Source organism: Cebidichthys violaceus, unplaced genomic scaffold (genome assembly GCF_023349555.1).
Source record: "Cebidichthys violaceus isolate CVI_PGR_0920_01 unplaced genomic scaffold, fCebVio1.0.p SCAF_109, whole genome shotgun sequence".
Taxonomy (NCBI): Eukaryota; Metazoa; Chordata; class Actinopteri; order Perciformes; family Stichaeidae; genus Cebidichthys; species Cebidichthys violaceus.
The window spans coordinates 152579-223775 of NW_027176273.1; the positions used below are offsets into that span (position 1 = coordinate 152579).

The 71197-nt window shown below is 40.4% G+C and overlaps 7 protein-coding genes across 11 annotated transcripts in view; 4 read left to right on the forward strand and 3 right to left on the reverse strand.

Moving 5' to 3' along the window:
* Positions 1 to 9502: 9502 nt before the first annotated feature.
* Positions 9503 to 11688, forward strand: LOC137889582 (zinc finger and SCAN domain-containing protein 31-like). The gene has a single exon (XM_068733503.1). It carries the CDS (start codon positions 9507 to 9509, stop codon positions 10698 to 10700), a length of 1194 nt encoding a protein of 397 aa, XP_068589604.1. The 5' UTR covers positions 9503 to 9506; the 3' UTR covers positions 10701 to 11688.
* A 1853-nt stretch (positions 11689 to 13541) lies between these two features.
* Positions 13542 to 16656, forward strand: LOC137889501 (gastrula zinc finger protein XlCGF57.1-like). Of its 2 annotated transcripts, none has more exons than XM_068733388.1 (2): positions 13542 to 13676; positions 15074 to 16656. In XM_068733388.1, exons 1-2 carry the CDS (start codon positions 13625 to 13627, stop codon positions 16624 to 16626), a joined length of 1605 nt encoding a protein of 534 aa, XP_068589489.1. In that variant the 5' UTR covers positions 13542 to 13624; the 3' UTR covers positions 16627 to 16656. The 2 variants fall into 2 exon arrangements, with proteins under 2 accessions (XP_068589489.1, XP_068589496.1); XM_068733395.1 differs by lacking the exon at positions 13542 to 13676 and adding an exon at positions 14546 to 14572.
* Positions 16657 to 23907: 7251 nt separating this feature from the next.
* On the forward strand, positions 23908 to 59861 carry LOC137889465 (zinc finger protein 271-like). Its single transcript, XM_068733344.1, has 5 exons — positions 23908 to 24013; positions 38625 to 39043; positions 39119 to 39593; positions 50471 to 50488; positions 58400 to 59861. Exons 1-5 carry the CDS (start codon positions 23962 to 23964, stop codon positions 59557 to 59559), a joined length of 2124 nt encoding a protein of 707 aa, XP_068589445.1. The 5' UTR covers positions 23908 to 23961; the 3' UTR covers positions 59560 to 59861.
* LOC137889296 (zinc finger protein 260-like) lies at positions 43947 to 46944 on the reverse strand. Its single transcript, XM_068733088.1, has 2 exons — positions 46623 to 46944; positions 43947 to 45133 (listed from the first exon to the last, which is right to left on the reverse strand). The coding sequence occupies exons 1-2, from the start codon at positions 46942 to 46944 to the stop codon at positions 43947 to 43949; spliced, it is 1509 nt and encodes a 502-aa protein (XP_068589189.1).
* LOC137889493 (zinc finger protein 260-like) lies at positions 49667 to 55464 on the reverse strand. The gene is made up of 2 exons (XM_068733378.1): positions 54947 to 55464; positions 49667 to 52787 (listed from the first exon to the last, which is right to left on the reverse strand). Exons 1-2 carry the CDS (start codon positions 55137 to 55139, stop codon positions 51367 to 51369), a joined length of 1614 nt encoding a protein of 537 aa, XP_068589479.1. The 5' UTR covers positions 55140 to 55464; the 3' UTR covers positions 49667 to 51366.
* Positions 59862 to 60998: 1137 nt separating the features above from the next.
* Positions 60999 to 63924, forward strand: LOC137889590 (zinc finger protein 79-like). Its single transcript, XM_068733516.1, has 2 exons — positions 60999 to 61230; positions 62363 to 63924. Exons 1-2 carry the CDS (start codon positions 61053 to 61055, stop codon positions 63325 to 63327), a joined length of 1143 nt encoding a protein of 380 aa, XP_068589617.1. The 5' UTR covers positions 60999 to 61052; the 3' UTR covers positions 63328 to 63924.
* Positions 63925 to 67027: 3103 nt separating this feature from the next.
* LOC137889526 (oocyte zinc finger protein XlCOF6-like) overlaps positions 67028 to 71197 on the reverse strand; it is a 23492-nt gene continuing 19322 nt past the window's right edge. For 3 of the 4 annotated variants that reach the window (XM_068733427.1, XM_068733434.1, XM_068733418.1), the window contains one exon: positions 67028 to 69884. In XM_068733427.1, coding sequence (XP_068589528.1) covers positions 68578 to 69884 — 1307 coding nt within the window. In that variant the 3' untranslated portion in view covers positions 67028 to 68577. Of the gene's footprint in view, positions 69890 to 71197 lie in introns of all 4 variants that reach the window. The other variant, XM_068733442.1, reaches the window with a different exon arrangement.

Genomic DNA, 71197 nt, shown 5'->3' on the forward strand with positions numbered 1-71197 from the left:
TTGTATGGTCACATTGTGTTATTTATGTTTAAAATATTGCTCCTGTTTAAATATATCTTACTTACTTCCTAACAAAGAGTCTCACACGAGAGTAAAAGAGCAGAAAGCCTTTCTCACTAGAGGGACCACCCTCTCTCTGTGACGCCTCCATGTTTCTACGACAGGATGGAACATCTTCCTAAAACTAGACTGCTGTCCCCCAAATTCATCAAGTTCCCCTCGATGGAAGAATAAATGATCTATAACATTATATATCTATGTTGATCCAAGCGTTTTAACATGTGATGTTTTCTTTACTTGTTTGTTTATTTGGTTACTGTACTTTGTTTTTTTGGTGATGAGTTGATAATGTGATGTACTTTTATAGTCTTTACATATTCTGTATATTGATGTTTGGAACATATTTACAACATAGAAACGTGAATCTCCTCTCCTACACTGCCCCTTGTTCTCTTCTCTTTTCTATATATTCATGAATGTTTATTGAAATGTGTTGAGATACTCTATGTACGGATCTCCACAGGTGACAGCACTCATGTTAACGTTAAACTGTGATAAAAACATGAACTTTAACTTCACCTTTTACTTTACTTTAATAGATTAATGCTAGATTTGCACTCTGAGACCAAAACTTCTGTTTTCTGTTTGAAACTTGAAGGAAACAGAAACAAACTACCGTCATCTTTTGAATGTTTCATTGTTTTCTCAGAGTCTGAAAATATAATAAAATATTTATCTTTCTTCAAACTGAGTTGGTTAAATAAGTAAAAAGCAGCGAATGTTTCCCAAACTGAAAGGACTCAATAAAGGAAAGTAAAGAAGTGAAAGAGCTTCATTTATTCATATGTGTTTCTTGTTCTCTACTCCTTGAACATATATCACACCACAGTGTGTTACAACATGTATGTTATTCTTTAAAAAGTCTATTTAATCATTTAACTTTCTGTCTGTGTTTTTATGACGAAGTCTGTAATTTCAGTAACACTTCCGGACTTTTATTTTGAAACTCCGCATCGGATGTGTCCCGGAAGCTGTATCGTTCCCTGAGGCCAACTTCACAGCATGTGATCAAGAAACACGTCTGTCATCAGACTCTCTGTGTTGTGTTCACAGTGTCTGAACGGAGTTCGCGTGGAGAACAAGTTCGTGTCGTTGTGTGAAAATGTCTAAAGTCCAAATGCTGAGATGTTTAGTCAACCAGCGACTAACTGCGGCTGCTGAATAGATATTTGGTGTGTTTGAAAGAACGATAGCAGAGTACGAGGAGGAACTTTGTCGTTCAAAAGAGGAGAACGAGCGACAACGGAAACTACTGGACGCTGTTTTCAACCCTCAGCTTCGGTTACACAGAGCAGGTTGGTTCTCTTCACTTCTTATTCTCTCTCTGTTCTCTCTGTTTAAATAACAACAACATGTTTCACATGATATGAAATGTAACTATAATAAAATATGAAGTTATACTACTGAACCGTTTTTATTTAAGGGAGCTTAAAAGTTTAGATATGATCAAATAATAAACTTTGATCTGTAATAAAAACATGTATTTTATTGGTCAGTTAAACTTTACACTGGATTCTTGTTCATGATGACCTCGACTATGTTCATGTTAAACTTCATATAATTTTACTGTTTTTTAGAAAATTAAAGGGAAAGTCAGCTCAAATGCGTTCCTATTCATAATTTCCACATATTTGAACTTTGATTACGGGAATTAAAGCTTCAGGAGCTTGATGGACTGGTGACTGTCGTCTACAGATCTGTTGGCTCTGTAGGGTCCAGGAGTGGCTCAGTGAGGGTTTTTAAGTGGGACAGGACAAGACACTCAAAAGACTTCATGACCACAGAGGTCAGGGCTGAAGTCTTTAAGTCCTGTGATTCTTGGTGTTTTGGGGGTTAAGGGGATGATGGTGGAGGTTGTTAAAAAAGGGTCTCAACTCTCTCTGAGACAAAGGAAGGCCGCATGTCTCCTACTGCTGCATCTTTTGTCAGCAGAGCAGGGCCAAAAATCAGCTGGTCCAAGTTAAAATCAAATCAAAAGATATTTAATAACAAACAGAAGCTATACAATTACAAACTGAATTACACTATTAATAACAAAACAAACATACATTTCATGAAAGTGAGGCCCCGTCCGGGCCACGAGACACACGTGTGTGTGTGTGTGTGTGTGTGTGTGTGTGTGTGTGTGTGTGCGTGTGTGCGTGCGTGCGTGCGTGCGTCTCTCTCTCGTTTTGAGTTGACTTTATTGTAATTTCCTTTCTGATCCACTGGATGACAGATACTTTTTGTAGTTCTATGTAATTACCCATAGGGTTTCTGGGTAATTAAGTTTTCTGATGTAATTTTTTTGAAGCACATTTTTTTTTGAAAAACATGTGCTTACCACATGTGCTTTGTAGCTAACTCTAAGGGCTAGGCTAACGGCGACCACATGGCTACAGCTAGCACAAAAGCTAGGCTAAACAAACCTCCTCTGGGACGCTATCCCATGCTGCCACGAGCATGAGCCTGCAGCTCACACAAAAGGCTATGACAACCTCCTCCAATTAATCACGCTATCAATCGCTCTTTTACTTCAATAGCCTGCCAAATCCACACACTCTTTATTTAAATAGACCGGGCCTTGGCCTTTCACCAACGTACCGGTTATTTCTCATAATCTCCTCTATTATCTAAATATATAAGGTTAGACACCAGAGCCTGCAGCCTCCAGTTCAACCAATTCATTCACGCCTTACTTATCACAATAATCTCCTTTACAACGCAATTTCATCAACATTTAGCACACAATATAACAACTTTATTTCTCTTTTAAACTTGGCCTCGCCGTACCTATGTCCATACACAATAAGCCATTAACACAGCTAAGCCGTACTCTTGCTGGACAAGACAAATACATCTGAGCCACTGTTTCATCAAACACAAGACGCCATCGTAGGACAATTTAGCGATCATCACCCACTAAACGTAATCTACCCGCAATTCATTGTGTGGCTTGATTCACTCAGTGCTCGTATCCCGTCTGAGACGTAATATGGCTTGAACTGCAGAATTAATACATTTATGACGGCTTGGCCGCAACTTTAGTTCAGCTTACAGAGTATACATTAACCTTAACCCGGCTTTAGCCGTAACCTCGTCTCACCACAATAAGCTATTAACGTGGCTAGGCCACACTCTTGCTGGACAACAATCAAATATCACAAACAACTATTTGTAATTCAGCTTGCAAATGTGCCTCCGCATTCAACAGTCCTTTAACTGTTTGATTTACTTTAAAAATATACTTTACCAGCTTGCTCTGTCGTCATGTCCGGCCTTCACAGACGTTGATCACAGACATTGTCCCTCTAAGTTTCCTATGTCTACCTATACAGATTTTTATTAAAACGGCTCTGTGTACCTTCTTCCTCGTGTGCACACCGAAAATGTCCGTGATCCTCGACCTCTTCAGCTTTCTTCGAGTTCAGTTGAAGTCCCTTCGTGGTTTCCATTTTGTTAAAAAAAGGGTCTCAACTCTCTCTGAGACAAAGGAAGGCCGCATGTCTCCTACTGCTGCATCTTTTGTCAGCAGAGCAGGGCCAAAAGTCAGCTGGTCCAAGTTAAAATCAAATCAAAAGATATTTAATAACAAACAGAAGCTATACAATTACAAACGTAATTACACTATTAATAACAAAACAAACATATACATTTCATGAAAGTGAGGCCCTGTCCGGGCCACAAGACATGTCTGCATCATGGTCAGGAGAAGGTCTGACTCTCTCCTCCGATTTACAGTCCTTTTGTCCCCCTAAAGTTACATTCCTCAGCCTATCGATCTGCTCCACAATTGGCTTAAATCTGATAAGCTCCCCCTTGGATCCTGACCCATTGTCCTGGGCAGACACCTCCGTCAACTACCTTCTTCACACCTGACATACCTCAAACCCCCCTCACAGACACTCAATATACATACAATTCCTCATAAGGTCTTATAGCAGGCTGGTACGTGGCTTGTCTCCAGTGAGGTGTTGAAGATGTCTGAACACCGGAGACAGCTGATGAGCGCAATGCTTCAGGGTGGAGGGGAGACAGAGTCTGGGCCGGCTGCTTTGCGGGGGTTCTGTTTTTTAAAAAGCCTGTTGACGTCTCTCTGCAGAATAGAGAGTCGTCACCGGGGAGGGGGTGGGGGGGGGCATTGGAATGGGCCCCTGCTGAGCTGGGGGGCCTGGTGGTCTGGGGCTGGTTGATGGAGCTGTGGGGGGTGGGGTCAGGACTGTCCCATTGTCTTTCAGATCTACAGTAGATGTCGTCCAGGCGTAGATCATTCATGGAGTGGGGGGGGCTTTAGGTTTGTAGTTGGTGATCTGTCTGAAACCTCTCCAGACAGAAGCAGAGTCACTTGCTGAGAGCTGGTGTTGCAGTTTCTCAGAGTACAGTTGTTTAGTGTCTCTCACCTCCTTACTAAACTGTATTCTGACTCTTTAAACCTTGTACCCGCCTCTTAATGTCTGTTCCTTTTGCAACCTTAGCTGTCTGAATTAAGCTGTCTGAAGATCCTCCAGAGCTTCACTGGTCCACTGCTTTGATGTCCTCACCACAGGTTTACAGAGCTTTAGGTTCTGCCTGTAAGCAGGAACCAGATGGACCACGACGTGGTCAGAGAGACCCAGTGCAGCACGAGGGACGGCGTGATGGCCCCGCTGATTGTGGCGTAGCAGTGGTCTAAAGCGTTCTCCTCTCTGGTTGAGCATCTAAACTGTCTGTATTTGGGGAGTTCTTAGCTTACCTTTGTTAAAGCTGCCAAGGACAAGAACTAAAGAGTCCGGGTTGGTCTGCTCCACAGACACAGTGACTGGGTGGTGAGCGTGTGCTGTGCCTCCTTCACGTTGGACGATGGTGGGATGGAAACACCGACCAGTATGAATGAAGCAAACGTACGGGGGGAGTAAAAGGGTTTGCAGTTGATGATGAAAGATTCCAGATCAGGAGAACAGCAGAACCACCGCCACGTCATTACACCAGCCACTGTTGGAGTAGGAACAGATTCCTCCACCCTTCGATTTGCCGGATGTGTTTTTCCCCACCAGCAGCTGAAGTTCATCCAGTTTGTTGCACAGTGAGCGCACCTTTGACTAGACTGTCCAGTAATTCAACGGATGTTAAAATAAAAGTAGGAAGTACGTCTGCTGGAGTTGTTCCTCTGATGTTTATGAGCTCATCTCTGGTGAAGGAGCTCCAGGTATCACAGCAGAAAACTTAATTTACAACAAAAACAACACAAAACAATTGTTCAGTCTGGTTTTAATGTGAACAGAGACACGGTGGATACTACATCCGGATTTCAAAATAAGAGTAACGCTTGAATGAATTGTCTTCATGTGAAGAAAAAGAAAAGAGTTTGATCTCACTTAGGGAATATTTTTGACATTAAAAAGAAGTTTAAAAATGGTTCAAACGTGACAGCTGGATTAGTTTACATATTGACCTTGAATTAAGTTATTGTCAAGTCAAACTGGATTCTTTTATAGAAGCAATATAAAGGACTAAAAGAAGATGAAGATAATTGACAATAAACTTACTTTACATACGGAGATAATTTAACCCTTTGTTGTACTGTATCGTTGTTTGTTTATGATCGATTGTCCGGTAATGTTTCCTCTCTGTTTGTAAATCATACGGCGGTGGAAGCTTGGTAAATGGTGATGAGGAAGAGGTTTGACTGTGTGTTGATGAACCAGTTGTGCTAAAATGAAGTCTATATCTATATAGTCTAAATCTATATAGTCTAAATCTCCCCTGAGGATCTCATCTATTTCCTTGATTTGTTGTTATAGCGATCTTCTGTGTTTTTTGTGTTTTTCCTCCAATCCTCTCAACTTTTTCTACTTTGTGTTTTTTATGTGGCTAGCCAGGTCTTTTTTTGTGATGTTGATAAGGCAATCAACTTTTCCACAAATAACTGCGTTCATGGCATCCCACAGTATTACATTACATTATCTCCTACGTACCTCTTTATCTCTTCCCTTATCTGATCCGCATTTGCCTTATTCTTCGAAACAGCCACATTGAGCCTCCATATAGTATTTATTTTCCTACTATTGTCAAGCTGATCTGATACATCAGCCACCTCGATTTTACGCTCTGTGACTCCATGACTTTCACTTCTACTCAGAAAACAATAGTACATTCTGGAGTAGACAGAATGGGGTACTGCATAGTGTGTATATTCTCTTTTAAGAGGGGGAAGTTGTCTCCAGACTTGTTGTATCTAAGTTATGATCCATGACCACATTGAAGTCCCCTCCACATATTCAAATACCTCAAACATGTGGTACCCTCTTCGGGGGGGGGGGGCAAAGACATTGACCAGTGTCACCACTTTGTTTTCGAGCTTTCCTCTAACTAATACGTACCTTCCCTCTTTGTCCCTGACTTCTTTATGGCATTCAAGTTGGACTGCATTTTTAATGATAGCCACGCCCCTCTTCTGGTTCAGTTTGTATGAACTACAACATGTATTTTTAAAGCCAAAGCGCTTCAATTTCTCATGTCCTTGTTGAGGCAGGTGGGTTTCTTGCAAAAATACTACTTGGACCCCCTTCTTTTTTTTTTGTTTAGCCAGGACTTTGCTCCTTCTAACTTGGTTATTCATTCCATTTACATTAAGTGACACCAATTTTATACCATTATGTGACATTTAAATGACCGAATCCTGCGTTGCATTCATGAACCTCCAGACAACTTAAAACCACACAGGCCTGAACATCTGGACAACGTGTGCTAAACAAGGAAAATAAAGAAATAACCATTGACTTCCAAATTAGGGTGAGTCCTCGCCACCCTGAGTCCCGGTTGGTAGGTAAAGGGGAAGACCTCACGAGAGGTGGAACCTGCCGTTTCACGCATTCCTAGTAGTCCAACGTCTTGCGATGGCACTTATTTTGTAATCCAAATGAAGTCTTCAGCATTGACCGAAAAACATTTTAGCCCCGTATATAGAGTATCAACATCTAAAAGGAATAATTAAAAAAAGAAAGAGGAAACTTCCCTAGTCGGTCCTTAGGCTTCTTGAATTGCAGAGTAAACCCAGAAGTACATAAATATAAGGAATGAATCGGAATGAGAAACACAGCATAGTCTCATCCTCATTTTATATGAATTAAAGATATACAAGGGAATGGCGTGCAGATATTTTGACCATTTAAGATTTAAAATTGTGATCATTTAGCTTAACACCTCTGGTTCCCCTTCAATCATTATCTTCTTTCCTCAGGCCTTTTTCAATACCATTTCTTTGGTATTAAACTTTAGGAAGTTTACCACTACGGACCTCGGTGGCACGTTTTGATCAGGTTTTCGAGCCACGGCTCTCTGGGCGCGCTGGTTCAGTAGGTTGTTGTCTGCTAGCGTACATATATTTTTCAGAAGTTGCTCCACAAAGTCAGACACCACTTTTCCAAATCGATCAGTTTTTGCTGCATGGCTTTCTGTTTTTTTCATTGATTTAATCAACGCATCCTTCATAGTCATGTTAATGGTCTCAGCCTCATCAATTCATGCTTTTGCTTCATTCAGTCTGGCTTTGTGTGCGTGGATCTGTTTGGAGTTGGTAAATGTTGGTAAATGTCCTGCTTCAGATCTTTGAGTTTGGTTTTCCTGTATTGTTTGGAGTCCACTTTGTGGTTTCTGCCGAGCTGTCATCTTCGTTTGAGCAGTGAGCGTCATCCATCTGTGAATTCTTTACTTCTTTGTCACGTTTCTTTTGACTTCTAGTTTTTCGTTCCCCAACTCATTCCAATAAAGTAACGATTTGTGTGACAAATAGTGAATTAATGGGGCTCGTTTTAATTTGCTATCGGAGCTCAAAATTAAGCAGCCATCTTCTCGCCTATCCATCGGAAGTCAAGAGATCGTTCTCTTTTTAGTTCAGTACAGTGTTCGTATCAACCTGTCCCGTTATCAAACCAATGAATATGCTCACTGTCACATCTCTAGTTAGGATGTAATCACAGTTTTTCCTCAATGAGTGTTTCCTGTTTCCTGCAGGCGTCCAGCAGCTCTTCCAGCAGCTGTTGGTGGTTACAGAAGAGCAGCAGGAGTGGAGCTCCAGTCTGGACCAGGAGGACCCAGAGCCCCCACACATTAAAGAGGACCAGGAGGACCCAGAGCCCCCACACATTAAAGAGGACCAGGATGACCCAGAGCCCCCACACATTAAAGAGGACCAGGAGGAACTCCAGACCAGTCAGGAGGGAGAGCAGCTTCAAGGTCTTGATATCACCAAGTACTCCTTCACTCCTGTGAAGAGTGAAGATGATGAAGAGAAACCTCAGTCCTCACAGCTTCATCAAAGACAAACTGAACAGATGGAAACAGAAGCTGATGGAGAGGACTGTGGAGGACCAGAACCAGACAGGAACTCGGATCCAGATAGACATCCAAAACCAGACAGGAACTCGGATCCAGATAGTCACCCAGAACCAGATACTGTCCAGCAGCTGTTAGTGGTTAAAGAAGAGGTTCCCCCTGAGCAGCAGGAGTGGAGCTCCAGTCTGGACCAGGAGGACCCAGAGCCCCCACACATTAAAGAGGACCAGGAGGAACTCCGGACCAGTCAGGAGGGAGAACAGCTTCAAGGTCTGGAGGAGGCTGATATCAAGTTCTCATTCACTCCTGTGAAGAGTGAAGATGATTAAGAGAAACCTCAGTCCTCACAGCTTCATCAAAGACTAACTGAACAGATGGAAACAGAAGCTGATGGAGAGGACTGTGGAGAACCAGAACCAGACAGGAACTCAGATCCAGATAGACATCCAGAACCAGACAGGAACTTGGATCCAGATAGTCACCCAGAACCAGATACTGTCCAGCAGCTGTTGGTGGTTAAAGAAGAGGTTCCCCCTGAGCAGCAGGAGTGGAGCTCCAGTCTGGACCAGGAGGACCCAGAGCCCCCACACATTAAAGAGGACCAGGATGACCCAGAGCCCCCACACATTAAAGAGGACCAGGAGGAACTCCAGACCAGTCAGGAGGGAGAGCAGCTTCAAGGTCTTGATATCACCAAGTACTCCTTCACTCCTGTGAAGAGTGAAGATGATGAAGAGAAACCTCAGTCCTCACAGCTTCATCAAAGACAAACTGAACAGATGGAAACAGAAGCTGATGGAGAGGACTGTGGAGGACCAGAACCAGACAGGAACTCGGATCCAGATAGACATCCAAAACCAGACAGGAACTCGGATCCAGATAGTCACCCAGAACCAGATACTGTCCAGCAGCTGTTAGTGGTTAAAGAAGAGGTTCCCCCTGAGCAGCAGGAGTGGAGCTCCAGTCTGGACCAGGAGGACCCAGAGCCCCCACACATTAAAGAGGACCAGGAGGAACTCCGGACCAGTCAGGAGGGAGAACAGCTTCAAGGTCTGGAGGAGGCTGATATCAAGTTCTCATTCACTCCTGTGAAGAGTGAAGATGATTAAGAGAAACCTCAGTCCTCACAGCTTCATCAAAGACTAACTGAACAGATGGAAACAGAAGCTGATGGAGAGGACTGTGGAGAACCAGAACCAGACAGGAACTCAGATCCAGATAGACATCCAGAACCAGACAGGAACTTGGATCCAGATAGTCACCCAGAACCAGATACTGTCCAGCAGCTGTTGGTGGTTAAAGAAGAGGTTCCCCCTGAGCAGCAGGAGTGGAGCTCCAGTCTGGACCAGGAGGACCCAGAGCCCCCACACATTAAAGAGGACCAGGAGGAACTCTGGACCAGTCAGGAGGGAGAACAGCTTCAAGGTCTGGAGGAGGCTGATATCAAGTTCTCATTCACTCCTTTGAAGAGTGAAGATGATGAAGAGAAACCTAAGTCCTCACAGCTTCATCAAAGACTAACTGAACAGATGGAAACAGAAGCTGATGGAGAGGACTGTGGAGGACCAGAACCAGACAAGAACTCAGATCCAGATAGACCCCCGGAACCAGATGCTAATGAAGAGACTAGAGACTCTTCTGAACCTGAGACTGATGACAGTGTTGACTGGAAGGAGACCAGAGAACCTCAGTCAGGTTTAAACTCTCTAAATAATGATGTTTCTGTCAGTGATTCAAGATGTAGTGTTGGAGAGAATCCATTTAGGTGCTCTGTGTGCGATAAAATAATTAGAACCAAGTCATATATGAAGATACACATGAGAATTCATACAGGAGAGAAACCATTTAGCTGCTCTGAGTGTAATAAAAGATATAGAACGAAGGGAGGTGTGAAGACGCACATGATATATCACACAGGAGAGAAACCTTTCAGTTGCTCAGTTTGTGGTAAAAAGTTCAGAATAAAAGCAAAAATGACACGCCACATGGTGGCCCACCCAGGAGAGAAACAAGTCAGTTGCGGTGTTTGTAACCAAACATTTGCTTGTCGTCCACAATTCAAAACACATAAATGTGGCGGTCGTCAGCCCTCAAAGCTTCATCAAAGTCAGACTGAGGAGAAGAAAGAGACAGAACCTCCAGCCAGCAGCTCAACTGAACAGATGGAAACAGAAGCTGATGGAGAGGACTGTGGAGGACCAGAACCAGCCAGAAACTCAGAGCCAGATAAATATCCAGAACCAGATCCTGATGACAAGACTGGAGACTCTTCTGAACCTGAGACTGATGACAGTGATGACTGGAACGAAACCAGAGAACCTCAGTCGTATTTAAACACTCACAAATGAAGTAATTCCCTGTTAAAAAACTCAAACGTCATTTCAAACGACCATATACATACAGGTACCTACATTATATTTGACCTCTGTATCTAAACATTCCAAGCATTCAGAGCAGTTGCTGCTGTGAAGAGCAACTTGGGGTTCAATGTCTCGGTCAAGGACATGCCGTGGACTGAAACGCCAACCTTGAGATTAAAGGACGACCCGCTCCAACTACTGAGGTACAGATTTAGTTTTGAGGTTTTGGGATTTAGTACTGGTGAGAAACCATGAAACTGAGTGTGGGAAAATGAATTGGCTGCCAGACACATCTGAAGATACATGTGAGAATTCACACAAGGGAGAAACAATTCAGTTGCAAAGTCTGTAATAATAGATCAACTTTTTTCTTTTCTTTCTTTTTTTTAAGTGGTCTTGATCTTGTCCCTTGTTGGACTTAGAATTGTCTTTGTCTTGGTCTCGGCTATTGTCAATTAGTGAAGTCATTCCTGGCTGCTGTTTTGGAATCACTTGTACAGAAATTTCGCTGATCCTACCAACACAGCGTTCCCCTTTTTATGCATTAAACGGTTCCGCAGGCCACTGCTAAAAATATTCCTGAACGTAATTCGGGCAGCCACAAAAAAATGTATTAAAAGTTATTGAATGTAACTAAATTCTATGAGTGTGACATTTGGTTTCATGATCAGAGAAAATGTTTGCGTCATGTTTACCCTTCTGTCCACGGTCTCTTTCTTTCTCTCTGAGCTCAATGTAGTCGAACACAATAGATTCTGCATCACAAGGAATAATGGACTAATACATATGATGATAAACGGATCGAAAACTTAGCTTAACTTGTGCACTACACATAGAGCCTGTATCCCAGGAAGAAAGGGTGAAACACTAGTTTTGACACAAAGTTTAAACTTGGATGGTTGTTTTAGGAGCCTCATTACTTTCTGTGTCCGTGTTTTTCTATTGTTATAAAGTCAATAAAGAAATTCTAAATGTCCCGGCTTGTGTGCGTGCTGGGGTTGGTCCCGGGGTAGAAACGTCAAATTCAAGGTACATTAATAAACGTAATGTTAAGACTGTGACGGTCCTCAAACTTAAATTCTATGAATTGATTAGTTTGATATATATTGTTTATGTATATTATAATATTGTTTATAGATTATCTCTGTCCATCCTAACTTCTTAATCACTATATTAGCATTGGAAAACATCGACTGCCTATAATGGTCTGGAACAGGACTCGATTTGCTCTGGACTTGGTCTTGACTAGACTGGGACGAGTAAAGAAACAAAGCGGAGCCCCAACTTCTTATTCCAGCTGCTTTCAAGATGCCCGCAGATGCTAAAGCAGACTGGAATAAAACAATTACAGAAGTTTATGGCATTTACGTTGCCGTACAGCCAAGAGGGAACTAAACGGTGAAATTCCTCCCAACACACATTTTATTTTTCATTATTCAATGCATTTTGGTATATTCCATTTCACAACTTTGGAGATACTTTCCGGTTTGTTCAGTGTTCGAATAATGTAACATAGACGTGTTTGAAATGTTCCTTATTTCTATAATGAAAAATATACCAAAATCACTGAACACATCAATGGTCTCCTGGTTATACTACACTTATTTTTTTTTTATATTTATGCATAATTTTGTGTTTTTATTCCCCAAAATGTGTTGAAAAACAATTCCAGGAGGAGACCATTGATATGTTTGATATTTGTTTTGGAGTTGCACTTAAATTAAATACACAAACTAAAGAATACCTCAGATCTTCAGCTAAATGAAACACTTCATTCAAAAATATCTAATACTTTATTTAAAAACAAAAACAGTTTTGTCATTGTGTGGATTCATACAATCTGATTCTTGTTAAAATAGAATAAAATAAAACTTTTCATCACATGTTCCAAACAATGAACAGAGTAAACACCATCAGAAGTGTTTGTTAGTGACACAATTAGTGAGTGAAGAAGGACTTTTATTTACTTTAACAAAAGATGGAACTCCAGTTCCTCCAACTGTCTTCAAAGCAAAACCTTCTGCTTGTTAATATTGAATGAGAGGAAATGTTTGATGTGAATCCATCTGTGAGACATTGACAGGTTCAATTATTCATTTAGAAAATATAAATAGAGATTGTAGTTTTTGTTATAGGAATAATATTGATGTTGTGAAAGACACAAGGTTTATTTTGAAACTTTAAAATAAAGGTCCCAATGTTCTGTGTCTGTATAAATGTGTTTATGTTCATGTGTGTGTGTGTGTGTGTGTGTGTGTGTGTGTGTGTGTGTGTGTGTGTGTGTGTGAGCACATCTGTTTGTTTGTATGCACGTATACACACATTATTTATATATGTTTGCTCACCTTGTTTTACCACTTAACTAATTTATTATTTTACTATTATTGAAATGTTCTGTCAAAAGTTATATTTTTATTGTCCTTTAAAGCACTTTACAACATCTGTTATTTATTTAAGTTAATTATTATTATTATTATTATACAGAAATCGGACACTATCTATTGGTTCTTTACATGGGCTGAAGAAGAAGAAATGTGTAAAACCTTAAATATTTGTCTTTAATGTTTTTATTGATTCTTGTTACTCTACGTTAGTTCTGTCTGTTTTCTCCATTTGTTTTGAACATAATTGTGTGACTTAAACATGATACAATAATATAATACAAAACAATACTAACACCAGCTTCTATATTACGTCTTTAAATATAAAGTATCACAACATTATGGGTCGGGCAGAAAGTCTTCAGTTTTATTTTGAAAGCTGTCCCCGGAAGTGACAGTTGGTATTTCCGCCGGTTAGCTTCTCCGTTAGCTTCTCGGTTAGCCCCTCGTGAGCAGAGAGAACCGTTAGCTGAAGCTAAATAACGGCAGAACAACAAACCGTCAGAGTTCAGTTCTGTGAACAGAACGGAGATGGAGCGACACCGGAAACTGCTGCACGAAATGAAGCCGAGAAGAAGAACAGGTTTGTTTTCTTTCTCATGATGCTAAGCTAACGTTAGCTGGTTAGCCGCAGCTAGCTGGCTTCAGTTCGAGTCTTTACTGAGTGTTTGTTTATTAGAACCAGCGGTGGAAAGTACACAAGTACATTTACTCAAGTACTCTGCCTGAGTACTGCTAACAGGTACTTGTACTTTGTTTTCTTCTTCTTTATACTTTTAACTCCACTGACGTCATCGATCATCTTATTATTGTTGTAATTATTGAAGTATTAATGTGTTGATCACTTTAAAGACGGAGCTCATTTAAATACTTTATGTACTGCTGGTATTATTTAATAATACTTCATCATTCATGTGTTTAATAATCTCTAAAGTAACTAAAACTGTCAGATTAATGTAGTGGAGTATAAATATATAAATACCTTGTACAGCACTTGTATACATGTACTCATAAAAACACTCATTGATGTACAATGATGACGTCATTAATATGACGTCACAGTGATCAGAATAAAGACGATCATTGTCATAATATTTATATCATTTATGTAGCTTTACTTTGTAGCAGCGGAGTGTGTCTGTGTGTGTGTGTGTTTGTGTGTGTGTGTGTGTGTGTGTGTGTGTGTGTGTGTGTGTGTCTCTGTTTGTGCGTGTGTGTGTGTGTGTGTGTGTGTGTGTGTCTCTGTGTGTGTGGTTAAGAAGGCTCCATCATCGGCTGTAAACAAGACAGTCTGCAGTAGGTGGTGGAGAGGAGGACACTGAATAGACTATTAATCATATTGGATACCCTGGACCACCCTCTCCACCACCTACAGCAGGACAGACTGATCCAGCTCCGCTGTCACAAGGACAGATTCAGGAGAACATTCTGCTAGAACCCTCTAAGAAATCACCTCTGGACAGTTCCTCCTTCACAACGGTTTGCTGTTGGTTGATCTTTGCACTACTGTTTAGTTTAACTAGTTAGTTTATTTAACACTATTCTATTTCATTATATTGTGCATTTTTCATCTTTGCTGCTGTAACAAATGAATTTCACCCTGAGGATGAATGAGGCATCTATCTATCTAACATGTTGTGTAAAAGCAGTTTGAGTGGCGCTAAACAAGTACAGTCCTTTTACCATCATGCCATCTAGGGCTTAAACAAAGTCATATGGACGGTTGCTTACTATGGCAGGTGGAATCGGACTCCAACTGATACGTTTGCTGAGGGACAAGTCAATGTGTTGGTTGTGGTTGTGTGCAAACTGTCACAACAAGGTGTGAAACTTGAGTTGAATATTTCAGCCCCCATTTTAAATATTGAGTCCCTGCACATCTAAACTGTATGTACAGTGTTGACTGGCTTTGAATTTATATAGTTAATATAATATATATATATATATATTATATTATATTAACGTCTGTCTGTGTTTCAGTTTTACCTTCAGATGTACGAAAAGTGATCGTTGGTGAAGAAGAGCAGCAGGAGTGGAGCTCCAGTCTGGACCAGGAGGACCCAGAGCCCCCACACATTAAAGAGGAACAGGAAGAACTCAGGACCAGTCAGGAGGAAGAGCAGCTTCAAGGGCTGGAGGAGGCTGATATCACCAAGTTCATATTCACTCCTGTGAAGAGTGAAGATGATGAAGAGGAACCTCAGCCCTCACAGCTTCATCAAAGACAAACTGAACAGATGGAAACAGAAGGTGATGGAGAGGACTGTGGAGGACCAGAACCAGACAGGAACTCGGATCCAGATAGACATCCAAAACCAGATCCTGATGAGGAGATTGGAGACTCTTCTGAACCTGAGACTGATAACAGTGATGACTGGAAGGAGACCAGAGAACCTCCGTCAGATTTAAACTCTTTGAATAAAGAAGTTTCTGTCAGTGATTCAAGATGTAGTGCTGGAGAGAAACCATTTGGCTGCTCTGAGTGTGAGAAAAGATTTGGAACCAAGGCAGATCTGAACAAACACATGAGATGTCACTCAGGAGAAAAACCTTTCAGCTGCTCAAATTGTAAAAAATCTTTTACACGGAGGGGAGATTTACAGGTGCACATGAGAATCCACACCGGAGAGAAACCATTCAATTGCTCAGTTTGTAAGAAATCGTTTACACAGAGTGGAAGTTTACAGAAACACATGAGAATCCACACCGGTGAGAAACCGTTCAGCTGCTCAATGTGTAAGAAATCATTTATGAGGAGGGAAGATTTACAGAGACACATGAGAATCCATTCAGGAGAGAAACCATTCAGCTGCTCAGATTGTGGAAAAGCTTTCACTTATCGTGGAAATCTCAACAAACACATGAGATTTCATGCAGGAGAAATAACTTTCAGCTGCTCCGTTTGTAAGAAAGCCTTTTCTCAGAAGGGGGGTTTAGAGAAACATATGAGAAGCCACACAAGAGAGAAACCATTCAGCTGCTCAGTTTGTGGGAAAGCTTTCAGTAATTGCGGAAATTTGAACAGACACATGCATTTTCATGCAGGAGAAATATCTTTCAGCTGCTCCGTTTGTAAGAAATCTTTTACACAAAGTGCAGATTTACAGAAACACATGAGAATCCACACAAGAGAGAAACCATTCAGCTGCTCAAATTGTAGGAAATCTTTCAGTAATCGTGGAAATCTGAACAGACACATGAGATTTCATACAGGTGAAAAACTTTTCAGCTGCTCAGTTTGTAAGAAATGCTTTTCACAGAGGGGTAATTTACAGAAACACACAAAAATCCACACAAGAGAGAAACCATTCAGCTGCTCAGTTTGTGACCGAAGATTCACTCGACTTTATGAGCTCAGAAACCATCAGTGTGTTGATCATCAGTCCTCACAGCTTCACCAAACTCAGACTGAGGAGAACAGAGAGGCAGAACCTCCAGCCAGCAGCTCAACTGAACACATGGAAACAGAAGGTGATGGAGAGGACTGTGGAGGACCAGAACCAACCAAAAACTCAGATCCAGATAGACATTGAATAGAATTCCAGGTGTAGTGTTGACCAATGAATTAATCCCTGTCTCATTCAATTTAATAAAATGTATCTTCTATAACCCAAAATCACAAGTCTGAGATTTGCTTCGGAGGTCTTTACAATCTGTACAGATGTACAAACAGGAAAAACTCCCTCAAAAAACTTTAATGGCCAGAAAATATAGTAAGAAACCTCAGAGAGCAACAGAGGAGGATCCTCTTATCAGGATGAAGTGTGATAGATGTCATGTGTACAGAATGAACAACATGACAGAGTTATAACACATTCAATTATTAAATGATTCATATCATGAGAGCAGTAATCCAAATAATAGAAAAATAACGACTTCTAATAATTACAGCAGTGGATATAGTACAATAATAATGAATGGTATTAGTAATAGTAATACTAATGTGACTAATAATAATGATAGTAGCAGTGGGTGTCAGCAGGACCACGGCCCAGATATATATGCTAAAGCAGCATATCTAAGGGCTGGTCCGAGGCAAACCTGAGCCAGTAAAAGTAGCCGCTTTAGTTGTGATAGTAAAAAAAAAACATACGTGCGCTGTATATTATCATTTTATTCCAAAAGTTGTGAAGAAACTAAGGGAGGTACATAATAAAGCCGCTCATGAGGAACGCTCTAAGAAGTAAAGCAAACGCACCCGCAAAGAGGCAGAGATCATTTCATTGGTCGATGCTTCTCATTCTATTGGTTTGGGGTATTTTGACGTGGCTGAAGCTGGAGCCAGGAAATCTGTGCAAGTAACAAATCAGAGTGTAAGAATACGGCTTGAGCAGCAGCTATTTGAATGTGAGGACAGGTTTTGAGGAAAAGCATCAAAACATTTGAACATCAAATCAGTATTTCATGTTCAAATTGAAAGAATTGCCAGAGAAGTTTCATTTAAACTTGATTTATCCTGAACTGATGCCATCTGTCTTTTACTTTATGTATTCAATTGTTTTTGGTCAATATCAACAGCTGTTTTCAAAGACACGGTGGAGATGTGAACAACCTCACTAATTCATGACCAATATTTAAAAGAATTTATTACACTGTTGATCGATATCAAATGGGGGGGGGGGGTCGTCCTTTCTCTTTGCAGCACCTGATTTATTACTTTCCACGTGTTTTTTATATCTTTTTTATAACATTGACTGATCCTCTTCTTCTCCAAATCTGGACAGGTTGCTACTCATTTCACTTCCATCGCTTCCACTCTCCTTGTCTGGCATTTCTCCCGTTCATTACTCCCGACGCTCCTCTAGGGTCGGAGCTGCAACCTCAACCTTCCACAATGGCATCCCGCACCACTTAAAACAAACATGGGCTGTTGGTGCTCCCAAGCATATCACTGCTACAGCTGTTCAGTTCTCCAATCTTTTCTTCAGTGACCGAAGGTTTTGGTGTTCCTTCGTATCTCGATGTTACGTTGGATCCTGACTGAAGCTCTCCACAAAGCAGACAGGAAGTTAAAGAGCCAAGCGGATCATGTTCGTTGTGTTTGTGTTGAACAGCATGAAGCTAATCCTATCCTGGGCACAGTGCATTACTTGCTCTTCTCCATCACCTTCTCTCTTTCTTTTTCTCTCAGTCTCCTTTTTGTTCAGTATTTCTTCTCTTCCCAAATCTGAGCTTCTATTGCAGAGTCATTTCATTTTTGTCCTTATCAGCAAAGAAAGTAAACACAGAGTCAATTGTTATTCATAAATAGATGTTACCAGAGTAAGCTTGGATCAGCTTCCAATGCAAATAAATATATAAAGAGTTAAAAATGAAACTAAATAGCTGGCATCATGCATTTTCTTAATCTCTTCTTCTGTGTGTATGACAATATAAACTATAATTAATTATTGTCATGGTTTAAGTTTAGTCTGAGAGGTGGTCAGTAATGTGTCTGTACTTCATTCTGTCCTGCAGACGTCCAGCAGCTGTTGGTGGTTAAAGAAGAGGTTCCTCCTGAGCAGCAGGAGTGGAGCTCCAGTCTGGACCAGGAGGACCCAGAGCCCCCACACATTAAAGAGGACCAGGAGGACCCAGAGCCCCCACACATTAAAGAGGACCAGGAAGAACTCAGGACCAGTCAGGAGGGAGAGCAGCTTCAAGGTCTGGAGGAGGCTGATATCATCAAGTTCACATTCACTCCTATTAAGAGTGAAGATGATGAAGAGAAACCTCAGTCCTCACAGCTTCATCAAAGACAAACTGAAGAGATGGAAACAGAAGCTGATGGAGAGGACTTTGGAAGACCAGAACCAGACAGGAATTCAGATCCAGATAGACATCCAGAACCAGATCTTGATGACAAGACTGGAGACTCTTCTGAACCTGAGACTGATGACAGTGTTGACTGGAAGGAGACCAGAGAACCTCAGTCAGGTTTAAACTCTCTCTCGCGGAGCCACATTTCCTGAAAACACCCATTGTTAGTTTTATAATTTTAGTCGAGTCACCTGAGCTACCCGTTGTCTGTATACATCCTTAAAAGAGTAACCACGTTGTACTTTTTTTCTTTCTCATTCATTTTATTGAAGTATGATTTTGCTGGTTTTGAAACAAAAAGGAACAAAATAATAGAAACACTCTTTCCAAGTATTTACTTTTATAGTAATTTACAACAGTTGGCTAAAATAATGAAAATAAATGATCTGTTTTATTGTAATTTAAAAGTATACATGAAAAGGTTTTAAAATAGTCAGAGGAGTGCCACTAGTCAGAGGAGTACCACTAGTCAGACGATTGCTACAACAGTAGTTGACTACAGGTGGTTTAATATTAATGTATTCATGTACAGAGCAAGAATCAACTTTTCGATAAATCTGTGGATTGTTTGATGCAATACAGTTCGATATATTTTATCAATATAGTTTAATCAGTCATTTGTGTTCACAGAGTTGTTGCTGTTAGCTCTGATATTTATTCTTCCACTTTATTGTGCTGCTGCTTTAGTGAACTCAGAGCATAGACTATAAGTACACGAAGAGTAAGTGTTCACCTTTCTACCACTAGATTTCAGTATATGTGTATTTAAACCACAGATTTAGTCATATTTACCTGTGTCTCTGTTCATTATCTAGGTTATTGATACAGATGTATTTAATGCTGTTCATTTCATCTGATATTTGGTGTTTATGGTTCATTTGTAACCTAGTTATAAACATCATGGATTTATTTTTATGTCATTTCAGAACCAAACATTCCTACATGGAAGAGTAAGCATGTGTTGATCATGAGGCCATAAACAATGACAATTGAAAAGTAAAGAGACATTTGGTTTATTCTTATTAAGCAGCCTTCAGTGGACCTTGCCTCAGTTACCACCCAATCATAGCACCACCTGTGCTTCCCATGTTTACCTTCATTACTATATCATCACTGCACCATCAGATTTACATCAGCAGGTCATGACCTCCCTTAGCTAAGAGCAGTAGCTCACATTACTTCTATGATCCACTGACATCTGCATACGTCTAGATTAGAAAGAAAGACAACCTTTGGTAGTTTTAAATCTGTATGTCAAGCACAAGTTAAACACTCCCCTAAAAGCAGAAACCTTCAGAACCAGTGGTGACATTGTGATCACATGTATTTGACTTGTGTTGCTGAATCTCAATCCTTCTGATTCTTCCATCTGCAGTTCATCTGCTCACATGAGTTCAATCATCACAGCTTTGTCTTAAACACTCTTCTGTCCACCAGTGGTTGTGATCAGTGAAGTTTCCGTGATCGGAGAGAAGACTGAACCCGTCCTCAGTTTGAGTAGATTTCATTTTCTTTAATAAACGTCACAAAGACTATTGTAACAATTCACCTTGTTATATACACCTAAAAAGGGGAAATTACATATGCTAAAATTAAAGGGCACGGGCGGATCTGAATTGGTAGGTATACAGACACTACATCTGACTGACTGACTGACTCTATTATTCCCTTAATGACAGACCACATCAGACACTAGCACACAAAACAAACCGTGAGGCTCCCGCTCTACTCCGGCACAATAAACTAAACATTTACAAAATATCACTCAAACCCTCAGTCAGTTCCACAGTTCCTTAAAGTAATGCAAAACAGTCCGATGACAAACAAACAAATCCCCCAAAACAGAGTCAACAACAGGTGGAAGTGTGGCGAGGAGCCGCGGCACCTTTGTCCCCAGAACTCGTCCTACCTCACCACAGCCCGTCTAGCTGCTGGTCCTCTGTTCCATTGAAGCCTCCAGCTTTGTAATCCCTGAAACGCTTCGGATCCTTTTAGCCAAGCAATCGCCGGCAAACTCTGAGGCCACTAAACGTCGCTTGCTTCCCTCTGTCTGCTTGCACGATCTCCTCTCGCGTCACTTCCCCCCGTCACAATTTATACAAACCCGGTAAACTAAAATAATAACAATAACATACCCTATTCATATCCTCTGTAACCATTACAGGCGAATAATAACATTCATAAGTACAGCACTTTAAATAGGTGAAGGATAATAATAACCGATAGGTTCCCCATTGCTGTACACACAGGCAGACCGGCTATCATTACATTATCAGCAGTGGATGTTACAGGGCCAGCCTTTCCCATAACAGATTGAACATGACATTCAAGCCAGTGAAGACTGTGAAGACGTAAAGTTTATTATCTTCTTTAAAATAAAACGTAGTCAAATATAACTATACTCACTATATTCAAGGGTAACGGAGTGACAGAAATATACTCTTCAAAATGTAGAAACACAACCCCATCCCTGCAACACAAACACCACAACAAGACATCTGTCAATTGAACCAATAATCTTTGAATGATTACATTCTAAATGTGACCTTTTTACAAGAAGATGGTGATGGAAGAGAACATGAAATAAAACATCAGTGCTGACAATGTCTTCTTATAAAACCCATCACACATTTGAGTCCATCTTTACCAAGTTGTGGCAGATTATTGACTGCATTGTCCAGCAGCACACTCACATCTGGGCACTGCAGAGTCCTGGTCCTGTCAGTGAGTCCACCTCTTGTTCATACCAGTCTATAGAGTCCTGGTCCTGTCAGTGAGTCCACCTCTTGTTCATACCAGTCTGCAGAGTCCTGGTCTCGTCAGTGAGTCCACCTCTTGTTCATACCAGTCTGCAGAGTCCTGGTCTCGTCAGTGAGTCCACCTCTTGTTCATACCAGTCTATAGAGTCCTGGTCCTGTCAGTGAGTCCACCTCTTGTTCATACCAGTCTATAGAGTCCTGGTCTCGTCAGTGAGTCCACCTCTTGTTCATACCAGTCTGCAGAGTCCTGGTCTCGTCAGTGAGTCCACCTCTTGTTCATACCAGTCTGCAGAGTCCTGGTCCTGTCAGTGAGTCCACCTCTTGTTCATACCAGTCTGCAGAGTCCTGGTCCTGTCAGTGAGTCCACCTCTTGTTCATACCAGTCTGCAGAGTCCTGGTCCTGTCTATAAAGGTGAAGTAATGTTATTTGGACCGCAGTATTTAACCAACATTAAATTCATCTTCTCATCTTTGACCTTTGACCTCTTCTGTTTAACCATTCAATTCAGGTTTTAAGTGACGAATACATCAATGAAGTAAATTATGATTAATGTTTAATAAGAACGAACCAAACGTCTTTATTTATTGCTTCATGAACTACACATGCTCACTCTTCCATTACATTAAAATAACAAGTAAATCCATGATGTTTATAACTAGGTTACAAATGAACCATAAACACCAAATATCAGATGAAATAAACAGCATTAAATACATCTGTATCAATAACTTAGATAATGAACAGAGACACAGGTAAATATGACTAAATCTGTGGTTTAAATACACTTATACTGATATCTAGTGGTAGAAAAGAGAACACTTACTCTTCGTGTACTTATAGTCTATGCTCTGAGTTCACTAAAGCAGCAGCACAATAAAGTGAAAAACTAATATCAGAGCTAACAGCAACAACTCTGTGAACACAAATGACTGATTAAACTACATTGATATAATATATCGAACTGTATTGCATCAAACAATCCACAGATTAATCTAAAACTGGTGTGTTACATTACATTACATTACAGTCATTTAGCAGACGCTTTTATCCAAAGCGACTTACAATAAGTGCATCAACATTGGTAATCAAAAGAACTACTAGTCACCAGAAGTCATAAGTACATTTCCTTTAAACAAGCATCTAAGAGCATGAAGCAGAGCATAACTCAGAGCCAAAGTACAGAAACAAGAGAAACAGTTAGTGCTATAAGTAATACCAATACAATAAGTGCAACAAGCTAGTATGAAAACAATAAGTGGTGAGTGGAAGGCTCAGGGTAGCACTTCCTGAAGAGGTGGGTCTTCAGCCTGATGAAAGATGGGCAGCGACTCCGCTGTCCTGACGTCAGTGGGAAGTTCATTCCACCACTGAGGAACCAGGACAGAAAACAGACGTGACCGAGTCGATCGGCCGCCAGGACCTCTGAGCGACGGGGCGACCGATCGCCCCGAGGCAGCAGAGAGAAGTGGTCGGGCGGGGGTGTGAGGCTTGACCGTGGTCTGGAGATAGGACGGAGCTGTTCCTTTCACAGCCCTGTATTCTAGCACCAGAGTCTTAAACTGGATGAGCTCTTACAGGGAGCCAGTGTAGAGAACGGAGAAAGGAAGTTGTGTGGGAGAACTTGGGGCGATTGAACACCAGGCGAGCTGCGGCTTTCTGGACAAGCTCCAGAGGTCTGATGGCCGACGCCGGGGCTCCGGCGAGTAGAGAGTGTCAGCAGTCCAGGTGGGAGATGACAAGAGCCTGGATGAGAACCTGCTCCGTCTCGTCAGTCAGGAAGGGACGAATCCTCCTGATGTTGTAGAGCAGGAATCTGCAGGAGCGTGTAACGCTCGTGTGTGTTTGCATCATCGACTATAAAAGAGTTTCTTGCATACGGTCATTCTATTGCCTTGACTTTTAATTTGAAATAATCTTAAATCCGGGTTACCTGTCGTTCTTTGGGTCTCTTTTCCAGGCGTCAGTCTTCAGTTTTATTTTGAAACCTGTCCCCTTAAGTGATAGTTGGTATTTCCGCCTGTATAATTGTGTGACTTAAACATGATACAATAATATAATACAAAACAATACTGACAGCAGCTTCTATATTACGTCTTTAAATATAAAGTATCACAACATTATGGGTCGGGCAGAAAGTCTTCAGTTTTATTTTGAAAGCTGTCCCCGGAAGTGACAGTTGGTATTTCCGCCGGTTAGCTTCTCCGTTAGCTTCTCGGTTAGCCCCTCGTGAGCAGAGAGAACCGTTAGCAGAAGCTAAATAACGGCAGAACAACAAACCGTCAGAGTTCAGTTCTGTGAACAGAACGGAGATGGAGCGACACCGGAAACTGCTGCACGAAATGAAGCCGAGAAGAAGAACAGGTTTGTTTTCTTTCTCATGATGCTAAGCTAACGTTAGCTGGTTAGCTGCAGCTAGCTGGCTTCAGTTCGAGTCTTTACTGAGTGTTTGTTTATTAGAACCAGCGGTGGAAAGTACACAAGTACATTTACTCAAGTACTCTGCCTGAGTACTGCTAACAGGTACTTGTACTTTGTTTTCTTCTTCTTTATACTTTTAACTCCACTGACGTCATCGATCAACAGCTTTAGTTACGTCACAGATTCAGAGTATTACTCCACTAATACGTGATGAAGTATTATTAAATATTAAACTAGCAGCAGTACATGAAGTCTTTAAAGTAACACTTATATATTAGTCTGAACAGTGATCACTTTTACTTGTTCTTTTACGTTTAACAGAGTATTTCTACACTGGTATTAATACTTCTAGTACTCAGATGAACAGTATGAAACTGAATCACTTAACTTTACAGCTTAAAATGACTTTAATCCACCATGAAAATGATTGAATGAAGCTGGTTTTAATAGAACAATAATATCGATATGTTAATAAAAGCATAAATGAATGTTTTATGTATATATTATGAGAGGTTTAATGGAGTATTTTATTGGGTCAATACCTCTTATCTCATCATCTCCATTGATGCTTTAATATTTCAGTTCTTATCTTAAATTAAGTAATAATAATATAACTTATATTATTGTTATAATTATTGAAGCATTAATGCGTTGATCACTTTAAAGACGGAGCTCATTTTAATGACTTTATGTACTGCTGCTAGTATACTCTGTCATAATACTTCTTCATTTATTAGATTATATTTAGTGTTAATAATCTGAAGCAACTAAAGCTGAAGATAAATGTAGTCGAGTACCTTAATATTCAAATGTACATAGTTACGTAATATATTAATTACTTAGTAAACGTCCTTACTATGAATAAAATATGAATAAAATAATGTATCCAATAATAATAATAATGATGATGATGTAGTGTTGCACAGCAGGGCGGAGGGAGAACATTGTTATTCTGTTTTATTTTGTAGGATTCTCTTGTGAAGTTAAGTCACGATACTTTTAAACGATGATATTTTGGGTTAAACTAAATTATTGTAATTTTAAGACTAGAGATATCCTGATCAAGTTTTTTGCTGCCGAAATGATTCTCGTTGTTGTTGTTGTTGTTGTTGATTATTAGTTAGCAGCTGGTAAACAAGGATCCAGACTAACTCTCTTCTCCACCGTCCTGAGATATAAATTCAAGCGTCTCAAACTAAAATATTATGCTTTTACTCTGTAGTGTTCTATAGTGGTTATTTTAGAATAAATTATAGTATTTGTGTTGATTTTACTGATGTATAATAAGAAGTTTAGAGCTCATTAAACGGTTCATTATTCTCAATCCAATATCTATTTCATGTTGCTGTGAAAACATCTGTTTTTCATCTAATATACATTTTACAAGAATACATTAGATCGATATACATCATGATAGCGTCATAGTTTACCTTCGGCCAACGCTCAATTTACTGATTAGAGCTTGAATGATAATATAATAGCAATACTTTTTTTTTTTTTAAAGTGTGTTACAAAATATTATAAAATTCAAAACGGATATAGAACATGAATAAAATGGGCTCTGAAATAGAAACACATTTGGTACCGGAGTAAAGAGAGTCGCTCATTCCTCAACAGGATATCCTGACAAACATGTTCTCAAATGTTGGGACATTCGTAAGTTAAAGTAACGCTCTCCTCTCTCATTCCCCTCGAACCCAAAGTGTTCCCACTCTGGAGCTGTGGACCATCAGTCCATTACTTTAGGAATAGTATCTCTGGGTTTAACTTTAACTTCTGTCAATGTCCATCTACTGGTTTGATTTAATGCTATAAACTGTAGTCAGCTGCTGGCTTCGCCGTGAGTGATGTGTTGATGCCCCGTATTAATTCATATATATTGATCTTTTTATGAATATGGACAATTAGTATTAATATTGATAATTCTCTTTGATGTTTGCTCACAACCAGAACAGGAATTACCTAACACAATGGAGCCCCATGTGAGGCATAGTGATGTTGGCAAATTATTCATAAATGTGCAATATTCACTTTAGCATATTCTTTGGTCAATCTTTGATGTCCACTAGAGCCTCTAGACCAGGAGTCACCAACCTGTCTGAAACTGAGAGCTACTTTACTGAGTAGTAAGAAGGGCTACTTGTTTGATACAAACTTCCTGAATAACAAAGTTGCACAGATCACCTTTTAATAATAATAATAATCTATGTGAAGAGACTGTCTGATCACATGTCAATGTTAATTATTCCTCACAATAATTATTAACAATGATTGTGTTTGATTTTGTTAAATCACACCATTTATATTTTCGTACAAATTATCACTTCTAACATTTTTTATGAAATCATTAACTGTCATATCTTCACATCATGTCTCGTTTGTACTAACCACTACCTTTGTAAAAAATTTTAACAAATCATGAACTCTGTCCCATGTTTATACAAATTATCAGTTATGTAAAAAAAATCAACTCTTTCACATTTTTAAATGAATCCTATTACATTAGAACTAATCACAACATTTTGGGAAGTCTGGGTCCTTTGCATTGCGCAATGAAGCCTGCATGCCGGCCCGTCATGGCGGGAGCCCCGTCTGTTGTCACTGACACCAGCTTTTCTAACGGAACCTTTTTCTCCACGAACAAACTAGTAAAAAGTCTCGTCTATAGCCGGGGGGAGGGGATCAAACCCTCCGAGGCGCGCGAGCGTCTTCGGGCGCCCGCGTTCAAACCTCTAGTCTGGGCCTTTTCGGTCAGATTGCGTTGCCTCACCTCTACCCCCGCCACCCACGGCCTGTTACGAGGACTGACGGACCTGACGACGGCGTGCGCTCGCGGCGGGGGCCTCTGGGGCCGCACGTCTGGCACCAACGGGAAGCGCTCGCCATTCGGAACCTGAAAACCTAGTGCGGTGCGGCGGCCTCGTCCATTTAAAATCTACATTAATGCGTTTTTGATTAAAAAAGAACAGCAACTAACATTTTTAGACGGAGCTCCATGGTGACTAGTGCTACTTTTAGAACATGCCTTGCGGGCGACTCACATGGTCCCTGCGGGCGCCCAGGTGCACCGTGTTGGCTACCTATGCTCTAGATTGCGCCGTAGCACAGAAAGCTACTCCACAAAGCTTTGTTTATACTCGTTCTTGGCATTGTAGCGTGAGTCTCCAAACTCCCAGCATGCACAGCAGGGTTTATACTCAACGCGTTGTTTGTTTTATTATTCTCCTAAACACCAGGGAATGATCAAACAAAAATGAACTGTGAGGAATCAAAAAGACAACGATCGTAACTCAGAGATATGAACAAAAGCTACAAACTAACCTCCTCAAGGACAAGGATGGATTATAATTATCTGTAAACTCATATCTCATATTCGTAAACTACTTTATTATTTTATACAAACCCTGTACAGAAAAAAAGTATTACATTTATTATAAAGAAACAAAAGTTGAATACTTGATTTGGCTGCTAAATATTTACTCAAATGTAGATTTTTAACACTTCCTGTTTCTGAAACATCAATAAATGAATTGTTCTTCTTTGTAGAAATCCTCTGACATGTAAATAGAGTTTTTATCAGTGAATTAATTCTGACAGTCACGCGATCACTCTCCAAGTTACAAACATTCTGACCACTTGTTGGGACTTCACGCACCAGCTTGAGCTACGGCGAGTATAAACTAAGCTTAAGGCTAGTGTACTGCCCAACATAACGCCATACACAACGTTATGGGGAACCCCAATGTCGTGTCAAAGCAGCACTAGTTAAAGGAGGTAGGATCCCCAAAGAGTTCAAAATGCCTGTCTCCTCCACAGAGTTCAGACCGCTAATCAAAAAAGAAAATCAATGTGATTCTGGTTACTCAAAGTCACACTCTTCTCTTGATGATGGGTTCTCCAGATGTGAACAAGTGCCAACCGCCCCTTAATCCTTGAGAATAAAGTCAGCTACCTGACTTCCCATCGTTCTGAATTATACATCGAGGATACTTTAGGGAGTTAGACCATCTCTGATCGGATCAGCACAAAAGAAAAAAGGAGCAAATATAACTTGTAGTTCCCTGATCAGGTTTTTTTTTGTCGTCGATACTAATTATTGATCATTGATGATCAATGTTACAGATACAGATCCCTTTATTGTTTGATTATAGCAGCTGGTCTACAAGGATCCAGAATCATTTTTTTTCCACCGTCTCAAAAATCATTTCAATGTTTTGAAGTCAGTAAACCACCAAAAATAGTAAATGTTATACTTTTTACTTTGTTTTAGTAATTTACAGTGTTTTTTGTTCTTCATAACAGCACACAATTCAAATGATTAGGAAATAAGCTTGTGTTATGAAGTGAAACAGCTCATAATTCATCTCTAATATCTATTTTATATTCATGTGAAAACATCTCCTTCAAACTACTGGATTTATTCAAGTTTATCACCAAAACTACATTTTACAGATTACATGTGAACACATCATGATACCGTTATAATCTACCTTCAGCCAGTACTCATGTTCACTGAGCAGAGCCTGAAGGCATCACGATGTAACTGAAGTGAACCTCCGTTGGTTAGCCATTAGCGGTGCTGCTAACGTTACTAGCTCTCCTCCTGTTGGTTTAAACACTGATTGGTTGTTTACAATGTAACATTATCAGAGATCAGAGGATCACGGATCAACTACAGTTCATAGAAAACGATGTGAGAAACGTATTAAATTATTCAAATGAGATGTTTTCACCACAATATATATTAGAGAGGGTATTGTGCCTTATTGGACTTCCAAACACCAGCTCTAAGCAAAAATACATAATTAAAAGCACTAATCCCAAGATTGTATTCATTATCAATAAAAATACAATCTTTTATTTCCTTATTTGAATTCTGTGTTTTATGCAAATAACAATATAGACAACTATAACAAAGTAAGGGGACAACATTTTGAACTGTTGATGGTTTACTCTGACCAGCTCCTTAACAAAACAACAACAAAAACAACCTGTATGCCATCGTTGATAAAAACGTGATCGGGCATTTCTTAAAGTTGTTTTTAACCTTTTGTCAGCTGATCCAATCCACGATTCAAAACCGCAAAACGATCCAAACCGTGAATGTTGTGTACGTTGCACCCCTGCTACCGCTCTGCTAACCCTGAGTAAACAAGTTTAGTACCAGTGACAACAACGAGCTGCTAACTTAAGGAGAGCAAAGAAACGCAGCGATCTGTTTTCTTAAAATCCGCACAAATGGATAAAAACCCAGCATGGACTGCATCGGAACCTCAACTTCTTCCTCTCCTGGCGTCATCCCTAAACAACAGCGCCAGCTAAGCTAACAAAGCAGAACGCTAAGTAACACCTTTTCCTCCGTGGACTTGGTAATGTAACTAGCAAAGCACAGCTTTAGCACAGCTATTTTATTGTTGTGATTTCATTGTAATCAGCATATTAGGGATATTTCATTCTCCCATTGGTTAGTTTAGTTTAGCTATTTAGTTAGGTTAATATTGTTAGTTTCACCTCTATTATCTTGCAAATAAATGTTTGTGGAATATACATGATGGTCTGTTGAATGTTGTACAATAGTGAATACTGACACTCCAAAATCATTCAACTTACTAGCTAGTGACGTGGTCATTTTTGGATATGGTTATGGTTATTAACTAGGGCCCGAGCACCGACGAAAGACCTATCAGATTACCTTGATAGCGCCCCCTTTTGAGTAGCCTTACATTGTCTAATCTGCTCCAAATTTCTCATATGTTATAACATTCCCACCCTGAAGGCATTTATCTGACAATTTAGAATCATAGTAATAGCGCCACCTACTGGCAACAGAAAGTTATATGGTTATGTACTTTTACATCCTCCTCCTCAAAGATTATTCAGATCCCTCTCAAATGTTGTCAGAAAAGCCTTAAGACCTTGATAATGCTTCATTGTGAAGATTGTAAGAATACGTTAAAGGGCGGCGACGTGGCGGCTCGGTGAATTTTGATCCTTTGCCGTGAACGAATAAACTGATCTAACTTGAATCCACATGGTCAGATCTTTTCAAAATGTAAAGTTTGTTGAGACCCCAGGCCTGAAGACACGTACGGGCCAATTTTATATCAGTCATAGTGCCACCTACTGGCAACAGGAAGTTACAGTCGCTAAACTTTGGCTTGCTTCTCTTAGCAGGTTGACCAGATTGCCTCAGATTTCTTCCCAAAAATAGAAATATGTTCACAATGCCAGACCACAAAGCTTTTGACCTTTGGTGGAATGCCGTCACCATGAAAACAAAGCGGTTTTTGAAGGACTAAAGATGGATGATGGAACTAAAAATGGTACACACTTTTAATGTTCTAAATGTAGTTCTTGATGTGATGTTTGTGCTGGGGAGCAATAAGTGTGGTGTAAACACTATTTAAGACATCTGTCTTTTATTACCCTTGTTTATAACTGGGAGTCCTCAAACCTTTAAGTGTTATCTATGAAAACAAAGAGGGTCAAACCACCCAACGGGCTGACAATAGAAACAAGTGAATATGTCACAGTAGTAAAGTACTAGCATAGGGAAAACCTTCCATCACAACTCTCTCGCTTTGATCATAAATATTGATCAATCATAAGTATATACAATACACTAGTGTCCATTTGGAACATCTGTATTAACAATTCATAAGATACATTTGAAGTATCTTAGCTGTTTTTGTTTCTGAGATAAGTACAAGCTTTGGAGGGAAATTGATTATTCTTTACACATGGGTGTCATGATATGCAAGCAGAATAGGTATTATAATTTACATGCTAAAAAACAGTAGACAACACGTTGTGCCTCTGAGGCCACATAGTTCTGGTTGTCTAAACGGATGCCAGGGTCTTGGACGTTCCATCGTCGTCCAATGGTGGTGAATTTGCCTTTTCACTAGTGTAGGTGTGTTTAATAAATAAGTTTATTCATCTCTAACAATACTGATCTAAAGTCAATAATATTATAAATCAAGAAAACATGTATTATACATTCTCAAGCATACTACCTAAACAACAAACAATCACATAGTGTGTAATGGTAACAGGACAGTTATACTTAAAACAAAACAAACAAGGTTACAAACACACTATGACCTATCTCTGCCCAGACAAAAGCCTCTTACTTGAGATTGCTTCGTAGTGGTTGGTGTGTTTATTTGGACTTGTTCGGCGGAATTTCTCCTGCCTAGGACCGGGGACCGCTGTGTCGGCGTGTTAAGAGGCAAGTTGACTCTCGTCTGGCGGTGAATCCCGACTTGAAGAATCTGGGAGTTCCGTGATCTTCCTTCTGCAGGTTAAAGTGGCAGACCATGGGTCGAGTTATATGTCTCTCTCCGTCTGTTGTTAGGCCAGCAAAGTTAGGACTATAACCTAGGGTTTTTTCTTTAAATGCACCAACGTTGTTTCACCTCCTTTTTAGCAACGTGAGTTGCATGTAGGGGTCTATGTAGCCTTGGTGACGTCATGGCTCTGTCACAGGGACTCCATGGAGTTCCCGTGGTTCTTGTTCAATGATGCACCAGCTTTGTGGTAGTCCCCAAGACCCTAACGCTGCTCATCTTGAAGCACTGAATGAAGTCCAGACCCTGTTTCATGAGAGCTACTCAATCCAGTCAGATCTCTGCCGCAATGGGGAGAAGCTGCGGCAAATTGATGTTCTCCCATATCAGAGCAACAAACCCATGACCAGATCCAAGCAGGACCTTGAAGCTCTGGCTAAGCTCGATTCCGGGACAGCACATGTGACAGTGGCTGTTGCTGACTGATACGCCACTCCACTATCTGGGCTTAGTACAGCCCCTGTATTAAAAGCCTCAGAGGAAGTTACCTTTCAGCTATGAAACTCAGCAATCTGCGGCCATATCCATAACACCCCAAGCTGTATTTCTGCTGACATCGAGGCCTTCAAATCCTGTAATGAGCTTGTAGGTGCTATATGTCATAACCTCAACAGTACCCAGACTCCTCCCTCAATTCCCCTTGAACGTACTAAGGTTGAGAACCTTCTCCTGCGTCATGTACAGCAACAGAGTTTCCCTGAGGAATACAGACTGTTCCTGTCAGATAAGCCTGTTCCCAATGGTAGTTACTATTGTACCTTTGCACCTGAGTTTGATCCTGTTACCCGTCTGATCTGTGTGGGAGGAGGCCTCAAAGAAGGTAAAGACCCCGTTACTTTTTTTATCATCGGAGAATATGATCGGAAGTTTCTCCACCCTGGACCTGAGAGTGTTCACTGGGGTCCGTCGGCACTACTGGATCCTTAGAGGTCGACAAGCCATCAGTAAACATCTACTATCTTGTCTAGTCTGCAGGAACCTCAAGGGAAAACCTTTCCCTCAAAATGGCCGACTTACCCCCCTCACAACTCCGCCCGTTTAAGCCACCTTGCTTTTCGGACGTGAAACTGTCACAGAGGAGGTATTAAGGACAGTTCTCACAGAGGTGGAGGATGTACTAAATACAAAGCCCCTTGGATATGTGTTCTTTGACATATCTGACCCTAAGCCAGTCACCCTTAATCTCCTTACGGGGCGGCTAGAAGCATCCTTTCAGCAAGCAATATTCAGAGACACCGAACTCCTGTCCAACCGTCGATGGCGCCTCAGTCAAGCTCTGGTGGACCAATTCTGGACTCTGTATATAAATACAACCTCCCTACTCTTCAGCTGAGGTAGAAATAGGTCACTGACACCCCCAACTTGGCTATATCCACCGTCGTCATGGTGATGGACCCAAAGCTGACACGAGCCCTTTGGCCCATAGCAAGGGTCCAACTTATGCCTTTTGCATCGCATCATTTGCACCACTCGGCTATTCGCATCTTTGCATGTGATCGTGCCACGAGAAAAGTTAGCTTTGTGTTTGGTGTGAACACGGCATTAGTCCTCAATCTTTGATCAGTTGGAGCTGTCCCCATGTATTTCTTTAATAAGCTTCAGTCTGTTAGCGTGATGCAATGCAAGTAGGGTTTACAGACTTCTCTGCTGGAAACATTAAAATGTCAGCTGAACACTAGAATTGTCAACTAACTCATTGTTTTCCTGTACTAATGGCTAAACACTATGTGACTGTTTTTATTATTTACATTACTGAACACGTAATGTTATCCAGCTTGAGTTTATATTAATGTCTGTCTGTGTTTCAGTTTTACCTTCAGATGTAAGAAAAGTGGTCGTTGTTAAAGAAGAGCAGCAGGAGTGGAGCTCCAGTCTGTACCAGGAGGACCCAGAGCCCCCACACATTAAAGAGGAACAGGAGGAACTCTGGACCAGTCAGGAGGGAGAACAGCTTCAAGGTCTGGAGGAGGCTGATATCATCAAGTTCACATTCACTCCTGTGAAGAGTGAAGATGATGAAGAGAATCCTCAGTCCTCACAGCTTCATCAAAGACAAACTGAACAGATGAAAACAGAAAGTGATGGAGAGGACTGTGGAGGACCAGAACCAGACAAGAACTCACATCCAGATAGACATCCAGAACCAGATACTGTTGACAAGACTGGAGACACTTTCGAATCTGAGACTGATGACAGTGATGGTTGGAAGGAGACCAGAGAACCTCAGTCAGGTTTAAACTCTCTGAATAATGATGAAGTTTCTGTCAGTGAGTCCAGAAGTAGTGCTGGAGAGAAACCATTTAGCTGCTCTGACTGTGGGAAAAGATTTACATCGAAGACAAATCTGAAGATACACAGGGTAACTCATACAGGAGAGAAACCTTTCAGCTGTTCAGTTTGTAAGAAATCTTTTACTCAGAATGGAAGCTTACAGATTCACATGAGAATCCACACAGGAGAGAAACCATTCAGCTGCTCAGATTGTAAGAAATCCTTTATACGAAGAAGAGATTTACAAGTGCACATGAGAATCCACACAGGAGAGAAACCATTCAGCTGCTCTGTTTGTAAGAAATCTTTTACTCAAAATGGACATTTACAAGGCCACATGAAAATCCATGCAGGAGAGAAACCATTCAACTGCTCAGTTTGTGAGAAATCCTTTCCACGAAAAGGAGATTTACAGACACACATGAGAATTCACACAGGAGAGAAACCATTCAGCTGCTCTGTTTGTAAGAAATCTTTTACGCAGAATGGACATTTACTGGACCACATGAGAATCCACACAGGAGAGAAACCATTCAGCTGCTCAGTTTGTAAGAAATCCTTTTCACAGAATGGAAATTTACTGGATCACATGAGAATCCACACAGGAGAGAAACCATTCAGCTGCTCAGTTTGTAAGAAGTCCTTTATACGAAAAAGAGACTTGCAGATACACACGAGAATCCACAAAGGAGAGAGACCGTTCAGCTGCTCAGTTTGTAAGAAATCAGCCGGCAGCTCAACTGAACAGATTAAAACTGAAGGTGATGGAGAGGACTGCAGAGGACCAGAACTAGATAGGAACTCAGATCCAGATAGACATCCAGAACCAGATACAGTTGACAAGACTGGAGACTCTTCTGAACCTGAGACCGATGACAGTAATGACTGGAAGGCGACCAGAGAACTTCAGTCAGGTTTAAACTCTGTGAATAATGACGTTTCTGTCAGTGATTCCAGATGCAGTGCTTGTGAGAAAAAATGTCGCTGCTCTGAGTGTGATAAACGATTTGACTGTAAGGCAGAACTGAAGAGACACATGAACACTCACACAGGAGAGAAACCTTACAGCTGCTCAGTTTGTAAGAAATCGTTCACACAGAGTGGAAATTTACAGAAACACATGAGAATCCACACTGGAGAGAAACCATTCAGCTGCTCATTGTGTGATAAAGCTTTTGTTCAAAGCGTAACTCTGAAGGCCCACATGATATCTCATATGGGAGAGAAACCATTCAGCTGTTCAGTTTGTAAGAAATCTTTTAAACAGAGTAGAAATCTTCAGTTACACATGAAAATCCACACAGGAGAGAAACCATTCAGCTGCTCAGTTTGCGACAGAAGATTCACCTGGTCTAATCAAATCAAACGACACAAGTGTGTTCGTCATCAGTCTTCACAGATTCATCAAAGACAAACTGAACAGATGGAAACAGAAGGTGATGGAGAGGACTGTGGAGGACCAGAACCTGACAGGAACTCAGATCCAGATAGACACCCAGATACTGATGAGGAGAATGGAGACTCTTCAGAACCTGAGACTGATAACAGTGATGACTGGAAGGAGACCAGAAAACCTCAGTAAAAACTGTTGTTACCGTAACGGTTCCCTTTCTCGATACATATTCAAAGTTATATTAACAAGTGATCATTATAACTGCATATTGCTGTAGTGATGAAATAAAATCATGTCATAACCATTTCGAGTTTTAAGTCAGGAACCACGGTCAAAATACTGAGGCTGTTTACCAAACCACCTACTACATACTACTGTCAAAGACAGCGTGCATTATAAAGTAGATAAGATAAGATAATCCATTATTAGACCCGCATTGGGGAAATTCACAGGATCACAGCAGCGAGTTCATACAGCACACTGCGTTCAACAGTAGTATGAAACTCTTGAATTTGCAGTATGCTCGGCGTTAGCCTTTAAACAAGTTTTTAAAGTCCTGGACAAAAAAAACCTATCAATATGGCAATGGCACTTATTGAGTTTTCTGTTTTTTGTTTTTGTTTTTGATGAATGTTTTTTTACTTTATAAGACTGCATGGTTTAGCTCCCCCATCCTTTAAATATTTGATTCCAACATCTCATGGTGAAATATGACACTGAGAGAAGACTGAATATAAAACATCGCTTGACAAAATGTGCTAGAACTGTTTGTTCAGAGAACCACCCAAACTAGCCTCTCTATTTTCCTTTTAAAGAAATAATTATTTGGCACACAATATAAACTGTTTGGCTTGTTGTGGTTTTCGTGCCTAACTTACTCTTATACAGCTTGGTTCTTGTAACATTTAGCCATACAACCTAGAAAGCAGTATTTCAAAGTGTTACTTACTTTTATTCTATTTTAGACTCAGTCTTTATTCCTTTAAGTTGTATTCTACTTGATGAGATGCTATTGATTTCTTACATTTTTATTGAGCTTAGAATGGTTTGGAATCAACATCATTTTATTTCTTGTTCTTTAAATTTCATTATTACTGAGTGTTTGTTTACTGATAGCCTTTAAGAGACTTTCTTTCATTTATCAAAATGTAATCTTATGTGCTTCTGTACTCACTGAATAGTAAAGATGAGTAAATCAGATAATCTTGGTTTAATGTACTCCTGATCAGAGTCAGAATAAGAATCAGATGATGCAACAATGGAAACTGTTAAAGAGACATCCTGACTGATGTTCCACTCAGGAAGACCAGACAGGAACCTTCAGGGGGGCCAAGAACTAAATGTTAACTTAAACAAGTCTAATTATTTTAGTCTTCCATATATTGATCTCAAAGATTCTCCAAGTATCGGGGTGACCGTGGCTAAGTGGAGAGCAGGGCCGCCTTTCAGAGGGTCGGTGGTTCGATCCCCGTCTCATGTCAATGTGTCCTTAAGCAAGACACTTAACCCCAAAATTGCTCCCGTAGCTGCGTCTACGGTGTGTAGATAGATACTGAATTGTAAGTCGCTTTGGATAAAAGCGTTTGCTAAATGACCGTAATGTAATGTAAAGATGTATATAGTTAGGTAGAGACAACAAAGAATCCGTGTTGTTTTGGTCTTTGGTTCTTTTGGCTTTTTAGAAATATTTTCTATTTTTTGGCACTTCGTCTTTTCTTTTAAAGTCCTAGAAAGGGTTTATTTGTTTTTTTGTATTTTATATGTGCAACCTTCAATCTTGATTTTATTGTAAAAAAAAACAAATAAAACTGGTTTGTATTTTCTACATTCCAACTAAAGTCCAGTCTTGCTCATATATTTGAATAACAGACCTTCTACAAGCTAAGGTTAAAATGCTGTTCATTTTTTACTAATATTATTTACTAACTTAGTAAGCTCAGATTGTTTTGATGCTCTGCTGGTTTATCATGCTTGGTGTTGCATGTCTTAACAGGGATCTTTAGGGAACAGTTGGGGTCTGAAACAGTAGGGGTCTGATTGGTATCTAAATTGTGGGTGATGAGGTCAAAGTCCTGAAGCTGTCCTTTATAACCGAGCAAGGTTCCAAACCACACGGGGTTCCTCCTCCAGTGGGGGGACCTTTGAACAGGACGGTGTTACATGTAGATTTCAGGGGGTATGTTTTTTACGGAGGTCAGAGGTTATAGAACAGACCGCTCCAATGAATCGTCCCTTTATGAATTGGCTGATAGGCTGGGGACACAGAATTCGAGTGGGCCATGTTCAAAGTCTCCATTGTGGAAGTGGCTGCTAGGAGCTGTGGTCGGAAGGTCATTGGTACCTGTCGTGGCAGCAACCGGCATACATATCTCTTCTGGATGGGGAAGGCCTCTGGGTTCATCAGGAAGAGCTGGGAAGCATTGCTGGTGAGGGGGATGTCTGGAATAGTCTGCTAAGCCTGCTATCCCCCTGACCTGACCCCGGATAAGCAGGAGTAAATGGATAATAATAATAATAATACTTTTGTTTTATATAGCGCTTTTCTAAGTACCCAAAGACGCTGTACATAGGGGAGAGACAAACAACAAACAAAACAAAGCAAAACAAGACAAAACAAACAAAACATTTTGGTAAAAAAAAAGAAAACTGGAGAAGCTGTGCGAAATGAGTCATGTAGTGGAGGGTAGTGTGCAGGGGTTAGCAGGTGAAGGCGAGTTTGAAGAGGTGGGTTTTGAGGGCTTGTTTGAATGATGATAGGGAGGGAGCCTCACGGCTGTATAGGGAAACATGTTGGTCTATTATATCTGACCCCTTCCTGTTGCTGCGGTTTCTAACATTTTGTCCCGTTCAGGGTTTTTATGTGATACTTTCTTTCAGTCTAGTCAGTCAATTTTGTGGTATTGGGTTGCATAAATAGACTTGACTTGATGGATCTCCATAGAAGTTTGTCTTGTGCTGTTTTACGTGGTGTTTTTGTTCTTCTGTTGTAGTTTCTTGTGTTCCTGCCCACGGACAACAGATGTAAATTAGCTAATAGCCAACTTTGGTGCCATTACTTTTAATTGTGCACTGCCCCTCCAAAAATAAAAATAATATATATAAGCAATTAAATACAACATAAAAGTTGGTTGAGTCTGAAGAATACAAGTTTGAAAATGAAAAAAAATCATGAGAGAAACTGCTTTCTTTTTTCTTTATATATTTTTATTTACACTCTTCATAATTTAGCTTTTTCCCACTTTGTATTGCAACCATTGCACAACAATGTAAGTTTTATCTTATCATAGTATAAGACTATTAACAATTCCATGTCCTTCCCCGTCTCTATTCTAGGTATAAAAAGTCCCAGAAAATGTATATATTCCAATTGTGATACGGTTCCCTTAAACAGTGTGTGTAAATGGCCACCTGTGTTCACATATACAGTATTTAAATAATAAGGATTTCACGGGTAATTAGGGGTATTTATTGTATGTAAAACTAGAAAAGTAACATTTCTGACAACTAAAGGTTCAGAATGTGTGTTTCCTGTTTCCTGCAGACGTCCAGCAGTTGTTGGTGGTTAAAGAAGAGGTTCCCACTGAGCAGCAGGAGTGGAGCTCCAGTCTGGACCAGGAGGACCCAGAGCCCCCACACATTAAAGAGGAAGAGGAGGAACTCAGGACCAGTCAGGAGGGAGAGCAGCTTCAAGCTCTGGAGGAGGCTGATATCACCAAGTTCACATTCACTCCTGTGAAGAGTGAAGATGATGAAGAGAAACCTCAGTCCTCACAGCTTCATCAAAGACAAACTGAACAGATGGAAACAGAAGGTGATGGAGAGGACTGTGGAGGACCAGAACCAGACAGGAACTTGGATCCAGATAGACATGACAAGACTAAAGCCTCTTCTGAACCGGAGACTGATGACAGTGACGATGATGATTATGAGACAAGAGAACCTCAGTCAGGTTTAAACTCTGTGATAAATAATGTCAAAATTACTGACAGAGAATTCTTGATCTGCTCCGATTGTGGAAAAACATTTGGCCACAAGACAAATCTGAAAAGACACATGAGATGTCACTCAGGAGAGAAACCATTCAGCTGCTCATTTTGCAATAAGAGTTTCAATCGGAGGGAACACTTAATTGCTCACATGAGATGTCACTCAGGGGAGAAACCATTCAGCTGCTCAGTGTGCGACACAAGTTTCAGTCATGGTTGGTCACTGGAGAAGCACATGAGGGTCCACACGGGAGAGAAACCATTCAGCTGCTCACTTTGCAGTAAGAGATTCAGGCAGCGCTCTGATTTGGCAGCACACTTCAGAATCCACACGGGAGAAAAACCTTTTTCCTGCTCAGTTTGTGACACGAGTTTCACTCAGCGTCACACTTTGGTTCAGCACATGAGAACCCACACAGGGGTGAAACCTTTCATCTGCCCAGTTTGTGGAAAGAGTTTTTCGCGGAAGGGACATATGACGAGACACATGACGGCGCACACCGGGGAGAAACCGTTCAGCTGCAGTGTTTGTGACAAAAGCTTCACTTGGCAGTCACAGTTTAAACGACACGAGTGTGCTGGTGATAGCAGCGGAGCAGCAACTAAACATTAAAGCAATGGGAAACTTTTTCTTCCTGCTCACCTCGGAGTGTTCAACTGTTGACAAGGACAACATGGAGGACTAAGAATGTAACATAGAATACAGAAAATGCTCTTTGAGAAATCAGTTTTGATTTCATGTCCTCTATTGATCAGATTTGTAAAGATTTATTTACAATATGACAGCATTCTGTCTAAATGTTGATACCTCACATTCTCTTATTTTAAGGAGTCGCTCTAACATTTTGAGACGAGAAGATTGTTATTAATCACAGGTGTGTGTTCGGTATAGAATCAGGACGTGGTTTTACAAGTTTCCTGTTCAAACCAACAGAAAGTGACCAAAGTGACCTGATACACATAAATATATGTGTATCAGGTGCCAATCAGGCACCTAATTGTCAGCACCTGGGGGTACCAGAAGCTCAAAACAAGTCAATAGCAACAGCAAAATAAGCTGTTTGGCATTGGCAGAGAAGATTTGGCAAATTTTTCATGGGCACAACCCACATACTCAGCTCTGCTGCTCATCCCACAAATGCATGTTCCTTACAAATATGGCACCATTTAAAAGGGAAATAAACAGGTTTTCCAAGGGTATACGATTTATTGCCAAGAAGCATTGTTACAACAAAGAAATAATCTACCAAACACAAATTTCCTTACTTTTTTTGCTAAGTTTATATATAGATAATGTATTAGTGCTGGGCAACGATTCAAATTTTTAATCGTGATTAATCTCATTGCTATGCGTAAAGTTCACTAATGAATTCAAAAGTAGTGTTTGCGCACTTTTATTTTAAAAGTCCTGCTATATGAACAAACGTACAATAACATTTGGTTTGCAAACACTTTAAACAAATCAGGTTATTTTAAACAGCAGTATTCTTTACACAGTAGTTAAAATACAGTTATAATGATTCCGATCATAGATATTCAGCTGGTGTTCACTACTTTATTTTCATGTGTGTAATAGATGATATTTAAATATACATCTTGAAAACTGCAAACCTATCTACGTCATGTTTTTTTTAATTAATTTTTTTATGTTTGTTAAATTCTCAGTAGTGATAACTAAATGATATGATTATTATACATATTCTAAAGAAAAGCACTTTAAAAACTCTAAAAAAAATAATTTAAATGAATCATTGCTTTTTTTGGTATTTTGGTCAGACACATATTAAACACTGATTACCGTGTACTATGTGTGGTATTAGTTATAAATGTACGTTGGTACATAGAGGATGATGAGAAGCTGTTCTTGGAGGGACTTAGGACCCAGGGGAATGCAGGTGAAGCATGGGAACCTGGAGGGAGTCTGTACCGTGGCAGTAACGTGCATGTGGAAGTTATGCTAATAAAGAGTTGAGAGCAGTTTGTTCCCACGTGCTTATATGTTTATTTAAACTGGCTCCCCGTCCCACAACGGATCGAATACAAAGTCCTTCTCCTCACTCACAAAGCCCTCCATAATCAGGCCCCCTCCTACCTCACCGACCTGCTACACCACCACACTCCATCCCGTTGGCTCCGCTCCTCTAATGCCAACCTCCTGTCCTTTCCACTCAGGACCAAGCACCGGACAATACTGTGTGTTTAATGTTTTTAGTGTATAGCTTTTATATATGATATTTTAATGTAAAGTGTCTGAGTATTCTGAAAAGCGCTCTATAAATAAAATGTATTATTATTATTATTACTATGACTTTTTATGACAAACTATACTAAGACTTTTGATGATTTTTTCATGGCATACTATGACATGACTTTTTATAAGGCACTAGCCACTTCACCAGCGTGCAGCTCCTATAGTATAGTATTGGAAAAACTCATAGTATAGTATGTCCTGATCTTCCTCTTTATATATTCATGTCCCATTAATGCACATTACTAACTTTTCTTCTATCGCCTCACAGGTTTCTATGATCAATGTTTTACCTGTACCGTAGTTGTGCCTCCTGATGTGCGCCTCCCTGCCACCCACTGCTACTATTATTATTATTATTAATCACAGTTCATAGTTAGTTCTGTTAATATTACTACAACCATTAATGATTTTATTATCATTATAATATATCCTCTGCTGATTTTGTTATTAGTGGTCATATTTTTTCTATTCTGCTATTATTGGTGCTACTACTGCTATTTCTTCTGTCATATGTATATTTTCTATCATATGGATCAACTATGTTGTAATCGTCTTATGTTCATTCTGTAAAAATACCATCTATCACACTTCTGTCCATCCTGGGAGAAAGATCCCTCCTCTGTTGCTCTCCCTGACATTTCTTCTTATTCTTTTGGGGCAGTTTTCCTTGTATAAAGACTGTGGAAAAAGTTGTGATTTCTGATATTGCAATAAAAAAAGAAATGGAATTGAATTCAAATTCATGAAATTTAATTAAAAAGGTCAAAGTATAGCATGTGGTTAAAAGTTATAGTATAGTATGTCGTAAACAGTCATAAAACAAGTTATAGTATGAGTATTGTTTCCTCAGTTCTGACTGTCAGGAGGAGGGGGAAGAGCCTTCAGTCAGCCAGTGGAGCCTCTCAAACCCGTATGACATCATCAAACAAGCCACCCCATACTTCCGGTTTCCTCCATGTATTAGAGTGGAAAACATATTGTGTATATTTGAATTGTGAATGTATATTTGTACATACATTGAATATTTTGAGTCTTGACCACAGATTTAGTCCTTCATGTTTTTATTGTTCAGATTAACACAAAACAGCAATACGATGTCAACCAATACAGAACATTAAACAGTAGCACTGAGTATTGATTAGTGAGATAAATCATTGATTAATGATGATAACTGGACTTGATTGATTATAAGAACCAAAAGAGAGCTTCTGGTGTAAAAAAACTTTTTACTCGCCGTAGTGAAGCCAGTGCACGCCTCAGAAAATGACGTAATGCACCTTTGAATTTGTATAACTTGCCGCACTCCGATCACGTGACTGTCACAAATAGTTCACCGATAAAAACTTTATTTACATGTCAGAGGATTTTGCAAAGTAAAACAATTCATTTTTAAAAGCTTTAGAAATAAGAAGACTTAAAAACTACATTATAGTAAATATTTTGCAGCCAAATAAAATAGTTTACAGACTATTCAACCTTTGTTTCTTCATAATACATTTATTAATACTTGACTTCTTTCTTTACAGGGTTTGTTTAAAGGTAATAAAGTTAGTTTATGAATATGAGATATGAGTTTAGAGATAATAACAATCCCTCATGTCGGTTACACCTTCAGTCTACGTTCAGATCTTTGAGTTACACTCGTCTTTTTGATTCTTCACAGTTCTTTTTGTTTTTTCGTCCTCTGGAGTTTAAGAGAATAAAGCAGCTCAGAGAGAATAAACAGCTCCGTTGATGCTCGGAGTTCGAGCTCTACGGAGTACAAACAAAGCTAAAGGGGAAGACCCAGAACTTTCCAGTAGACAACGGTTATGGACGCCGCAGAGAAGTCGATGCTCAGTTGCTGCTCTGTGTGCACTAGAACACGTTGTCCTTTGTGTTTTAGGAGTTACGGTACTTGACATGTGGAAACTAACTGTTCGTCTGTTCTCTCCAATGACATTTCATCTATTGGACTCAAGTTTTTATAACTAATTGTAAATACTTAATAACGTTGACAGGTAGCTCAGTAGAATATAAAGCTCCTACCCCCTTCACTCCTCACGGTGTCCCAATCACCACCGGCAACCAGTGCAAAAGCCCAACAGAGTAACTGTATCCTAACAGGAAGCTCCGGATGGGCGTCTTTTTCCACCTAACAGCATGGATGTATCATGACAGAGCAGAAACACGGTCAACATTTCTTATGGAGGTTTCTACTTTGTGACCAAAACAAAGAAATAATCTCAACATGTCCAAGATGTCACGACCTCTAATGTTCTTCAGGAAGGCCACGTTGACTGCAGACAGAATTCACTGATGACGTCATTAATGAGGAGAGGTGTTCAACACATTTATGGCTGCTGATCTGTCGTCGCCAGGCAAAGAGTTTGTTACAAACACTGCAACTGAAGCGTTTCTCTCTCGTGTGGACCACCATGTGCTCGGTTATTGGTGTTTTTTCTGCAAATTTTTTATCACAAACTGAGCAATTAAATGTTTTTTCTCCTGTATGAGTGATCATGTGTCTCTTCAGCTGTACCTTGGACAGAAATCTTTTTTCACAATCTGAACAATTGAACGGTTTCTCTCCAGTGTGGGTTCTCATGTGTATCTGTAAACTTGCAAACTGAACATAAGATTTGTTTCAGACTGAGCAGCAGAAAGGTTTCTCTCCTGGATGGGATTCCATGTGTTTCTTCAGATGTCCTCTTCCAATGAAAGCTTTATCACACAATGAGCAGCTGAAGGGTTTCTCTCCTGTGTGATTTCTTATGTGTACCTGTAAATTTGTTCTCTGAGCGAAGGTTTTCTTACAGAATGAGCAGATGAAACGTTTTCCCAATTCATGAATTATCATGTGTCTCTTCAGAATTTTCTTGGCTCCAAATCTTTTCCCACACTCAGAGCAGTGAAATGGTTTCTCTCCAGCACTACATCTGGAATCAATGACAGAAACTTCATCATTATTCAGAGAGTTTAAAACTGACTGAGGTTCTGCCTCTCTGTTTTCCTCAGTTAGAGTTTGATGAAGCTGTGAGGACTGATGATGATGATCACGCTTGTGTCTTTTGAGTTGAATCGACCAGGTGAATCTTCTGTCACAAACAAGGCAGCTGAATGGTTTCTCTCCAGTGTGGATTCTCATGTGTGACTTAAAATATCCCCTCTGTACAAAGGATTTATTACAAACGGAGCAGCTGAATGGTTTCTCTCCTGCGTGACATCTCAAGTGCATCTTCAGGTTTTTTCTGGCTCCAAATCTTTTCCCACACTCAGAGCAGCTGAATGGCTTCTCTCCTGTGTGAGTTATCATGTGGTTCTTCACATTTTTCTTATTTACAAATCTTTTCCCACACTCAGAGCAGCCAAATGGTTTCTCTCCAGCACTACATATTGAACCACTGACAGAAACTTTATCATTATTCAGTGAGTTTAAACCTGACTGAGGTTCATCACTGTTATCAGTCTCAGGTTCAGAAGGGTCTCCAGTCTTGTCATCAGTTTCTGGTTCTGGATGTCTATCTGGATCTGAGTTCCTGTCTGGTTCTGGTCCTCCAAAGTCCTCTCCATCAGCTTCTGTTTCCATCTGTTCAGTTTGTCTTTGATGAAGCTGTGAGGACTGAGGTTTCTCTTCATCATCTTCACTCTTCACAGGAGTGAATGAGAACTCCTCCTCGAGCCCTTGAAGCTGTTCTCCCTCCTGACTGGTCCAGAGTTCCTCCTGGTCCTCTTTAATGTGTGGGGGCTCTGGGTCCTCCTGGTCCAGACTGGAGCTCCACTCCTGCTGCTCAGAGGGAACCTCTTCTTTAACCACCAACAGCTGCTGAACGTCTGTGGAGAATAATAATACACACAAGTCTTGGAAAACTGTAATTTCATGTTGAACAAACAATGCCTTTAAATTGCTCTAATACAGCAAATGAAGATTATTTTCATTCTGGAATAATCATTTCATTCATATAGTGTCCAAAACATGGCAATAATGCATCACAATTTTAAACAGCTGGGGTCATCATCAAATGTTTTGTGTTTCAGGGCTCCAGATCACAGACTAGATAAAAAGTGGACTTCGTCATGGGGACGTCACTAGCTGGTTTGTGGATGTTTTGAAGTCTCTAGTTTGGTATTTTGTCCGTCGCCAACCAGTGAACAGGAAGTGACCATATTTGGACTGAGGAGGAGTGACGTAGAGACATTGTATACGTCTCTGGTAGAGACCTGTCAATCAGCGTGTAGCCCCGCCCCTAAAGCATCCCCTGCTTTATGGTGTGTTTGACTCTACATGGAGCATAATGTACTAAATGAACATCATGCTGTATTGAAGAAGACTGTAAACTAGAGATTGAGACCATAAACTCATGTTTACAATGTTTACTGAGGGAATAAATCAAGAGAGAAGTAGAGTCATTTTAGACTAGACTTCTATACAACCAGAGGAGTCGCCCCCTGGTGGACACACCCGTCATGGTGCAGGACGTTGTGCTTTTTTATCTTTCATTTACGATCATCGATGCTCTTTGCTTTTTAATCAATGAAAAAAAAAAGAATTATTTTGTGTATAAACGAGATTGTCTCATTGACAATATGCCAGTATTGGAGTGCCTTGACCGTTAGAGTAAGAATTATGGCCAATGAGCCACTGTTGATTTAGATTTTAAAATAAATGAAAAACAAAAATGTTTTCGTTAGTTTGATTATTTTGTTGTTATTTTTGTATTTATTTGTATTACTATTTGTTGACATTGAGCACCAGGAAGGAACAGAGCAAGAGAGAGACTGCACGAGGAATGTTGGTTTGTATGTATATTTACAGCCTGGCCTCCTTCCAGAGGGCAAGGCGGTTTCTGGCTTCAGGCGGTTTTTGGGTGGACAAACATTTCTCTGATGGATTTCTTGTTGGTCAGGCTGTACTTGCTTTGTGGCTCTGAAGGTGTTTGAGGGCCAGTCTCTGAGTGGAAACACAAACCTGTTTGTTCAGAGGATGTGTGTGTAGATGGTCAGTTTGTAGTCAGAGCTGCTGATCACTTTAACGTGATGTTGAATAAAGGACGTTACAAGTGAAAGTGTCTCTCCTGGATCAGATTTGTACTTTTTACACAGACTCAATGGACATAATGTGATAATATGAGCTCTGCTGTTAACCTGCTGACATTTTAATCTTGAACATACACACCATTACCTGATCCGTTCCTGGTGTCATCTTATTCTCATCTTTATTTACTCCTTCTGGATCAATCGATCCTCGTTACATTCCACCGCTGCTTGTACCAGAGTGTTTTCACAGTGTGGTATTAGTACTTTTTGCTTAAAGAGAACCAACCTGCTCTGTGTAACCGAAGCTGAGGGTTGAAAACAGCGTCCAGTAGTTTCCGTTGTCGCTCGTTCTCCTCTTTTGAATGACAAAGTTCCTCCTCGTACTCTGCTATCGTTCTTTCAAACACACCAAATATCTCTTCAGCAGCCGCAATTAGTCGCTGCTCCACCAACGCTCTCAGCATTTGGACTTTACTCATCTTTCCTTCTCTTCGACACAATGTGCTCTCCGTCTGGCAGCACCGTGAGGTCTGAACCGCCTCGCTGCTCTCAGGTCGGGTAAAGGGAGCGTGGCTCTTTCCAAAGGCGGTGCCCTGAAGCCTCCTCATTGGGACTGCGTGTACTCCCATCAGTGATCGGTGTTCAATGGACCAAAGGTTTTACGGTAAAGATGTGCTCATCTGAGCGAGGCCACGGTCCTGAAAGAAACATACATGTGTTTTCTTTTATGTGTTCTGTGTTATTTTATGAACGTAATGCTGAAATCTTAAAGTGTTGTTCTTTATACTCATGTTTGACCTGTTGTACGTTTTATTTTGGGAAATCCGATGAATCCTAAACTCTGCTGTTCTCTCTGACAGACCTGGTCTTGAAAAGATACACAGAGGGGTTTTATCATTATTATTATGATTATCATAATAATCATAATAATTATTATTATTACCATTATCAATGTCATTATCATTATTATAATAATTATAATTATTATCATTATTGTTATTATTATCATTGTTTTTATTTTTAATTTTAATCAGTATTATTATCATTTGTATTATTATAATTTTGTATCATTATCATAATTATTATTATTGTTATTATTGAATGAAGGACATCAGGTCACAGTGTGACTCGGACTCTCCTCTTTTCAAGTGTTTTACTTCTCAGTTCAAACAAACCTCCAACGTCAAAACAGATCCGTTTATCTGAACTTTGACTTTTCACCTAACTATTTACTCTATATACTGCACCCCCCCCCCCTCCCTTTCCAGAGGGCCAGGTGGTTTCTGGCTTCAGGCTGTTTCTGGGTGAACAAGGAACAAACATTTCTCAGATGGATTTCTTGTTGGTCAGGCTGAACTCGCTCCGTGGCTCTGAAGGTGTTTGAGAGCCAGTTGAGGGTTTTCTTAACTTAACCTAGTTATCTTAGTTAGAGTAGTTAGCTAACCCAAAGTAAAGCCAGTTGTGGGTTTTCTTAACTTAACGTGGTTCTGTTGTCACTCAGCTGATGAAACGTTTGGAAACATTTTTCTGGAACACATTCATCAGAGACATGTTGCTGCTGCAGTTCATGTTCTAACATTAAATGAAGAACGTTCTCACTTGAGACAATAAAGACGTTTTTTCATTTAATAATTAGGATTATATACTCTAACGTGAGACATTCAGGTCTGGCTCTACATACATGTAGTCCTGTCACAGAGGAAAGAGGATGGACACACTTTGATTTAACATTTGTTCAATGTTCGACTGTCTATATTCACATAAGTGTTCCTGATGTGACTAGAAGGTCAACTATTCACACTGTGAAGCAAAGAAACATTTAAAACACAACAAGCTAAGATGAAGAAGAAGAACTCCAACAGTATTATATCTCATAATTATGACTTACTATCTCATAATTATGACTTAAGATCTCATAATTATGACTTTCTATCTCATAATTATGACTTAAGATCTTATAATTATGACTTAAGATCTCATAATTATGACTTACTATCTCATAATTATGACTTTCTATCTCATAATTATGACTTTCTATCTCATAATTATGACTTACTATCTCATAATTATGACTTAAGATCTCATAATTGACTTAAGATCTTATAATTATGACTTAAGATCTCATAATTATGACTTAAGATCTCATAATTATGACTTACTATCTCATAATTATGACTTAAGATCTCATAATTATGACTTAAGATCTCATAATTGACTTAAGATCTTATAATTATGACTTAAGATCTCATAATTATGACTTACTATCTCATAATTATGACTTTCTATCTCATAATTATGACTTTCTATCTCATAATTATGACTTACTATCTCATAATTATGACTTAAGATCTCATAATTGACTTAAGATCTTATAATTATGACTTAAGATCTCATAATTATGACTTAAGATCTCATAATTATGACTTACTATCTCATAATTATGACTTAAGATCTCATAATTATGACTTAAGATCTCATAATTATGACTTACTATCTCATAATTATGACTTAAGATCTCATAATTATGACTTAAGATCTTATAATTATGACTTAAGATCTCATAATTATGACTTTCTATCTCATAATTATGACTTTCTATCTCATAATTATGACTTAAGATCTCATAATTATGACTTACTATCTCATAATTATGACTTTCTATCGCATAATTATGACTTACTATCTCATAATTATGACTTTCTCTCATAATATGACTTTCTATCTCATAATTATGACTTAAGATCTCATAATTATGACTTTCTATCGCATAATTACGACTTACTATCTCATAATTACGACTTTCTATCTCATAATTATGACTTTCTATCTCATAATTATGACTTAAGATCTTATAATTATGACTTTCTATCTCATAATTATGACTTTCTATCTCATAATTATGACTTAAGATCTCGTAATTATGACTTACTATCTCATAATTATGACTTAAGATCTCATAATTATGACTTACTATCTCATAATTATGACTTAAGATCTTATAATTATTGGTTATCTTTGCAGGGCTGAAATGTAACCCTCCAGCTGCCTCATTTCTTCTATTTGTTACTAATATTGATTAAATAAAAGATAAAAGTAACTTCATCTGTTTTTAATTATGAATCATTACAAATATGCAGTGTTTTAAAACTAACAGTCACAGCGAGAACAAATAAATCATGTATAGTAACATTTTGATGCTTCAATAAGAATCGATACTGGTTTAATAATCAGATTATAAAACAGTGAAACTTCCTGGTGAAACAGTTCAACAGTTCCAGAGGAGCAGAAAACTGAACAAACACAAACAGACGCACATTAATATGTAAACAGTCCATTTATTGTGTTACATGTAAACAGAAAAGTCACTTTTGATCGTTCAGTTATAGAATATACACAACTTATGAACAGAGAACTTCAAATCTGTCCTTTTATTTAAATAACGTTTAACAAAACAAGATAAAAAATATAAACTAGAAAGGTTCATGAAGTATTTTAATGATGTATAATAATGTGTTTAGAGCTCGTGGCAGGAAGTCAAACAGCTCATCATTCATCTCTAATATCTATTTTATATTCATGTGAAAACATCTCCTTCAAACTACTGGATTTATTCAAGTTTATCACCAAAACTACATTTTACAGATTACATGTGAACACATCATGATAACGTTATAATGTACCTTCAGCCAGTACTCATGTTCACTGAGCAGAGCCTGAAGGCATCATGATGTAATTGAAGTGAACCTCCGTTGGTTAGCCGTTAGCGGTGCTGCTAACGTTACTAGCTCTCCTCCTGGTTTAAACACTGATTGGTTGTTTACAATGAAACATGATCAGAGACTAGAAAGTATTAATGATGTTCAAATCATATATTTTTACTGTAATTAATCAGCATGTCACATGACTCTCTCGTCATTTTATATCCAAAATGCTCACTCACTGCTGATTTAAGGCTCTTTATGGTGGATATAAGTCTTGCATGTCTGTTCTCAGACATTTTTACAGCTCTTAACACTTTGGGTGAGTGGCACGACTCTCACACACAAAGTGTGAGAACAGATAGCTAACTGCTCATCAAAGTGAGCAGTCTGTGTATGTTATATCCGTTAGCTCTTACCACCTCACTGTGGTGAGTAGTGTCTGGGTCGTCGGCCACGCACTAAGCTGTGTTACCACTACTGGCCCCTACTGGCCGTTAGGAGTAGTGAGTGAGGAGTCAGCAGGCAGTCAGGGAGTAAAATGTGATCTGTGAGTCACCATCAGAGGTCCTTGAGCATGCAGCCAGAACATGATGCAGCTTTCTGTGACAGGATGAGAGATCAGTGGACAGACACAGAGGTCACGTATGCACTCACATATGAGATCGATTGCATGATCCTCCTGGAGGAGATAATAATAATAATAATAATAATAATAATAATCTGTAAGGGAGGCCAAAAGCCTAACAGGCTTCGTCCTATTAAAAAAAAAAAAGTCACCCACAAAAAAGTCATATAAAAGTAAGTAATCGTAAAAGTAAAAAATGAAGCGAATAAAAAAAAGCCTGAAACAGACATCTTATTCCCCCTAAACCATTTTGCATCCCTACACATGTCTGTGTTGATTATTCATTAGAATTTAAACGTTTTTTTTTTTGTTTTTTTTTGTTAGAAACAGATCGGTATCATCAGCAAATTAAATAGTAAATAGAGTTTAGGAGACAGAAACGACGTCATTTACATTAATAAGAAAAAGAAGAGGACCCAGGATTGATCCTTGTGGGACCCCACACCAGATGTTTACTTTTAGAGAAGACTCTTTTCTATTCTGAAGTAGTGAAGTAACCATAGAAGTGCTGGATCTTGGAAGCTATAGGACCTTAATTTATGAAAAGCTTTTGATAAATCCAGGAACAATCCTCCAGTGCCCTCTTTGTCATCTAGAGTTGATGTAATCTCATCAATAAGTTGTAAAACTGTCGTATATGTGGAATAGTTTCAACCAAATCCATAGTGTTGCTCATATGATATGTTGTTGTTGTTTGCGTTTGTTCAGTTTGTGGCTGAAGGCTCCGCCTCTCTGTCCTCCTCAGTCTGTCTCTGATGAAGCGGTGAGGACCGAAGTCCGACACATTCGTGGTTTCTGAGCTGATAAATCAAAGTGAATCTTTGGCCACAAACTCTGCAGCTGAATCTTTTCTCCCCCGTGTGGATTCTCATGTGTTTCTTCAGATTTCCACTTTCACTGAAGGCTCTACCGCACACAGAGCAGCTGAAGGGTTTCTCTCCAGTGTGATTACTCATGTGGTGTGTCAGCTGTACCTTTTGTATGAACCTCTTGCCGCACACTGAGCAGTCGAAGGGTTTCTCCCCCGTATGCGTTATCATGTGTCTCTTCATATCTTCCTTGCGCAAAAATCTTTTATCGCAAAATGAGCAACCAAATGGTTTCTCTCCAATGTGGATTTTCATGTGTCTCGTAAGAGTTCCATTTAATCCAAATCGTTTACCACACTCAGAGCAGCTTAATGGTTTCTCTCCTGTGTGGATTCTCATGTGTTTCTGTAAACTATCGCTGCGTGTAAAAGATTTCTCACAGACTGAGCAGCCGAATGGTTTCTCTCCTGTGTGGGTTCTCATGTGTCCCTTCAGGTTTCCCCCATCACTGAACGCTTTACCACAGACTGAGCAGCCGAATGGTTTCTCTCCTGTGTGGATTCTCACATGTTTCTGTAAATCTCCACTCTGAGCAAAAGATTTATTACAGATTGAGCAGCAGAATGGTTTCTCTCCTGTGTGAGTTCTCATGTGTCTCTTCAAAAATGACCTGCAGCCAAATCTTTTCCCACAGTGAGAGCAGCTGAATGGTTTCACACCAGCACTAGATGTTGAATCACTGACAGAAACTTCATCATTATTCAGAGAGTTTAAACCTGACTGAGGTTCTCTGGTCTCCTTCCAGTCCTCAGTCTCAGGTTCAGAAGAGTCTCCAGTCTTGTTATAAGTTTCTGGTTCAAGATCTGAGTTCCTGTCTGGTTCTGGTCCTCCACAGTCCTCTCCATCAGCTTCTGTTTCCATCTGTTCAGTTTGTCTTTGATGAAGCTGTGAGGACTGAACTTCCTCTTCATCATCTTCACTCTTCACAGGAGTGAATGTGAACTTGGTGATATCAGCCTCCTCCAGACCTTGAAGCTGCTCTTCCGCCTGACTGGTCCAGAGTTCCTCCTGTTCCTCTTTAATGTGTGGGGGCTCTGGGTCCTCCTGGTCCTCTTTAACGTGTGGGGGCTCTGGGTCCTCCTGATCCTCTTTAATGTGTGGGGGCTCTGGGTCCTCCTGATCCTCTTTAATGTGTGGGGGCTCTGGGTCCTCCTGATCCTCTTTAATGTGTGGGGGCTCTGGATCCTCCTGGTCCAGACTGGAGCTCCACTGCTGCTGCTGAATCTCTTTGTTATTCATCAACAGCTGCGGGAGGTCTGCAGAAAACAGGAAACACACACAAAGATGTAATAATAATAATAATAATACATTTTGTTCGTAAAGGCTCTGTACACGGTGAAAACACAAACAATATAAACAAAAGAGATGACATAACACAAAGAAACAAAACAAAATTATTTCATAACTAGCATCACAAGTTGATAACAGATTGTAAATAGATGAGTTTTTAGGGCAGTTTTGAAAGTGGCGAGAGACGGAGAATGTCTGAGGTGTTGGAGGAGAGAGCTGTGAGAGTTATAGCTGTTGTTTCGGTATGACGGTGTATGAAAAATTAATATCATACAGGAAATTAAAACCGGTATATATACCATCCAGCACTAGTTGAGGGTGTCAAAGAGAGGAGGATGGAGAGGTTGATGGCATCAAAGGCTGCACTGAGGTTGAGTAGCATCAGGATGTGGTCATCAGAGGAGAGGAGGAGTTAGAATCAGGATGTGGTCATCAGAGGAGAGGAGGAGTTAGCATCAGGATGTGGTCATCAGAGGAGAGGAGGAGTTAGTATCAGGATGTGGTCATCAGAGGAGAGGAGGAGTTAGCATCAGGATGCGGTCATCAGAGAAGAGGAGGAGTTAGTATCAGGATGCGGTCATCAGAGGAGAGGAGGAGTTAGTATCAGGATGCGGTCATCAGAGGAGAGGAGGAGTTAGAATCAGGATGTGGTCATCAGAGGAGAGGAGGAGTTAGAATCAGGATGTGGTCATCAGAGGAGAGGAGGAGTTAGAATCAGGATGTGGTCATCAGAGGAGAGGAGGAGTTAGCATCAGGATGTGGTCATCAGAGGAGAGGAGGAGTTAGTATCAGGATGTGGTCATCAGAGGAGAGGAGGAGTTAGCATCAGGATGTGGTCATCAGAGAAGAGGAGGAGTTAGTATCAGGATGTGGTCATCAGAGGAGAGGAGGAGTTAGCATCAGGATGTGGTCATCAGAGGAGAGGAGGAGTTAGAATCAGGATGTGGTCATCAGAGGAGAGGAGGAGTTAGAATCAGGATGTGGTCATCAGAGGAGAGGAGGAGTTAGAATCAGGATGTGGTCATCAGAGGAGAGGAGGAGTTAGAATCAGGATGTGGTCATCAGAGGAGAGGAGGAGTTAGAATCAGGATGTGGTCATCAGAGGAGAGGAGGAGTTAGCATCAGGATGTGGTCATCAGAGGAGAGGAGGAGTTAGCATCAGGATGTGGTCATCAGAGGAGAGGAGGAGTTAGCATCAGGATGTGGTCATCAGAGGAGAGGAGGAGTTAGTATCAGGATGTGGTCATCAGAGGAGAGGAGGAGTTAGTATCAGGATGTGGTCATCAGAGGAGAGGAGGAGTTAGTATCAGGATGTGGTCATCAGAGGAGAGGAGGAGTTAGAATCAGGATGTGGTCATCAGAGGAGAGGAGGAGTTAGCATCAGGATGTGGTCATCAGAGGAGAGGAGGAGTTAGCATCAGGATGTGGTCATCAGAGGAGAGGAGGAGTTAGCATCAGGATGTGGTCATCAGAGGAGAGGAGGAGTTAGTATCAGGATGTGGTCATCAGAGGAGAGGAGGAGTTAGCATCAGGATGTGGTCATCAGAGGAGAGGAGGAGTTAGAATCAGGATGTGGTCATCAGAGGAGAGGAGGAGTTAGTATCAGGATGTGGTCATCAGAGGAGAGGAGGAGTTAGTATCAGGATGTGGAAAAAAGTTAAAGACAGAGAGGAGGAGTTGATGACAGAGAGGAGGTGTTAAAGATAGAGAGGAGGTGTTAAAGACACCGAGGACCAGAGGTCTGAATGTCAGCTGTTCAAATGAGGGTGTAGTCAGGCTGGTTTTTAATTCCATTTTTAGGATTTGGGTCGTGAGGTTGGCTGGATTCACCTGCTGTTTGTTACGATGACGTCATGAGGGAGTGGTTGTGCTGTGAATCCACAGAGACGGGATGGAGTTGACAGAAGTGTGTGTGTGTGTGTGTGTGTGTGTGTGTGTGTGTGTGTGTGTGTGTGTGTATATGGAGAGAGTAATTAGTCAGTCACGTGGACAGGATTGTGCTGTAGGCGTCTACCCAGCTTGTTGAGATGAATGAATACCATCGTTCTGGTCCTAAAATGAAGCTGACGTTGCTGGTGTGACGTCAGTTTAAACAGAGAGAGAAGAAGAAGTGAAGAGAACCAACCTGCTCTGTGTAACCGAAGCTGAGGGTTGAAAACAGCGTCCAGTAGTTTCCGTTGTCGCTCGTTCTCCTCTTTTGAACGACAAAGTTCCTCCTCGTACTCTGCTATCGTTCTTTCAAACACACCAAATATCTCTTCAGCAGCCGCAGTTAGTCGCTGCTTCACCAACGCTCTCAGCATTTGGACTTTACACATTTTCACACAACGACACGAACTTGTTCTCCACACGAACTCCGTCAGAAACACCGTTCGCTCTCCATCAAACAGTCACTCTGACTAGCGCTGCGTTCATCACTTCCGTCCCAGCTAGCATGCTAAGCTAACTTCAACAGCTTCCTAGGCTACCGGGAGATGAGTCAGAGGAGAACCATCGAGAGAAAAGTCCATTCAGAAGGTCCATCCGGACACACAGAGACCCGGATGTATCGGTACTGTTGGTGCTCACGAACTATTTCTCATAACAGACAGAAAGGACTCTCCGTTTCGAGCAGACGCCATCTTGTTCCAAGTTAGCCGGAGTGAGGACAATCACTTCCGGTACATTTCAGATTCTGGACTTCAAAGTAAAAGCCCCAATTTGTTTCCCGGTGAAATGACTGCTAATGTAAAATATATATATGTGTATATTTTTACACACAACATATCAACACTTGGTCCGAGTTCAACCGTGCTGCGTTCACAACAAGTGTGAATTTCGGAAGCTTGTCAATGTCTTGTAAGTATTGAAGTTTAACCTTGACGGTCTATTTATTCTGTATTTTATTCTGACAGTTTTTATGTATTACATCTCTGACTTTAACAATTTAACACATTCTTCATAAATGCAAACTGGTCAAAACCACAGATGGAAAACAAGGATAACAATATTAATAACAATAATATTAATAATAACAATAATAATAATAATGAAACTGTATATGATCTTCACTAAACAAATATTAATATTAAATGTGTAAATTACATATAAATATGTATATCAAATACAAATATTAATATTTAATATCAATATTAAATATAAGATAAAGATGAATACTGATACTACCACAGATGGGATCCAAAACAGATACATTGTATATTTATACTTATAATTACAGTATTTTCTTCATATTTTCATTACAAATTATAAACATTCACATTTCTTGACTTTTGTTTAATTATGTTTATTGTCATAAACCAAAACAACACATGTTCTATGTGAAAACCTTCTTAATAAACCTGAATCTGAATCATTTGATCAATATTTAGAAGAAGAAAACAAACTGCTGCAAAATGAATCAATTAAATCATCATTAAATCATCATTAAATTAATCAATAAATTAATCAATAAATTAACTGATAACGTCACATTGACGCCATGAAGAGAACCGTGTTCGAACACGTGACCGTCTGACAGGAGGCGGAGTCACGGAGCTGCTGCGGCCGCCCGACGGAGCTAGAGGAGCGGATGAGAAGAGGCTCGAGAGCCGCCGCGGCTCGGTTCTCGGTTCTCCTGAGAAAATGTGTAAAGTCCAAATGCTGAGATGTTTAGTCAACCAGCGACTAACTGCGGCTGCTGAAGAGATATTTGGTGTGTTTGAAAGAACGATAGCAGAGTACGAGGAGGAACTTTGTCGTTCAAAAGAGGAGAACGAGCGACAACGGAAACTACTGGACGCTCGCGTGGAACCGGAAGTACACGGAGCAGGTTAGCAGGAGTAAAGACACAACAAGACGTCAGTCTATCTGCTGTGTTTTTATTCTTTAGTGACATGCTAACTGTTAGCTTCCTGCAGCTGCGTCAAAACACACTCGTATTCACACCGAAGCCGGATGTTTGGCCTTCAAATTAAAAGCCCAAAACGTGTCACATTCAAATGAAAACTCAACCGTTTTTATCTCTTAGCAGGATCTTTATTGACAGTTAATACAGACGGTCATGGTTCCCAGAGGATGAATTGTAATATTGTTGGTGAGTTTAAATCCTACAGACTTTCGTTTCTGTCACTTCAGCTAACTGTGACAGATACATTGACCTGCATTATGATGCCTTCAGGCTCTACTCTGTAAAACTGACTATTGCGCAGTTAAGCTATAACGTTATCACGATGTGTTCACATGTAATCTGTAAAATGTAGTTTTGTTGATAAACTTGAATAAATCCAGTAGGTTGAAGGAGATGTTTTCACATGAATATAAAATAGATATTAGATAAATTATGAGACGTAAGAACATTATTATACATCAGTAAAACAAAAAAATTATTCGATTTTATTTAATCAAAGCAAACATTTAAATAAAAATGTAATGATTTACTTCCTAATCATTTGACTTTATGCAAATAACTACTAAAGATGACAATAACAAAGTAAAAGGATGACATTTAGAATTTGACAGTTTTGACTGACTGCAGGATGGTTTTATTTAGTAATTCTTTGGGACGGTGTTGAATCTCTAATAATAGAAGAGCAGTAATCACAATAATAGAAAACATGATTTATATTAATGATAGTCGCAGTTGGCAGGGCCACAGCAAACTGAGGATGTGGTTCCCATTTTTTAAAAAGGCAAACTTTATTCCAAGGTGCTGGAAAGGAGGCTCTGACCGATTGTCGAACCTCAGATCCGGGAGGAGGAATGGGGGTTCTGTCCTGGCTGTAAAACAGTAGATCAGGTCTTTACCCTTGCAGGTCTGTTGGAGGGCTCATGGGAGTTTTCCCTTCCAGTCTACATGTGTCTTTTGGACTTGGTTTCCAGTGCCTGTTGACCTCCTCCAGGGTTGCCCCATCTCATTGATCCCGTTTGTGATTTTCATGGACAGATTTCAAGGTGCAGCCGGGGGGAGGAGAGCGTTCTGTTTGGGGACTTCAGAATTTGCATCCCTGCTTTTTGATGATGTGGTTTTTATTGGCTCCTTCAGAACGACTTTCAGCTATACATTGGAGTGGTTTGTGGCCGAGTGTGAAGCGGTCGGGATGAGAGTCAGAACCTCCGAGTCTGTGGCCGTGGTTCTCTGCCAGATATAACGGTGTATTGACAGAGTCACTGCCCAAAGCGAGGGAGTTCAAGTATCTTTGGGTTTTGTTCACCAGTGAGGGTAAAATGGAGCGTGAGATGGACAGAAGGTTCGGTGTGGTACCGGACCGTTGTGGTGAAGAGGGAGCTGAACTGTAAAGCGAAGCTCTCGATTTACTAGTCCATCTACGTTCAGACCCTCACCTGTGGTCATGAGCTTTGGGTGGTGACCCGAATGAGATCGCGGATACCAAGGAGGACCAAGGCAAACCTGAGGCAGACCTACCTATGAACCTGAGCCAGTGATGCGTGTAGTGTGTCTCTATGCAGGCCCCACTGCCCCTGGTTTTTAGTAAAGGACTCCGTACAAACTGGAGGATGACATGCAGCTGTAATAAATGCTTCAGTACAGCAGAATTGTAGATTAAAGTATGAAGGTTAACATTAATGCCTGCATGTCTGTTTTCCCCTTTACCTTCAGATGTCTACAAAGTTATTGTGAATAAAGAGGAGGTTCCCCCTGAGCAGCAGGAGTGGAGCTCCAGTCTGGACCAGGAGGACCCAGAGCCCCCACACATTAAAGAGGAACAGGAGGAACTCTGGACCAGTCAGCAGGGAGAGCAGCTTCAAGGGCTGGAGGAGGCTGATATCAAGTTCACATTCACTCCTGTGAAGAGTGAAGATGATGAAGAGAAACCTCAGTCCTCACAGCTTCATCAAAGACAAACTGAACAGATGGAAACAGAAGGTGATGGAGAGGACTGTGGAGGACCAGAACCAGACAGGAACTCAGATCCAGGAGACTCTTCTGAGACTGAAGTCAGTGATGGGGACTGGGAGGAGACCAGAGAACCTCAGTCAGGTTTAAACTCTCTGAATAATGAGGACATTTCTGTCAGTGAGCCCAAATGTAGTGCTGGAGAGAAACCATTTAGCTGCTCAGAGTGTGATAAAAGATTTAACCTCAAGGGAAATCTGAAGAGACACATGAGAACGCATACGGGAGAGAAACCTTTCAGCTGCTCAGTTTGTAAGAAATCATTTGCACGGAGTGGAGATTTACAGTTACATATGAGAATCCACACAGGAGAGAAACCATTCAGCTGCTCAGTCTGTAAGAAATGTTTTACACGGAGTGGAGACTTACCGACACACATGAGAATCCACACTGGAGAGAAACCATTTAATTGCTCAGTTTGTGACAAAAGATTTTTACGCAAGACACATCTAAAGAGGCACATGATAACTCATACAGGAGAGAAACCATTCAATTGCTCAGTATGTGACAAAAGATTTACAATAAAAGCAAATATGACACACCACATGGCGGTCCACAGAGGAGAGAAACGTTTCAGGTGCAGTGTTTGTAACAAAAGATTTGCTTGGCATCGACAGTTCAAAAACCATAAATGTGTTGATCATCAGTCCTCACAGCTTCATCAAACTCACACTGAACAGATGGAAACAGAAGGTGATAGAGAGGACTGTGGAGGACCAGAACCAGACAGGAACTCAGATCTAGATAGACATCCAGAACCAGATCCTGATAACAAGACTGGAGACTCTTCTGAAACTGAGACTGATAACAGTGATGATTGGAAGGAGACCAGAGAACCTCAGTAAGGTTTAAACTCTCTGAATAATAACCAATGTATTACTTAAAGCATATCATTTTGCTGCTGTGTAGGAAAGTATTCAGTCAGACCCATGAGAATTCACACAGGAGGGAAACCATTCGGTTGTTCCCTTTGTGATAAAAGGTTTATCCAGAAGGTTCACTTGATTCATAACTATTAACAAGTGATTGATCGATCGGTCTGTCCATTATTTCTTTGATTAAACTATTATTAATCAGATATAAAAAAAACATTCTTCATGTTCTTGTAGCACAAATTGGGGATTCAGCCGTGCACTAAGAATAAAAAGGAATGTGATGATTTATACAATGCTTCTTCACAATATATAATCTACAATACAATACAATTTTTTTAATGGTCTCTGATACTTGTATTTTGTAGAAAGTGTCTCTACTAACAGATGTTCTTTAGTTTAGTAGATGGAGAACGAAACGCTGTTCAAAGAGACAAAGATCCTCTGAACAACAGCTGAACAAGAAGAGAAGAAATCAACGGTCATTGGTCAAAGAAACAGGAAGCTTAGATTTAAACAGCAACAGCTTCCTGTTTCAGTGTCAAGAGTTTCACAATAAAAGCAGCCTAGAACAAGCTGGAGTTAACTTTATCAAAGCTCTCCTTCAGACTTCAGAGAGAAACAGTCTAGAGTTACTGTTGGAACATCAGCTAATCTAATCACAGTTTAAACCTCTTCAATCATTATTTACTGATCAATAATCAAAGTGATTCTACATCAAATAGTTATTATTGAAGCAAAGGAGAAAAACATCAACACTGAACTTATTTCACTTGTATATTTTTGTCCTTTTTTATTGTCTGTTTGCTCTTATTTGAATGTGTAGCTTTTTTGTAAAGCAATACATTACATTACAGTCATTTATCAGACGCTTTTATCCAAAGCAACTTACAATTCAGTATCTATCTACACACCATAGACGCAGCTACGGGAGACATTATGGGGCAAAGTGTCTTGCTCAAGGACACATTGACATGAGACTAGCATTAAGGTTATTAACAGTATTATTATTAATACATTCACATTATTAACATTATTATTAAAACATGAACATGATTAACACTTGTACTAATACACTAACATTATTACTTCACATTAACATTATTACATTAAAATTATTATTACATGAACATACATTTTATTATTACATTAACATTTTTATTACAATGACAGTATTACCATTTTATTATTATTACATTAACATCATTGCTAAAACATTAACATTATTAAGTGAAAAAAAGATAGAAAGTATTATGGAAAGAAAAGACTCTAAAATACAAGTACTTCAAATATGTACTTATGTATAACAATTCGAAAGAGTAACAGAGTAAATATAGCTGTCGTCACTCGGGGCTTTTATTTTCTTAGACGTGACCCGGATGAGCAGCGAGTCAAAACCTACAAACCTAAAACAGCCGAAGAAGCGACAGCGTCGGTCCTTCTTCTTCTCTGCCTGAGTGAGCAAGATGTCCAGACTCCACGGTCTGAAGGTGTTCATCAACCAAAGGCTCACCGCGGCTGTCGAGGACATCTTTGGACATTTCGAGAGGACGATCACGGAGTATGAAGAGGAGATGGACCGCCGCCATCGTGAGCTGCTCGACGAGCTTTCAGCAGCTCACGTGAAGCTGCGCACAGAACCAGGTGTGTTTCATCCCTCCTGCTGTTCACTGACCGTGTGTTATGTGTTGCTGCTAAGCTAACGCTAGCTAAACCCGTCTATACAGTTAGCCTGTTAGCAGCTAGCTCCTGCTAACGGAGGTAACGGTCCAACATGAACCCAGATGTGTATATAAAGAGCTAGCAGCTAGCTTCTGCTTATGGTCCAACATGAACCCAGCTGTGTATATAAAGAGCTAGCAGCTAGCTTTTGCTAACGGAGGTAACGGTCCAACATGAACCCAGCTGTGTTCATAAACAGCTAATAGCTAGCAGCTAGCTCCTGCTAACGGAGGTAACGGTCCAACATGAACCCAGCTGTGTTCATAAACAGCTAATAGCTAGCAGCTAGCTCCTGCTAACGGAGGTAACGGTCCAACATGAACCCAGCTGTGTTCATAAACAGCTAATAGCTAGCAGCTAGCTCCTGCTAACGGAGGTAACGGTCCAACATGAACCCAGCTGTGTTCATAAACAGCTAATAGCTAGCAGCTAGCTCCTGCTAACGGAGGTAACGGTCCAACATGAACCCAGCTGTGTTCATAAACAGCTAATAGCTAGCAGCTACCTCCTGCTAACGGAGGTAATGGTCCATCCAACATGAACCCAGCTGTGTATATAAAGAGCTAGCAGCTCGGTACTGTACCGTTATTACTAATCAATAAGTCTACTGATCGTTTCATGGTTCTAATCAATCACACAGTCACTGCTGTCACATCAACGTTGTCACACGAAGCCTTCAGCCAACCTTGATCGCAGCACGTCGCTGCTCATCCTGGCTCTCTGATTGGCTACACGGTGTGATGACATCATACCGTGTAGCCAATCCAGCCCTTCAAATGATCGTCCCTCCGGATCACAGGGACACACAGGACCGTCCAGTAATCTGTAAAGAAAACATTTAATGAACGTGTTCTTTTATTTTGTTTCCATGAATGATCCGTTATCTCATCACTGTGATGAGATTACTCTGAGATTAACAGAACAAGGCTCCATCTTTATTTACAGATGAACTAACATGATCTCTAAACTATAGATGTGTATTATATATGAACTAACTCGATACCTAAACTGTGGATCTTTCTTTTACTCAATGTGTGTTTCCTGTTTCCTACAGATGTCCAGCAGCTGTTGGCGAATAAAGAAGAGGTTCCCTCTGAGCAGCAGGAGTGGAGCTCCAGTCTGGACCAGGAGGACCCAGAGCCCCCACACATTAAAGAGGAACAGGAGGAACTCTGGACCAGTCAGGAGGGAGAGCAGCTTCAAGGTCTGGAGGAGGCTGATGTCACCAAGTTCACATTCACTCCTGTGAAGAGCGAAGATGATGAAGAGAAACCTCAGTCCTCACAGCTTCATCAAAGACAAACTGAACAGATGGAGACAGAAGCTGATGGAGAGGACTGTGGAGGACCAGAACCAGCATGGAACTCAGATCCAGGTAGACATGCAGAACCTGTAGATAAAACAGGAGACTCTCTTGAACCTCAGACTGATGATGACGACACCAGAGAGCCTCAGTCCGGTTTAAACGACGGCGTTCCTGTAGACGATGTCAAATGTAATGTTGCCAAAAAATCTTTTATCTGCTGCGAATGTGGCCGTAAATTTGGCCGTAAGGACAGTCTGCGGAGACACATGAGGTTTCACACGGGAGAGAAACCCTACAGTTGCTCAGCTTGCGGTAAAGGATTTTCTCAGAGGCCGAACTTGATTCGTCACATGAGATGTCACTCCGGAGAGAAACCTTTCCGCTGCTCCTTCTGCGACACAAGTTTCGCTGTGCGGAGCGCTCTGGTGAATCACATGAGAATCCACACAGGGGAGAAACCGTTCAGCTGCTTGTATTGTGACAAAAGCTTCACTCAAAAGGGAGGTCTGAAGAAGCACATGACCGTCCACACGGGAGAGAAACCATTTAGCTGTCCGGTGTGCAATAAAAGTTTTTCCCAAAAGGCCAATCTGACGTACCACTTCTCGTTGCACACGGGACAGAAACAGTTCAGCTGCAGCGTTTGTGACAAACGGTTCACGTGGCAGTCGCAGGTCCGAAGTCACAAGTGTGTCGGCGAGAGCAGTAAATAGGGATCGATACCCGAACCCCGCTCTCAAACGGGCGCTTGTTCAACATAATTAAAGAGCGGAGTGTTGATCAGAGGTTCAATGTAACCTCTGGAGAAAACAGCCAATACTTGATCAATGCACCTGTTCAACAAGCGTAAACATGATCTGCTCTGTCCTCCATGTTTACGCTTTTTGCTCAGCTAATTATTACCAACAAGCTGAAACGGAAGCTGTTCATTTATCTGTTGATTTTTATTTCTAAACATTTGTATTTGATATGTTTTAACAAAAGTGCTTGTGAGCTTAACGTGTAGCCCTCTTTGTAAAGAAAACACTAGATTTACAGATATTGGTGACACATCTTTCGATGATGTTATTAAGTGTATGTTTATAAATGTAATGTCGTCTTCATATAACTTTTTACTACAGTAAAAAAAAAAAAGAAGAGGATGTATTAATTTATGATGTGTACTGTAAGAGGAAGTGGTAAGAAATGATTTCTGAACAGAGTTTTGTGCGTTAATATTAAAAACGCTGACGGTACTATAGAGTTTATAGTACTATGTTGGCTATACTGACGTTATGACTGCTGATGATATTGACTGAAAATAAATGTTGAATGAGAAATGAGTTTGAAGTTATTGAGTATCCTGGTGATTAGTATGTAACGTCTACATATCCATAACTTCTGCATGCTGGGTTTACTCCACCGTTCACCACTTTTACCATTTTCAAAGTTCTCAGGCCACTTAGTCTGAGAGGTTTCTCAATTCTGACTCGTGGCTCGGGTTTATTTGAGCATAAACTAGTCACAGCAGGAGATTTCCATCCAAGTTTATCTTCAGTGATGTTCAGTATTATGTAATATGACTAACATGCTATAACACGGTACAACAGTATAATACGGTGTAACGCTGTATAACGGGTGGGGCGGTATAACGGGACGGGAAGAAGAGTACAGGGCAGTAGTGGAGGACTTTGTGGAGTGGGACGGTAGAAATCACCTGCTTCTGAACGTGGCCAAGACCAGAGAGATGGTGGTCGACTTCTGGGAGAGGATGTGGACATGGTGGAGGAGGACAAGTACCTGGGTGTCTCCATCGACAACAGACTGAACTGGAAGGCCAACATCAACACTGTGTACAAGAAGGGGATGAGTCGACTCTTTTTCTTCAACATGTGCAGCAAGATGTTGGAGATGTTCTACTGTTGTGGCCAGTGCACTGTACTTCTCCGTAGTCTGTTGGGGGAGCAGCACTGGAGCCGGAGACACCCTAACACCAAACAAGACAATCTGGAGCAGGTGATGGAGAGGAGGACACAGAAGAAATTATTAATCATATTGGATAACCCGGATCACCCTCTCCACCACCTACTGCAGGGACAGACTGATCCAGCTCCGCTATCACAAGAACAGATTCAGGAGAACATTCTGCTAGAACCCTCTAATAAATCAGCTCTGGCCAAATCATTCACGAGACTATAACACTGTCACACTGTTTGTTTGTTGTTGGTTAAAACATCTTTGCACTATTGTTTAGTTAGTTAATTTAATACTTTTCTATTTTTGTACTCAATATTTAAAAAATGTTTTACTCTGTTACTTTGATTGCTTACTTGTATCATAATGCTGCTGCAGGATTAATAAAGGATCTATCTAACGCTGTGTAGCAAGAGAGTCCGACTCACCAGAGGTGGACTTGGGAGTCGTGATAACTGACTTTACATATATTGTATGTATTAATAGTAGGGCTGGGCAAGTTATCGCGTTAACACATTAATTAATTAACACCGACAATTATTTTATCGCGCATTAACGCAGTTTTTTTTTAAAAGCAATACACACCGTTGATGTCAGCAAATCACCCAAACAAGTGGTGGAGGAGTCTTCATCACTACGTTGATGCAGCGTGTGGAGGAGTCTTCATCACTACGTTGGTGCAGCGTGTGGAGGAGTCTTCATCACTACGTTGATGCAGCGTGTGGAGGAGTCTTCATCACTACGTTGATGCAGCGTGTGGAGGAGTCTTCATCACTACGTTGATGCAGCGTGTGGAGGAGTAGAGATAAACTAAAGACGAGCTAACAGACGCCACAGAGAAGTGGAGAAATACAAACTGCAGGACGACTAGTGTTGAGAAGACGTCGATCTGAGGAACGTTCTCAGGATCATGAATGACGTCACGTAGGAGTCTCCCTCCAGACGCACCGTCACCAGAAGAACACACGAGTCGTACGAAGAGGAGAGGACTACAAAAGAGGCGGAGTCACAACGCGCACCGGCCGTCGCTGTCACATTACATTACATTACATTACAGTCATTTATCAGACGCTTTTATCCAAAGCGACTTACAATTCAGTATCTATCTACACACCGTAGACGCAGCTATGGGAGCAATTTTTGGGGTTAAGTGTCTTGCTCAAGGACACATTGACATGAGACTAGTAGAGCAGTACGGGGATCGAACCACTAGTATTGTGTCAAAAAAAAATGTTTTTAAGTTATAGTATTGTATGTCGAAGAAAAGAAAAGTCATAGTATTGTATGTCAAAATAAGTAAAACAATTCATAGTATTGTATGTAAAAAAAAGTTTAAAAAAGTCATAGTATTGTATGTAAAAAAAAAGTTAAAAAGTCATAGTATTGTATGTCGAAGAAAAGTAAAAAAAAGTCATAGTATTGTATGTAAAAAAAAGTTTAAAAAGTCATAGTATTGTATGTCGAAAAAAAGTAAAAAAAAGTCATAGTATTGTATGTCGAAGAAAAGTTAAAAAAGTCATAGTATTGTATGTAAAAAAAAAAGTTAAAAAAGTCATAGTATTGTATGTCGAAAAAAAGTCAAAAAAGTCATAGTATTGTATGTCGAAGAAAAGTTAAAAAAGTCATAGTATTGTATGTCGAAGAAAAGTAAAAAAAGTCATAGTATTGTATGTCGAAGAAAAGTAAAAAAAGTCATAGTATTGTATGTCGAAAAAAAGTAAAAAAAGTCATAGTATTGTATGTCGAAGAAAAGTAAAAAAAATTATAGTATTGTATGTCGAAAAAAAGTAAAAAAAAATCATAGTATTGTATGTAAAAAAAAAAAGTTTAAAAAGTCATAGTATAGCATGTCGAAGAAAAAGTAAAAAAGTCATAGTATTGTATGTAAAAAAAAAAAAGTACAAAAATCTCATAGCCGACCCTCTGATTGAAAGGCGGCCCTGCTCTCCACTTAGCCATGGTCACCCCACATCTCACCAGAGACTACCGGACATCACCGGGTAACCGTTGTCACCTCTGAGTTATGGTGCATTATATTGATGAACAGTGGGAGCTGCGTTCACATGCTCTGACTGTATGAAGACAGAAGACACACATTTTGATGAAACGTGTGGAACATTGTATTCATGTTGCACAGCAGTGGAACGTTTAAATAAAGTCACACACTGAGCACAGATAGTAGAAATATAACTGATACTGTGTGAAGAATACTGCTGTTAAAAAGAACCTGATCTGTTTAAAGTGATTCACACCAAATGTTATTGTACTTTTGTTCATACAGCAGTACTTTAAAATAAGTGAGCAATACACTACTTTTGAATTCATTATTTAATTTTGCGCATAACAATGACTTTAATCAAGATTAAAAATGTAAACGTTGCCCAGCACTAATATATATATAAACATATATATAAACATATATATATATATATATATAAAAAATATATATATGTCATGTCATATTCTCACTCACATTCATTCTGAGCTCTTTCATTCTAAACAACCTTTATGCAAATCTTTTGTATTTTGTTTATTGTCATGTTTTATACTCTACATTTATGTTTTTTTTGTTTAAGTGCCAAAACAAATTCCTGGTCAATAAACAGAATAGATGTAGAGCATCGTGGTGTGAAGCTCAGAGAGACTTTTTATATGTAAAAACACATTAACAGATCAACTCATCACAGGTAAACAAACTAAAGACGAGAAAACAAAACACGTTTACTTCCTCTCTAAAAAAGCACTTCCTGTTTGTCTAAATAACAGAGCTAATGGCCAACGGCGGTTTCATTGAATTACTTTATGCGTTCAAGCTATATTCACAAAAAAAAAAAAAAAGAGTATTGGACGTCCATCCATCTACTTCTGCTTATCTGGGGCCGGGTCGTGGGGGCAGCAGACTTAGAGGGTATTCCAGTTGTCCCTCTAACAAGCAACGCTTTCCAGCTCCTTCTGGGGAACCACGAAACGTTACCAGGCCAGATGAGGAATGTAATCTCTCCAGGGTGTTCTGGGTCTACCCCGGGGCCTTTTAACAGTTGCTCCGTGCCCGGAAAACCTCTAAAGGGAGGCGTCCAGGAGGATCCTGATCAGAAGTTGAACCTCCTCAGCTGGTCCCTTTCAATGTCAAGGAGCAGCAGCTCTACTCTGAGCTCCCTCCAGATGTCTGATCTCCTCACTCTGTCTCTAAGGCTGAGCCCAGACTCCCTACGCAATCCACCGTTTTCCGGCAGTTAACCATACATGCTTCATACACACTGCTGCAAACCGCCCCAGTGCTGTTGAAGAGCCGATAAAACCACATCATCTGCAAAGAGCAGGAATGCAAATTCTGAGCACCTCAAACCAGACACTCTCCTCCCCCCGGCTACACCTTGAAATCCTGTCCATAAAAATCACAAACAGGATAAGTGACAAGGGACAACCCTGGCAGAGGAACTATCTAGTTTGTACCGCTCCACTTCCCGCACCAGCTCTGGTCTCTTCATGTTAAGTTTCTGTAGTGAAAAAAGACCGACTGGTAACATTTCCATTACACCTTCTAAACAACACTTAATCATATGTCATGACATTAACGAAAAAGCCACAATAGCACACGATTAAATACAAGGAGAGACATTTCCAGACTTTATCAAACATCATGTGAGGTTTCTTTCTACTTTCTATGAAGATGACGAGACAGGCTGAGCCGGTCCAGAATGCAAACTTAAACTAGTTTGATTTATTCAAACTGGCTGAACCAGCTTTTGTCATTGTGACACGTTCTGGCAAATGAAAACGTAGCAATCAGCAGGCTGTGCCAATGTGAGGAACATCATATGTTTGTATACAAACCACAGACTACATAAGTACTGGATGTAGTCTTCGTGACCACACCCATTAGTTGGTGGACTGATGTTTTGAAGCCTCGAGTTTGGCCTTTTGGAGGGCGGAGCTAAGTTAAGCTAACTAAATGGTTTCTCTCCTGTATGAATTCTGTCTCTTCAGATATGTCTTGCAGCTAAACATTTTTACCACAAATTGTACAATTGTTTCTCATCAGTGTCACATTTCATATCACTTTGATAGACTTCATCATTATTTACAGAGTTTAAACCTGACTGAGGTACCCTGGTCTCCTTGCTGCTGGCTGGAGGTTCTGCCTCTCTGTTCTCCTCAGTCTGAGTCTGATGAAGCTGTGATGACTGACGACCGACACATTCGTGGTTCCTGAGCTGATAAAGCCATGTGAATCTTTGGTCACAAACACTGCAGCTGAACCTTTTCTCTCCTGTGTGGGTTATTGTGTGTTTATTCAGATGTGACTTGAAGCCAAATCTTTTCCCACACTCGGAGCAACCGAACGGTTTCTCTCCTGTGTGGATTCTCATGTGTCTCTGTAAATCTCCACTCTGTGTATAAGATTTCTCACAAAGTGAGCAGCTGAATGGTTTCTCTCCTGTATGAGATCTCATGTGTACTTTCAGATTTCCACTATCACTGAAACTTTTTCCACACACTGAGCAGCTGAATGGTTTTTCTCCTGTGTGAGTTCTAATGTGTTTATTCAGATGTGACTTGAAGCCAAATCTTTTCCCACACAGTGAGCAGCTGAAAGGTTTCTCTCCAGAATGAGATCTTATGTGAACCTTCAGATTACCACTATCACTGAAGGCTTTTCCGCACACTGAGCAGTTGTATGGTTTCTCTCCTGTGTGGATTCTCATGTGTTTCTGTAAATTCCCACTCTGTGTAAAAGATTTCTGACAAACGGAGCAGCTGGATGGTTTCTCTCTTGTATGAGTTACCATATGTCTCTTTAAATTTCTCTCAAAGACAAATCTTTTCCAACACTGAGAGCAGCTAAATATTTTCTCGCCAGCACTACATCTTGAACCACTGACAGAAACTTTTTTTAAATTTATACCTGACTGAGGTTCTCTAGTCTCCGTCCAGTCATCACTATTATCAGTCTCAGGTTCAGAAGAGTCTCCAGTCTTGTTAACAGTATCTGGTTCTAGATCTGAGTTCTTGTCTGGTTCTGGTCCTCCACAGTCCTCTCCATTATCTTCTGTTTCCATCTGTTCAGTTTGTCTTTGATGAAGCTGTGAGGACTGAGGTTTCTCTTCATCATCTTCACTCTTCACAGGAGTGAATGTGAACTTGGTGATGTCAGCCTCCTCCAGACCTTGAAGCTGTTCTCCCTCCTGACTGGTCCAGAGTTCTTCCTGTTCCTCTTTAACGGGTGGGGGCTCTAGGTCCTCCTGGTCCAGACTGGAGCTCCACTCCTGCTGCTCAAGGGGAACCTCTTCTTTGACCACCAACAGCTGCTGGATGTCTGTGGGAAAGAGGAAACACACATTGAGGGAAAACCAGAGTTAATGTTAAAGTCAAGATTGAAATGGTGAAATTATATTTTTATGATGTTTTTGTATCAAAGTCAGGAAGTAACTATTTATCACTTAGTGAAAGTAGTATCAGTACCACTATCAGTAGCATTAGTAGTAGTATTAGTATCAGCAGTAGTAGTATCAGTATAAGTAGTAATAGTAGTAGTATCAGCAGTAGTAGTAGTAGTAGTGGTATCAGCACGAGTATCAGCAGTAGTATCAGCAGTAGTGGTATCAGTATGAGTATGAGTAGTAGTAGTAGTAGTATTCCAGATGTCCCTCTCCCCAGCAAAGATTTCCAGTTCTTCCGGATAAACCCCGAGGCGTTCTCAGGTCAGGAAAGATATATAATCTCTCCAATATGTTCTGGGTCTACCTCTCTTACTAGTTGGACGAGCCTGGGAAACCTCTAAAGGAGGGCGTCCAGGAGGATCCTGATCAGATGCCCGAACCACCTCAGCTTGACCCTTTCAAAGTACTGAAGCGGTGTCTCTACTCTGAGCTCCTCTCTTTATTTCGAAGGTTTGAGCCCAGACTTCCTGCAAAGTAAGTTCATTTCAGCCGCTTGCATCCTCGATTCTGTCGGTCACTACATAAAGCTCATGACCACAGGTGAGGGTCTGAACGTAGATGGACTGGTAAATTGAGAGCTTTGCCCTCCGGTTCAGCTCCGTTTTCACCACAGCGGTCCGGAACAACGTCTTCAGCACTGCTGACACTCTACCGAACCGCCGCTCCATTTTACCCTCACTGGTGAACAAGACCCCGAGATACTTGAACTCCCTCTCTTGGGGCAGCGACTCACTACCATCCCAGAAGGTACAATACACTGTTTTCTGGCAGAGAACCATGAACTCAGACTTGAAGGTTCTGACTCTCATCCCGACCGCTTCACACTTGGCTGCAAACCGCCCCAGTGCTGCTGAAGGTCACGTTCTGAAGGAGAAAACAGAACCACATCATCTGCAAAGAGACAAGTAAACTCTATTTTCCTCTGGTCTGCCACTCCACAGAAGATGTGTCAGTCAAGACAGCCCCAACAAAGTCCAGAGCCTTCAGCATCTCAGGGCCAATCTCATCCATCTCTGCCTCGTCCACGGAGGACATGTCTGTCGGGTTCAGAAGTTTTCAAAGTTTCCTTTCCACCCTCGAAAACATCCCCAGTTCTTTTCCCCAACAGATCAAGTCAAGCCCTGCTTTCCCTTTCTGAGTCGTCTTCCGGTTTGCCAGAACTTCCTTGAGGCGAACTTCAAGTCTTTCT

Coding starts and splice junctions, on each gene's coding strand:
- LOC137889296 (XM_068733088.1), bottom strand. CDS start 46,944: ATGAGGAGGCTTCAGGGCACCGCCTTTGGAAAGAGCCACGCTCCCTTT. Junction 45,134..46,622: donor GCTTCGGTTACACAGAGCAG/GTTGGTTCTCTT, acceptor TATTCTCCACAG/ACGTTCAGCAGCTGTTGGTG.
- LOC137889590 (XM_068733516.1), top strand. CDS start 61,053: ATGTCCAGACTCCACGGTCTGAAGGTGTTCATCAACCAAAGGCTCACC. Junction 61,231..62,362: donor GAAGCTGCGCACAGAACCAG/GTGTGTTTCATC, acceptor TGTTTCCTACAG/ATGTCCAGCAGCTGTTGGCG.
- LOC137889501 (XM_068733388.1), top strand. CDS start 13,625: ATGGAGCGACACCGGAAACTGCTGCACGAAATGAAGCCGAGAAGAAGA. Junction 13,677..15,073: donor GAAGCCGAGAAGAAGAACAG/GTTTGTTTTCTT, acceptor TCTGTGTTTCAG/TTTTACCTTCAGATGTACGA.
- LOC137889582 (XM_068733503.1), top strand. CDS start 9,507: ATGGAAACAGAAGCTGATGGAGAGGACTGTGGAGAACCAGAACCAGAC.
- LOC137889465 (XM_068733344.1), top strand. CDS start 23,962: ATGGAGCGACACCGGAAACTGCTGCACGAAATGAAGCCGAGAAGAAGA. Junction 24,014..38,624: donor GAAGCCGAGAAGAAGAACAG/GTTTGTTTTCTT, acceptor TGTTTCCTGCAG/ACGTCCAGCAGTTGTTGGTG. Junction 39,044..39,118: donor CTCAGTCAGGTTTAAACTCT/GTGATAAATAAT, acceptor TTTGGCCACAAG/ACAAATCTGAAAAGACACAT.
- LOC137889493 (XM_068733378.1), bottom strand. CDS start 55,139: ATGTGTAAAGTCCAAATGCTGAGAGCGTTGGTGAAGCAGCGACTAACT. Junction 52,788..54,946: donor GCTTCGGTTACACAGAGCAG/GTTGGTTCTCTT, acceptor TGTTTTCTGCAG/ACCTCCCGCAGCTGTTGATG.